The following is a 71,122-nucleotide window of genomic DNA, read 5'->3' as shown; positions in this document are numbered from 1 at the left end:
ATGCGCCAAGCGATCCAGGCGCTAAAAGATGACGGCTGACGGCGGTCGACATGTACAATCTGTTGGCTTGGCCGGCGGCTGATCCCCTGCGGTGCCGAGCTCACCCCATGTGGGAGTACGGGGACGAACGACCGCACCCGGTCGACGGCGACCGAGTGGGACGAGGGCGAGTACCGGAAGGCGCTTGCTAAGATCACCACTGCCACCTTTACTTCCTTCGAGGACGGCTTGCAGCCCTACACCGAAGACACCCCAGCGCCTCAGGTAATGCTTCGCATGGCGACTTCGCACGGCTTAGCCGCGCTTCTTCCTTTCTGACTCGTTCCTTTGATTCGATTGCAGCGTTGGCGGAAGATCGCGGACCACCTCCCTCCTCTCGCCGGAAAGGAACCACCGGAGATGACCGAAGGCGAGGAGGAAGAGGTCGACGAGGAGGAGGAGCGCACCGAGTCGGACTCGGAGGCGCGGGACTTCATCAGACTCCCGCGCGGGTCGAAGAGGGGTGCCGAGTCCTCGTCCCAGGCGCGGGCGAAGAGGAGGCGACCTCCCGTCCGGAGGACAAGGCGGAGCCCTCCAAGGAAGGGGCCGAGCCGCTATCAAAGCGATCGCGCCCACTCTCTGGAAGGGTCCATGAGGCTTCGGTGTCCCTTGAAGGACGCGATCGATGCGGGAGCTCGGGCCGGTCCGGGCGTAAAGCGATTCCCACGGTGAAGTAAGTATTTCTTGTCGAATTTATCCTTCCCGCGATCGGACTGAGTGTCGACTCTCCGCGCCTCCCTGTACGTCCAAGACGAAGCCCTGGGCGACGCCGCCCGCGGCCGGGGGGGCGGCCACGAGGGCGGCCGAGGCAAAGAAGAAAGCCGCGGAGAGGAAGGCGGCGCCGTCCGACCTTGGGGTGCGGGGTCGGCTCCGAGAAGAGCCCGCCGCCGGGAGTCAAGCGGAGAAGGAGAGCACTAGCCACGTCGAGCCCACCGCCAACGTTTTCCTCTACCCGGCATGGCTCGCGGGGGCATGGCGAGTGCGGCGACGGGTCGGACGTTGCTCCGCCTTTGTGGTGGAGGAGGAGTCGGCCCGACATTGGATCGACCGAGGGGCGAAAGGCACCCGAAGTTGAAGAGGACATCGTCGAGGAGGGCGGTCTGTCGGAGCCACCGAAAGAGCGCCGGTCCAAGGCCGCCGGGGACCGCGCCCCGCCCAGCGCCACCGACACGCGGACGGGCGAGGTTCCGTCGACAGAGGCGGTGATGCGAGCGGACGGGGCGACCGAGTCGCGTCATCCGCCGCCGTCGTCATTGACCTTCACTGAGCTCCACACGGCGCTTGGCGAGGCGCATGTGGTAAGGGTCGCTGAACACGTGGCCTAGTCACCCCCGGCCCCCGAGGGTCGACTTGGTCCGAAAGGGCGAGTCGAGTCTCTATTTGCTTTTTGTTTGTTGACCTTGGCACTTTTGTTTGGTTTCCGTAGGCGGAGATTAAGCGGCTGACCGCGCTTGTGGAGGAGGCGGCGCAGAAGAACCGGAAGCTGATTGCCCTGGGCGATAAGTCATGCCCACTCGCCGTCCTCATTCGAGTGTCACCGGCCCGGCGTTCGTTCTCACCGTTTCCTTTGCTTGTAGCAGAGGCGCAGGCAAAGGCTCTTGCCGAGGCTCGGGAAGGGTTCGTCAAGGAGTCCTTCTACCGTGAAGCCGAGTTCCGGGCGCAGCAGGCCGAAGAGGCCCGGAAAAGGGCGAAAGCGGAGGTGGCGGAATTGACGAAGGTCCTGGAGCGAAGGGCCGGGAGCTGGAGGACGTCATCACCGAATACAAGGTGAAGCCGGAGGCCGCGACCGATGCGCGGGACTCGCACGTGGGGCTGCCGCGTCTCTGCGGGAGGAGGTGGCGGCCTTGAAGCAGCAGCACGCCAAAGAACTTGCTGCGGAGAGGGAGGCGTCCGAGGGCATCGTCTGGCGGTGCAGCCGAGAAGACCAACTTCGAGGCTTTCGTCGGGGAGATGTCGCGGCATTCTTGGTAAGTTCTTGTCGTCGCACTTCTTGTTTATTTGCCGGGGTTCGAGCATCCGAACACGGCGAGTCGGCCTCGGGGGTCGATCCCCGAGCGTGGCGAAGTCGGCTCCGGGAGCCGATCCCCGAGCGTGGCGAAGTCGGCTCCGGGGCCGGATCCCCGAGCGTGGCGAAGTCGGCTCCGGGGGCCAGTCCGAGCGTGGCGAAGTCGGCTTGGGGCCGATCCCCGAGCGTGGCGAGTCGGCTCGGGGGCCAGTCCCCGAGGGTGGCGAAGTCGGCTTCGGGGGCCAGTCCCCGAACGTGGCGAGTCGGCTCCGGGGGCGATCCCCGAGCGTGGCGAGTCGGCTCGGGGCCGATCCCCGAGCGTGGCGAGTCGGCTCGGGGGCCGATTGGCGTTGAAGGGGAAGTTCTCATTTTCCCTTTTCCTTGTGTTGTTGACCGCAGGTACGTGCGACTTCGTGGAGACGGCGACTCCGCGGGAATGCCTGTCGACCGCGACCGCGCGTATCATCGCTGCGCGGGGAGATACTCGCCGCGCTCCAGTACCTAAGCCCGCGGGAGGTGATTCCGCGGGACACGCCATCCGTCTTCAAGGCGGTGTCCAACATTCCGGCTGTTGTTGGATCGGCTTCGCCGCTCTTCCTGCCGCGTTGGCATTACCATGGCTCGAGTATGGTGCGGCGCATTACTGCGAAGGGTTCGACGTGGAGGAGGTCACCGCTGGCTTCCCCTCGGAGACCGGCGAGTTCGATGTTGCCGAAGTGCTGCGGCTGATGGATGCGGTGCGCCCCTTCGCCGACCGAGTGCGGCGACCGCGGACTTGGAGACTCATATCCCCAGCCAAGCGGCACCTGGTGACGCGGAGAAAGAGCCGGGCCCGGTGGACTACCCGCGGAGCGCCTCTTCCATGCCGCTGCCGCCGGCTCGTTGTCGACATATCCGGTCGTGGTGTACACGCCGAAATTTCGTCACGGCGATGATGGCGTCGAGCCTGTCGTAGAGGGGGCTCCGGGGTCGTCCTCGTAGTTTCCTGAGTACCTGTGTAGGAAGTGGTTGGATTTCCGCGAGCGGGAGTTAGTTGTAAATAAAATGATGACTTTTGCTTAAATATGATTCGGTGTTTGCTTTTGCATTATTTTGAGGCGGCGATGCATTGGAGTTGGTTCCGACTATCCATGGCCTTCGTGCCGATCGCCTTGCGACCCCAATGAAGGCTATCGACTTGACTGTTTTCCTTTTCGAGCTGGGCGTCCCCAGTCGCAGTACGTAGTCATTATAGTACGAATAGCAGCCTCATGGGTGGAGTAGTGGTGAGTTGTATTTTGCGCTGTTCGGATGTAGCGCGCCACTCGTCGTGGCTCGGTGAGCCAGTCGCTAGGCGACTCCAAAGGGGATCATTGCGGGCGTATTTTCCTTGGCGAGCCGCGGGTCCGTTTTTGCGGAGTCCCTAGTCGAAGTACTTAGCCGCACAATTCGCCAACCTAAGGTAGAGGAGGGCATTGGTGTGCTTTATAGCGTAGCACAAGGCGGTCGCCGAGGCCCGTGGGGCTGGCCGAGCGTGCGGCCCTGCTGTGGGTTCCAGTCGCCGTTTTCACCCGACGGCGTTAGAGATGGTGGGTGACCGGGCCTGGTGTTGCGCCTCGGTTACGCCGCCATCCCGTGTTAGCCCGGCTACTTGGCCGATCGTGGACTTCTCTCTTCCAGCAGCGGCGACCGGAGGTCTCTCAGCACCTAGTCGCTTGTTGCGGCGACTAAGCCGGTGTGTACCGGGATGAGAGATGGCGATATCTGGCGGGTGAAGGAGAGGTAGTCGGAGCTTGAGATCAAAAATGGTCGGCGATTTTTATTAACCTCTGAATTTTCGGATTACATTTTTCCTTAGGTATAGAACCGCCGGAGAAGGTTGATGTTCCAGGGGCGCTCCACCTCTTTAGTGAGCGGCTCGCCTTTGTCGTCCTTGCGGACGTCGATGAGATAGTAGGAGTCGTTGCCGAGTACGCGGCTGACGGCGAATGGTCCTTCCCAGGGCGGGGACAGCTTGTGCATCCCTTTCTTGTCCTGGATTAGCCGGAGTACCAGGTCGCCGACTTGGAAGGAGCGACTCCGAACGCGGCGACTGTGGTAACGACGGAGGTCCCGTCGGTAAATGGCGGTTCGGAGAGTGCGAGGTCTCTGGCCTCATCGAGGAGATCGATGTCGTCTTGGCGAGCTCGCTCGTTGTCTTCTTCGGCGTAGTTGGCGACCCGAGGCGAGTCGTAGGCGATGTCCGTGGGCATGACGGCTTCGGCGCCATATACCAGAAGAAAGGCGTGAAGCCGGTTGACCTGTTAGGCGTTGTGCGGATGCCCCATAGTGCGAAGAGAGCTCCTCTGCCCAGCAGCCGGCTGCGCGCGCTCTAGGGGCACGACCAGGCGTGGTTTGAGTCCGTGTAGGATGCTCTGGTTTGCCCTTTCTGCTGGCCGTTCGACTCGGGGTGGGCGGCGAGGCGAGATCGAGTCGGATGCCCTTTTCTTCGCAAAGTCAGCCATCTCCCCTTGGGCGAAGTTGGTGCCGGTGTCGGTTATGATACTCTGAGGGTAGCCGTACCGATAGATGAGCTCGCGTAGGAACTTTGTGGCCGTCTTCCCGTCGCACTTCTTTATGGGCTTTGCTTCTACCCATTTGGTGAACTTGTCCCCCGCTACGCGGAGGGGAGTCTATCCGGCGGGGGCCGTTTTGAATTTTCCCACCATGTCCATGCCCCATACGGCGAAGGGCCGTGAGGGGATGGTCTTCAATGCCGATCCTGGCATGTGCGATCGCTTGCATGCTTTTGGCACCCGGCGCATGAACGGACAAGGGCGATTGCGTCTTCGTGGGCTGTTGGCCGGTAGAAGCCGTGACGAAAGGCCTTGGCGACGATTGACCGCGCGCTGCGTGGTGGCCGCAGCTCCCTGCGTGGATGTCGCGCAGAATGTTGCGCCCTTCCGCCGTGGTGACGCATCGTTGGAACACTCCCGAGACACTGCGCTTGTATAGCTCAATGTTGATGATGGTGAAGGACTTGCATCTGCGCACGATGGCGCGTGCTTTGGTTTCATCCATCGGCGGTGCCTGGCTCTCGAGGTAGCTTATGTATGGCTCGGTCCAATCGGTGCTGTCGACGGCGAGTGCGACTAAGGCGGAGTCGGGAGCAGGTGGCTCGGCAATGTCCGGCTCGCGCGGTGCGCGCACCGAGGGGTGGCTGAGGATGTCCGGGACGACGCCCGGAGGAGGTTGAAGTCGCTTGGACCCGATTCTCGCTAGCGCGTCGGCTTCTTCGTTCTTGCGCTGTCAACCCACTCGACGACGTGACCGGCGAAGCTAGCGCCGGCTTGGTCGACGCGGCGCGTTTGTATGCGATCATGTTGGCGTCCGTGGCGTCGCAGTGCCGGAAGTTTGGCTGGCGACTAGGTCGGAATCGCCGAGGCAGCGCAGCCGTGTTGCGCCCATCTCTTTGCGACTCGCATGCCGTGCAGAGCGCCTCGTACTCGGCCATGTTGTTGGTGCATGGCTCGAATCTGAGTTGCAGGACGTACTTCACCGTGTCGCCCTTTGGTGATGTGAGGACGACTCCCGCGCCGCTCCTTCGAGGTTTTTAGAACCGTCGAAGTGCAACGTCCAATGTTTTAGGTCCGCGGGGAGCTTGGCTGCTGGGCCTCTTCCCGGTCGGCGAGGAAGTCGGCGAGTGCTTGAGATTTGATGGCGTGGCGTGACTCGTAGGTGATGTTGTGGACGCCGAGCTCGACCGCCCACTTGGCGATCCGGCGATTGCGTCGCGGTTGCGGATGATGTCGGCGAGTGGTGTTGAGGCGACTACCTTGATGGGGTGCTCGTGGAAGTAAGGGGCCGATCGCGTGGGCCCCGAGGACGGCGTACACCAGCTTCCACGGTAGTGTGGATACCGTTGCTTGGATTCGATTAAGGCTTCGCCGATGTAGTAGACCGGGCGTTGTACCGCTTGCTCCCTTCCTTCCTCCTTCCGTTCGACGACCATGACTGCACTTATAGCGCGGTTCGACGCGGCGACGTATAGGAGCATGGTTTCTTTTGGCAGCGGGGCCGCGAGGATAGGGGCATTCGAGAGGGCGTCTTGGAGTTCCTCTAGGGCCCGCTGCGCCTCGTCTGTCCACCGGAATGATTCCGACTTCTTGAGCAAGCGGTATAGTGGCATGGCCTTGTCTCCGAGCCGGGGTATGAAGCGGCGAGGGCGGCGACTCGACCGGCGAGTTTTTGCGCGTCGACTAGGCATGCTGGCTGCTTGGTGCGCATGACCGCCGGTGTCTTCTCCGGGTTAGGTTCGATGCCTCGCTTGGAGACGACGTAGCCTAGCAGCTGTCCCGATGGAACCCCGAAGGGGCACTTGAGAGGGTTGAGCTTGATCTTGTACCGCCGTAAGTTGGCGAATGTTTCGGCGAGGTCGCCGACGAGGTCGGTCTGTCGAGTCGATTTGACCACCACGTCGTCGATGTAGACATGCACATTGCGGCCGATCCGCTTTCCAAGCGCTGTTCATGCACCGGCCGGTACGTTGCTCCGGCGTTCTTGAGGCCGAAGGTCATGGACGTGTAGCAGAGGGCGCCTAGGGGTGTGATGAATGCGATCTTCTCTTGGTCTTCCTTGGCCATCTTTATTTGATTGTACCCGGAGTATGCATCCAGAAACATAGCGACTCGGACCCGGCGACCGCGTCGATAATCTGGTCGATTCGCGGTAGGACGAATGGGTCCTTGGGGCACGCGCTGTTGAGGCTTGTGTAATCGATACACATTCGCCACGTCTTGTTCTTCTTTAGCACTAGGACTGGGTTTGCCAGCCATTTCGGGTGCTTGATTTCTATGATGAAGCCGGCAGCGAGTAGCCGGTTTACTTCTTCGGCGATTGCGCGTCGCCGTTCTTCTCCCACAGGGCGCATTGCCTGCCTAACGGGTCGCGCGGTGGGATCGACATGTAATTTGTGCTCAGCAAGTTCTCTCGGGACACCTGGCATGTCAGATGGTTTCCATGCAAAGATATCTCGATTCTCACGGAGGAACTTGATGAGCGCGCTTTCCTATTGGGCGGACAGGCCCGTCCCAATGGTAACTTGCCTACTTGGATCGTTTTCTACAAGATCTACTTGGCGAGTGCCTGCTGCGGCCTTGAAGGTTGCTGCGGACGAGTCGAGTTCGGTTGGCTTCTCCAGGATGGCGGGGTCGTTGCGGTCGACTGGGTACTTGGCGAGCTCGGCGGAGTTGTCTTGTTCGTCGGCGATGACGGCGTCGGCGAGCTTGGCGCTGTCGTCCTCGCATTCCAATGCCATCTCCGGGTCGCCGTGGATGGTGATGACGCCTCGAGGCCCTGGCATCTTCATCATGTTGTACGCGTAGTGTGGGGTCGCCATGAAGCGGGCGAACGCTTGTCGGCCGAGTACGCAATGGTAAGAGCTTCGGAAGTTCACCACCTCGAACGTTATCCGCTCGGTGCGGTAGTTCACGGGCGTGCCGAAGGTGACTGGCAGCGTCACCTTGCCTATCGGGAAGGCCTTCCGCCCGGGGACGATGCCGTGGAACGTGACCTTGGTGTTCTCAAGGCGTGAGTCCGGCAGACCAAGCCGCTGGAAGGTGTCGTAGTACATGATGTTGATGGAGCTTCCCCCGTCCATCAGGGTTTTTGGTAGCCAGTAGTCGGCGACCTTGGGCCAGACCACTAGCGCCACACGCCCGGGGTACTCGATGCGGGGGCGTGATCTTCGCGGCTCCGGTGATGCTTTGCTCGGACCAGTTGAGCCACCGGGGTACGTCGGAAAGTATGACTGCGTGTACCGCCACTGCCCTTGCGAGGACCTTCCTGTCCCGTCGGTCGCCGACCCCGGTGAAGGTGTGGAGCGAGCCGGCGCTGCGACCGAAGCCCTCTCCCTTGAGCTGGTCTTGGTCCTTGGCGCGCTCCTTGTGCTGGTTGCCGCCGTCGTTTTCCTTGGCGCGGCGAGCTCTTTCTATCTGCTTCAGGGAGTAGCAATTTCCCGTCGTGTGGTTGGCGGGCTTGCCCTCCTTGCTGTGATAGATGCATGGTGCGTCTAGGAGGCTGCGGGCGTCGAAGCGCTTGGGCTGAGGCCGATCCTCCCGAGGTGGACGAGTGTCGCGCCGAAACGATTTTGGCTCGCGCTGCTCGTAATCGGTGGTAGCAACTAGCTCGTTGTGTCCTCCCTCTCCGCGGCGCTTGCCGTTGTTGGACCGGCCGGCGAAACGGTAGTCGCCACGCCGAGGCTCCGTGTGCGCAGGGCGGCGATTGCGTCGTTGACCGTACTCGTCGTCCGAGTCGACTGTAGGGTCTTCATCGGCGTAGCGGGTGGCGATGTCGAAGAGCTCGGAGATTGAGATATTGTCCCTCGCCGACGCGACGGAGCTTGGCGCTTAGTGGTTCGTACCGGCAGCAGCGTCGGAAGCAAGGGATTGCCGTGTCCGTGCCGATGCCGCTGGAGGTCGTCCACATGTCCTGCCCGCCGCACCCACCGGCGGGTCGACTCGCGCGGGCCTTGGACGCAGCGATCTAGGTCTTCTATGGTTGTGGCACGGGTGTATGCGCCGCGAAGTGCTGGATGAACGCGGCGCGGGCTTCTTCCCGTGAGTCGATGCTGTTGACGGTGAGGGTGTTGAACCAATGGCGATTGACGCCGTCCATCATGAGGGCAGGTATCGCGCTGCGAGTAACTCGGAGTGGCCCTGGATCCCCATTGCCATGGCGTACGAGTCGATCCGGACGGTGGGGTCAATGCTTGTATCGTACTTCTCGATGTCGCGGGGTCCTTTGAACCCCACAGTGGTACGGCTCGCCTCTAATCATCGGCCCGAAGCAAGCGGGGCCGATTCGGGTGAACGCGCTGCGGCGCGGGCTTCATCGGCGTGGCGGTCGTTCAATCGATTGCGCGCCCGCCATTCTTGGTCGTTGACGATGTGGGTTCGGGCGTCGACCGGCTGCCCGTTAGCGGCGACCATCACCGCGCGGGGCGCGGCTCGACTCGGTTGTTAGACGAGTGGGCCGCGCGCGGTCTTTGGCGGCGGGCCGTTGTTGGCGTTGACGATTGCGCGGTTTGCCGCGTCGACGACGCCGCGCGACCGGCGGATGTGCGCGAATAGAGTCGCCCCTGCGAGTCGGCTGCGGCGTCTTTGCTCCAATGCCTTGGCTACCAAAGCCTTGGCGTGTCGGACGAGGATCGCGCCGTCTCCGTTTCGGGATTCTTGCGAGGACGGCCTGCGCACTGCCACGTTGTCGGCTGGAGACGAGTGCGGTGGTAGGCCGTTGGCGTCGACCTCTGCCGAGGAACTTCGGGTGGTGGTGGTGGGGGTGGCGGTGGTGCACCGCGCGCTGTTCTATCTGCAGCAGCCCGACTTCCTTCCGGATGTCGTGGTTTTGGACTCGGGCGACCCGGATTTCTCCGTCTGGGTCGTCGAAGTTAAGGCGTGCGCTGGGAAAGTCGCTCGCGCGGCGCGCGCTCCATGCGCCGGCGGTTTCGGCTGCGACGATAGTGGGACACGGCCCTTACTTCATCTTGCTCGAGGCGGAATTTACGCCTTTCGGCGAGCTCCTTTTCCTCTGCTCCTCGAGGGCCGCCCGGTGCGCCTCGATCTCGGTCGCGGTGGCGGTTGCGGGGAGGGGAGTGGTGAAGGCGTCGATCTCTCCTTCACCCCCTGCCATGAAGACTGCGGTCGGGTAGCGGTAACGCGGGGCCTCGACAGAGTCCGAGTCGTAATCGCTGCCGAAGAGGGAGAGGATGGAGTCGTCCTCGAGGCCACCTTCGAAGTCGCTCGGGTGGGAGACCAGGGAGATAGAGTCCTTGGTTGATGCTGTGGCGATGGAGCGGGCGATCGGGGACGCAGCGGTGGATCCCGCAACCGACGTTGTAGCGATGATGTCGGTGAAGTCGGCGTCGATCGCAGCCGATGATGGATTTGATGGCCGGGATGGTGTCGGCGGAATCGGCGATCGGAGCGGTGTCGGCGGAGTCGGTGGCTGCCGAGGCAACGCGGTGGAGTTAGCGGTCGGTGCCACGACCGCCGACTCGGCATCGTCTTCCGAGGCCGCCTCGGCCTCCGCGTATACCTCGCCGGTGACCGGGCGAGTAGCGATGAGGAGCTGCCCGGGCGCGAAGGGGTCGTGCGAGCGATCGGGCGAGGCTCGAGAGGGGTCGCCGACGCCGGCGAGCCCAACGAAGAGGTTGATGGAGCCGATCGGCACCATCCAGGCGTGCTTGAGAGGCGACGAGGCGGGCCGGTAGGTGCTTGGCTGGATGTGGAAGAAATTGCCGGTGGCGATCATCCTGCCGGAAGCAACCGGCCGCCGTATTGGCGAGTAGGGCCTCGCCGTAGCTCGAAGGCTTGATGTCCCATGCCCCACGGTGGGCGCCACTGTCGTGGATGTAGCCACGGCAGATGCTACAGGGGGTAGCACTTCATTGATGCGAGGGGAAGGGAACATTGCCATCTACGGGTCGAGGTGCAAGAGACGCAAGGGTTTTACCCAGTTCGGCCCTCCGGAGAGTAAAAGGCCTACGTCCTGCTAGATCTCTATTGCTCAGTGGAGAATTACAATGGGGGGGCTCAGTCGGCGGCTACGCCGAGAGCTTACAGGGGGAGATTGGATCTCGAGTAAGGTGTCCTCTAGGGTTTAAGCCCGGGGGTTTATATAGACACCCCCGATCTAGGGTTACATGGTGATAACTCCGAATCATATCAGTTGCTACTAATCCGGGATTTGTTAACTCTCTTGCAAGTAATCTTCTAATCCGGCTGCACGGATCTTCTCCTTAGAATCGTGGCCCAGTCGCCTTCGGGCCCAGTCGCTTGGGCGACTGGCAGTCCACCTGGGCCTTCATCTTCAGGGCGAGTAGGACTGGCGACCCACCCCCTATGGGCATATCCCCATCAAAATGTCTGAACGAAAATTTGATTTTTGAGCCGAAAATGCTGGTTCGGGCCGCGCAGGGAATATTTGGGCCCAAACTAATTGCGAAAATTTGGCAAAGTCCGATCGAACCAAATCCTCTATTCCGGAGAAAAATTCTCTGGGAACGGGCCGCACGCTCCCTCTCCTGAGGCCCCTCGTGGGATGTTGACACGTCACACCAGTGCACCTATCTTGAAGCCCCCTCTCTCGTACCGGCCGTCTCCAACCTCGTGAAGATAGGTTCACAACTGTCAACCGGAAAATCAGGGAGATCGTGGTTGTTACTTGCATGTTGTTGAAGGGGGAGATCATGAAGCCTGGAGACGACCCGTCGCCGGCAGCCGCCTCCGCCGTCCCAAGCAACCGACAGAGCTGCAGACCTCCGCCTCAGCCATCGTGTGGGTATCACAGGAGCCCGATGTCCAGTACAACGCTGCTGCCGTCGGCGGCGGCACACAGCCGGCCGGTTCTTCCTTCGCAGTTCACTCATCCCACAATCATGTCGTCATGGCCACCACAATGCCGCTGGCCGGTGACAAGATTATGCATGTGTCGGCTGAACGGACTTCGACATGCAAGGCGATGATCTCATCAAACTCGACTGTTTCCCGTGGAAAAGATTCAGCTACAATGGCAACTATGAACGACGTACCAACACATGCATAATATATACTCCCTCCGTTCCTTTTTAATTGACTCAAATTTAGTGTAAAGTTGTACTAAATTCGAGTCAATTAAAAAAGACCGGAGGGAGTAGTACGGAGTACATGTAATTTTGAAACAAATTCATTGATATATTATTGTAGAACACAACATCAACAACTAGTATCAACCAAGGACAAACCAAAATTACAAGACATGTTACATACTACTCCTGGAGCCAAAACGACCTGAAACTCGGACTAAAAAGCAGTAATACAAGAAGCTGCTCTCCTCCTAGCCATCAACAATCAACCTTCATTGCTTTAGCGCTCTGGACCAGGGATATGGAACTCTGTAGCATTCCTGGAGCTCACCAAGCTCCAAACTTCATGGCAAAAATACGCATTGAACAAGAAGATGTGCGCAACATTCAGGAGCCGTATTGCAGTACATAACTGCAGCTGGATGTCTGAACTGTTCTCTGCAACGAACACAAGAAATTTAGATTACTAATGAGGTTTCATAGAAACATAAATCGATTAACCACATGAGGTAAACCTGCTAACTATATGTTCTACCTCGTCCTTAATCAATCACAGGAGGCGGCGGTGGGGATCCCGGCGGCGTGCCTTGTCTCTTTTTATCCGGCGCGCACAGTTGCCGTCGCTTCCGCGATGAACGGCGAAGCCGCGAGGAATTACTAGCAGGAAGTAGACGGAGGAGAAGCTCGACGGGATCTGGAGTGCTGAATCTGGCCACCGGCGCAGGGGGTGGCTACCTAGGGCGGTGGAGATCGATAGCACTATCCTTGTCGGCCGGTGCGCCGGTTACAAACAGGTATTTTTTTTTTTGAGAACTGTTACAAGCAGGTAAGAAGGGAACTCGGTACGAGAGAGAGAGGGGGGCTTCAAGATCGGTGCACTGGTGTGACGTGTCAAGATCCCACGAGGGGCCTCAGGAGTAGGGTTGAAAATGAAAGGGAAACTTTCCGTCCGTTTTCGAAGAAAAAAGAAATGCAGAGCAAAAAAGGGAAAAGGAAATGGCATTTTGCGGAAAACGAAAGGAAACGGAAGAATCATAAAAGGAAACGAAAATGAAAACGAGGGAGCTGTTTCTGACGGAAACGAAAACGACAAAGGAAATTCCGGATAAACAAATATGAAAAGTTTCCGCAAATGTAACCTAGAGAGGCCCATGTTCTTGGTAGGCCTACATTTACACATGAAACTAGGTCTGCAGGCCACCTACTAATTATAGACAGCCGCCTACAGTCCCGACGACTCATCTCTGTTTGGGACGATTCCATAAGACCTACTCCCAACTCCCAAGCGATCGTAGCGATCACGGCTTCTTCCTACAAGACGAGCGATCAGGCGGCAAAGCGACTGCCCACGAACAGTTTTAGTGTCGACGCAAAAATATTTATGTGAACTTGCGCTTGTCTAAGTGTTAAACTATGTCTGTTATGTAGTACTTTATGTTGAATTGCCGCTTGTTGAAGTTGAGTGGTAGTCCTTGTTTTATTGTCTATTTCGTTATATGTGCCTTTTCGTTATACATACCAAGGTAATATGCCGCCATTTTATTGTGACAAATATTCATTTTCGTAACGTATCCGTTCCGTATCCGCTCCATATTCATTTCCGGTGATTTTCGTTTCCATATTCGTTTCCGGGGTTTCCGATTTCGTTTTCGATTCCGTCAAGATAAGTGAAAAAAAAACGATAAGACATATTTCCGTCCGTTTCCGTTCCGTTTTCAACCCTACTCAGGAGAGGGAGCGTGCGGCCCGTTCCCAGAGAATTTTTCTCCATCTATTCCCCTCCCAGCGCCGCCTCTTCTCCCGTTCCCCATTCCGGCTGCTCCATCTTCGCCAGATCCCGGCCAACTCCGGCCGGGCCGGCACCTCTCCCGCCTACCCTCGCCCCGGCACTCCCTCACCCTCCTTTCTCCAACCCACTGCCATGAATTGCCGGTTCTCAGCACCACCTCAAACCCTATCCTCCGGCTGTACAGAGGTCAAGCTTCGACCTTTGGGTCCATGACGGCGGCGGTGTCGCGGGCGCGGTTAGGGGTGACGCGGCACGGGGATCGGATTCACCGCGCGGAGAAGATTCGGCCGGCCAACAAGTAGCCGACGCCGTCGTCCTCGGGGCCTCGTCTTGATGCCCAATCCCGCACGCCACCGCCCCTCATCGGCCGGCGCGCGTCGTTCCAGCATTCCCTCGCCGGCATCAGCAGGCCCAGCGCGGCAGCGGAGGGCAACAACACTAACAGGAGGAGCAGGTAGTTCCGCTTCTTCATGTCCTGCAAACCATCGAAGCAGAATTAGAGTCTCATTACACACATGGGTTATCTTCACTGATACACACACACAACATCGGTTAGATGCAGGGAACACACGTGAGTAGTGTTAGCTCGCTAGGTTCAGTTATTGTTAGTCGCTGATTCAGTTAACTGCATTGTCTAGTCACACATTAGCTTTACGAAGCTGGGCTGTCGGACACACAATTCTCTATCGTAGCTGTACCAGCCGTTGTAGTCTTTTAACTGATTATTGTGTTGATTACACTAGTAGGACAAAAAAGGCATATGTTTTAGAGTAGATATATTGGTTTTATCAGACTATGATTCCGATGTATAATCTGCATATACTAGAATTTAGTACAAATGATGCATCTTGAACAATATTGTTCAGAAAGTTATTTTAAACATGGAGGTCTGTAAATTCTGAAACTTGAAAAGGTTATACTTCTAGATTTCTTCCAGGAACCTGTTCCTTTTTATTCATGCATGTAAGCCATCCTTGGTTTCTAATTTATATGCAATAATGTGGTACCTTTGTTTCGTCGCAGCTGCCACTATATTTGACCGAGTTTCATTCCATATTTCCGGAAGGTTTTACTTGTCAATGTTCGAGATACTATCAAGAAGAAATGGTCCTCCTTTTCTGCCCTGATTGGATTGACGCGCAGCTGGGTGGTTCTGGCAGAACTAGCATGGTCGCCACGACACGAGGTGGTCCGGCTGCTGCACCTCTACTTCGAGCAGAAAGGTTGTGCAGCAGTTCCGGCGTCTCCATGGCACAGGGAGCTGCATTCTGCTGCTACTCTACTTGGATCAAGAAGGAGGGCTCTATTGGGTGGTGGTGCTGCACAGGTGTGCCCCCCTCCGACTATCTCTGGCAGCTGCTGATGTCGCAGGTGTCCTGCTGCTGCTAGGTGCAAACAGTTGTGCACTCAACCTTTGTTTAGCAGATCACACACGTAGTTGATTTTGGTTAATAGTTCATACTAACTGCTAGAGTATTTTTCTTAAAAATATTTCATGCCTTGGTTAGTGTCCCATGCATGCTAGGATGTGCAAGTAGTTGCACAATTATTTTGTTCAGATTGGTTCAGGTTGTACATTAGTTTGGCTTGCCTAGTAAAGTGACAGTACTTGTTAACTTAGGGAGTTGTAATAATTGTGTTGTGTTATGTATCTCTTGCAGGATTTCTTATCACTAAACTGTTGTGTTTGAGAGCATCTTTGTAGCTGCTAAAACCGCTGTACGGTGTGGTGGAGACAATGCTCGGCCTTGGCTTGGCTACAACGTCTCTGGTGAGCTCCTAGTTCACCCTTTGATCTCCGGCTCCTATGTGCTCTGTGATATCAGACGTGACGGGCTTCTCTTGCCTCTGGCCGTTTCAGAGTCTGGAAGCGTGACCCGGAAGCAAATGTTTTAATATTGTAGTAGTATTCGTTTTCATGTTTTCTTAGCACGTGTTTCTGTTTGTTTTTTGACGTTTCTACTTACATACTGATTGAAATGTCCAAAAAAGGGCAAATGTTATGGCATTTCCTGATTAAACTGCCAGTGAGCTTAAGTAATGCTTTTGTTTCCTTTCACATTGGAAAACGGAGCAAGTGGATCATACTCTCCCTATTGTGCTTTGTTTGGTTGAAAGTACAACTCTAGATGACATTTTGTGCGACATTTTCTTTTCGGGACTGAGGAATTAGTATTAAATGAGTTTGTATCTAGATTCATAGAGAAGCTGAAAGAAGGGATGGAGTAATCGATTGGATAGGTAGCTAAGCTAGGTTGCATAATTTGATTAATTACTGGCTGTGCTTGAGGCAAAGAGTGGGAGGCGGGAGTCGTGCACTGTGAGGCGTTGGTGAAGGCGAGAGGCGAAAGAAATAGCGACCTGACCCGACTGATTGATCGAAGAAACGTACGTAAAAAGAAGCAACGAACGAGCTGAATAATAATAATTTACTGGATGATGATTGGACGAGGGTGAGTTGCGAATTGAAGGACTCGTTGATTAATTGGTTAATTATTACTCCTCACTACGGGAACCAGCGGAGGGGCCGACGGCCGGCGGCCGTCGGCACAGCATCACCTGCCGTCGGCCTACGTCTGTGCCGACGGCCGCCGTCGGCACATCGCCGTCGGCACGATGATCGCCTCGGCACGCGGCTCGCCGTCGGCCCAGCCTTTGCCGTCGGCACGGACTCCGGCCCGACGGTCAAACGACGCCGTCGGCCGATGGCGTCGGCACGGTCAACGTGGGGCCCGCGGAGCGTCTAACGGCCGTTAGGTCAAGGGAAGTGCGTGCGACGGCCAAGCCGTCGGCCTAGACACACCATCGGAGGACCGAGCACGCCACGCGTCCACGCCCCTGCCGGCTGTCTGACGGCCAGCCGTCGGCCTAGACACTGTCATCGGAGGACCAGAGCACGCCACGCGTCCACGCCCTGCCGGGCTGTGCCGACGGCCAAGCCGTCGGCCCGGATGTCTTGCCATCGGAGGCCCAGATGCTGCCACGCGTCCACGCCCACTGCTCGTGCCGACGGCCAAGTTGCCGGCCCAGTCCTTCGGCCCAGACGCAGCTGCCGCCCGCTCCCATGCGGCTGGGCGCGCCTTCTGTGCGACGGCATAGCCGTCGGCACGGCCGCCATTTGGCACGTCCAGGGGGCTGCGACGGCTATGCCGTCGGCACAGCCATACCATTTGGTTTCCGTTGCATTTCTGGCCCCGACAAGACGCACGGCATATATAGCGATAATATACATTCAAATGCATCACAAATGTTGCACAAGACATAATCATCATCAAATGTAGCAACAACATCATCGTGATACAAATATGTGTCATGTAGCACACATAATCATCATACATCGTCGACACATGGCACACACGATCGACGCACACCCGCTAGACACCTAGCTAAGGGAAACTAAGATCGGGGGCTCCGACTCGTAAATTCGGGCGTCCGGCCTTTGTCGAGGTAGACCGAAGTAGAACCATGGCACAGAACCATCGCCGGCGGTGAAAACCCTGAAGCACCGGGAGAATGGCGGCCGGGGTGCATCGGTGTGCCCTCGCGCGACGAACCAGGAGAGGGTCGGTTCCGCGAACTTCCGTGCCCTACATGTTTGACAAGAGTTAGCATCTTACACATGGGAAAGGAAAGCGGTGAGAAGCGGTTAGGCACGGGACTTACCGGAGTCCGTGCGTAGTATGTGGCCGCGAAAGCTTCCCTCGATGGGCACACCGGAGTCGGCCCCGGCCTAGGTGGCTCCTGTTCCGTAAGTGCGATCCTCTCTCCAGTCTGTAAGAACGTCCTGACCGCCTGAAATATAGTTTAGATGTCAAGCGCCGCAGATATAAAAAAAGGGAGGTGGGACTTGTCATGTCTTCGAACCATAAAAGATTGTAACTTACACGACTCGTCGCCTCCCGGTACTCTTCCCAAGCCGCTCTCTTGAGGTCCCACTCTGCTACAACCGTCAAATAGTTCTCATAAGCGGCCGCGTAGGCGGCCTCAAAGTGAGCCTACAATTTCCAAGAAAAGGAGTCATGTCACTTTAGCCATTCGGGGATGAATGTTGGAAAGAAGATGGAAATGAGAAAACTTACATCCGTACGACGGTGTCGAGGAGCGCGACCGGTGGGTCGCCGGCGGTGAGGGTAGACCTGATCTGCGTGAGGGTCCTCTGCGGCTTGATCACCCCACTAAGAAGCTTCGTGCGGCCATGCTCCGAGCCGCTCCCCGCCACCATAATCGCCGTCAAGTCGGTCTCCTGCTCAATAGGATCATCCACCTCCGGATGAAGACCCTTGAACACCGAGCGATACTTGTCCAACTCCTCTTCGGCAAAGCCGTAGTACTCGGGCAGCGAGGGCGAGGCTGGCTCGGATCGGGCTGCTTCGGCTTCATCTTCCGCCACCCTCCCACCTCGGTGAGAGGCTCCCCGAGTTCCGCCTCTGCACAAACAAGATAAATGTTATGTGTATCAAGTAGTAATATGAGGGGAAATAAATGCAAGTTGTTCCATGTATATATGTACCTTGTGCTTCCTGTAGCGCTCGGTCTTTGCGGCTTCCCGCACTGTGTGTTCCTCCAGTGCCCCGGTTTGCCTTGTTGCGCGCGCTCTTGGCGTTGAAGTCGGCGTCTTCGCCAACCCACCTCGCTACCAAGGCCTCAAATGCGTCTTCCTTATTCTCGCACCATAGGGGCATAACCTGAAAAACCAAAACTCATTTGAAGAACACATAATGCAATCCCAAGTATGCGGCAACATCGAGTCTCATTGAATATTTACTTACCTTGAAGTAATCTTCCTTTGTCATCGAGGATCGTCCCGATATTGTCGGCTTTCTTGACCCTCGTGCCTGCTCGGCCTTGAAGTGCCCGATGCGGGTATGCTTCGATTGTACCACTGTTGCCTTGTCAACCTCTCGACAAGCCCTAGTCGGCACCGCCTTCCCTAGCTCAACCATATCATCGGGCACCTTATAATGGGTCTGCAATCATGCATAAGAATAATTGTGAGAGAGACATGAGTTAGCATAGTGTGGTCATCAACTATGAAGTAAACTCGATAAGCATGCTTTACCCAAAACTTGGTGTACACGGCGTCATAAGCTGTCCCAAAGCCCGGGCAAGGAGCTGCCTCATAGTCCTCCCAAGTCTCGGCTAGCTTCTTCTCGACGCCGGGGACCGGAGTGTAAAAGCCCGGCCGATCGCCTAATAAGAGCTCCAATCATGCTCGACGGCCGGCGAACCCCCTTGTCATATGTCCAATTGCCGCACAATAATCAAAACATTAGTATGCCAATCAGTTATGCACAATAATGAAAACATTAGTACATAGCAAAATGAATCTAAATGTTCAAAATTAAACTTACTCTTTTTCGTTCGGGATGATGAGGGCTTTCGCATCCTGGCTAGTAGGCTCCCTCCTCTCATCAGGGACTTGCGCTTCACCACGAATGCGCAACTTCTTCGGCGCCATCTCCCTCTCCGCCTCCTCGTCCTGCCCTCCACCTCCATCTCCACCTCCATCTCCACCTCCATCTCCCCCTCGGTGGTTGTGTGTGAGCGGACGGGAAGCCACGTCGCCGAAGCAGAGGGTATGTCACCAAGGAAAGGTCCACCTCCACCTCGTCCTCGTCCTCCACCTCCACCTCGTCCTCGTCCTCCACCTCCGCCTCCGCCTCGTCCTCCAGCTCGTCCTCCACCTCCACCTCGTCCTCCACCTCCACCACGTCCTCCACCTCCACCTACACCTCCACCTCCAACTCCACCCGTGTCATCGTCCGCGTAACGCGAGCTGGCACGCGTTGGTCTTCCACTTCTAGTGGTCCCGGTGAACTTCTGTTGGCTCATACTCTTCAAAATGGAGTTCATGGATTGCTTGCTTCCGCTCATATTGATCAATCACCTGCATTGACAAAGAGTAAACAAGTAAGCATTCATGCCTTAGTAAAATGTAGACACTAAGCAAAAAATAGATACTAAGCATAAGAAGCATATTGAAAAATAGATACTAAGCATAAGAAGCATATTGAAAAATAGATACTAAGCATAAGAAGCATATTGAAAAATAGATACTAAGCATAAGAAGCATATTGAAAAATAAATACTAAGTATAAGAAGCATATGGAAAAATAGATACTAAGCATAAAGGCATAAAGGACCCTCACCTCGAATCATCACTATCATAATGAGGCATTGGGTTCTCATAACGAGGCATTGGGTTCTCATTTTCACTATCACTATCAGTATCATGTGAGTAATGAGGTTGGGTGGGAATGTCCGGTGGAGTCTCATCATTGAACCCATTGCCCTCATGTAACTTGGTGAGCATTTGTATGTCCTTTAGGTCCACCACTGTTTCACCATGAAGATGTGCCTCGTTCTCGAGGTCCTCAAGACCAATTTCTATTTCGAAATCCCCAAAGTTCTCTTGCTCTTGATAAAAAATTCCCTCGTATGTTACAGGGTCAATGTTGTTGTAATCCTCGTCGGAGGGCATGGGTAGCTTACCATGTGGTGATACCTTGAACACGACTTCCCAGCCTTTGAGGTACTCCTTTTGACATGGGTAGGGCAAATAATAAACTTGCTTGGCTTGGTGAGCCACAACAAAGACATCGGCTCCGCTATAGCAGGTTGAAGGCCTAACTTCCACTAACCCAATGGAAGGAGTGCTTCTCTGTCCAACTTGTGGGTCGAACCAGTGGCATTTGAACACAACGAGATTGAGTTGTATGTTTGTCCTATTGAATGTCAGCTCGTATACATTCTCTAACCTTCCGTAGTATTCTATGTCATCGGATCCTTTGGTGAAGACCCCAGTATTTATAGTTTTTGGGTTAGGCCGATTCTTCTGGTGATACTCTGTATGGAAGCGATACCCATTCACATCGTACTTCTCATACATTGAGATTCTACGGTTGCAACCACTGGGAAACACATCTCAGCTCATCCGTCATCTCAACGTTGGGATCACCTCCCTACAAATTCAGTTCAAATTGTTTCTTTGCATTAGTTACGTGTAATAAGAGGGACAAGTCACGGATTGCAAAAGTATTGGATAAAAGGGACTTGTTAGAAATTACTTTTTCGTAGAACCAATCCAGGAATTTTTTCTTTCCGGGACGACTCTCTTTCAAAAGAATCTCCATCTCCGCATCAGAGGGATCCGTCGATCTCGTCCAATATTCATCCTTGTATTGGCTAAAAGGAAGAAAAAACGTATTAGACCAAAATCGAGTTACTAATAGCAAAGTAATTTGTTCACCATTTTACCTTATGAATTTGAGCACTTCTTGCATGTTCGTAACCACATAAAACATTATGCAATCTTTCTCTTCCTTTGTCAAGATGCCCTTTTTAGAGGCACCAGCCTTGCCACCGTGACATTTGAAGAGGAGGAGCTTGGGGTCATGCTTGGGCTCGTCGATATTGTACCGAGATATCGGGTTATGCATAGTGGGAACATCATCCGCATAGTACGTTGTCGTGGCGTCTGCCATCTCCCGGAGGATAGTTGCCTCAGCTATGCATGCTTCAATCTTATTTTTGTTGCCACATTTGTTTCGAATATACTTGAACTCTCTCTCAATGCAAAGCGCCAACGATCTTTGCACCGGTCCACCCAAGAGTGCCTCGTTCGCAAGATGCACAATGAGATGTAACATCGGAGTAAAGAAACCTGGTGGAAAGATCATCTCTAACTTGCATAACAACTCCGGCACTTGATCATGCAACTTCGCAATCACCGACTCACATATACGCTTAGCACAGACCGTGCGGAAGAAATGGCTCAACTCCGCAAGCACTCGCCGGACATGCTCGGGAGATACCCTCGAACCATCACCGGCATCGCCGCTCAATCCATATATGATAGTCGTGACTCTTGAGCCCGTTTACTTTTCCCGTTGTAAGATTGACTCCCTTACTCATATTCGAACAATAGCCATCTGGGAACATAACGGCGTTTTTCAGCCAACTCATTGCCTCCTTCTTCTGGAGACTATCAAGCACGTAGTTGGCATGCGGCTTGACCCAATTTTTTCTATTGCCCTCGGGAGGATGCATGTGTAGTCTTTGCCTGTCACACGCATTCTCAACATCGACTCTAGCCTTGACATTATCCTTTGTCTTGTCGGGAATGTTCGGGACGGTGTTAAAAACGGACTCCCCCACATTCTTTTCGGTGTGCATCATATCGATGTTATGGGGAAGTTCGAGATCCTTGTAATACTCGAGCTGCGTTAAGCCTGGCACGTGAGTCCAGTTGTGTGTCTCACCATATCCCACAAATGTTTTGCCGGGTTCTTTACTACGCTGGAGAGCACGTAGCTCACCATCAACAGTTTCACCATTGAACTTTGGTATCGTTTCTTCTTCACGCACAACTTTGCCCTTTGTGAAGTTCTTTTTGTCTCCTCTGAACCGATGCCCTCTTTTGAGGTACTTTCGATGTTTGTCAAATGCGACATATTTGCGACCCGCATTCAGCCAAATGAACTCCAATCGGTGCACTGCACACCGGGCATGGAAACCTACCAGCTGTACAATGCCCGCAAAATAGAGCGTACCCGGGTAGGTCGTGCATGGAATATTGGAACCAAACTTTCATGACAAAGTTTGTCTTCGTTGCTCGGTCGTATGTCAAGGTCCCATGGTGCCAAGAGTGGTGCAAATCATCCACAAGCGGTTGCATGAATACACTCAAATTCTTCCCCGGGTAATCAGGCCCTGGAATGATCATCGACAGGAATATGGTCTTCCTTTGCATAAGGACTCCGGGAGGGAGATTGAGCGGAATAACAAACACGGGCCAACAGCTGTACGCGGATGCTGACATACCATATGGATTGAATCCATCGGTTGCTATCGCAATTCTGACATTCCGAGCATCATTTGCCTTATCAGGGTGTTTTGCATCGAAGTTCTGCCATGCTTTACCATCAGATGGGTGCCCCATGTTTAGTCGTCCCTCCGCGTCCTTGAATCTCAACCCGTTCTTATGCCACGTCATCTGTTTGGCTGACTCCTCGGACATGTAAAGCCGTTGGATTCTTTTTATGAACGGGAGATAACGAAGAATCTTCACGGCGACTTTTGTCCGCACCTTCTCACCATTAGCTCTCAAGTTATCTCATGATACCTAGAGGACCCACACTTGCTACAATATTTGTCATCCGCAAACTCTTTCCAAAACAAAAGACAGTTTTGGGACAACAATCATACTTCACATAATCCATGCCGAGCGCTTTCAACATTTTCTTTGCTGCATACATGGTTTTAGGCGGACAATGGCCTTCGGGCAACATGTTACCAACGATTACCAAATTTTTTTCAAAGCATGCACGGTGTCTTTGTCGAACTGGGCCTTGTCGGCTAGTACTTGCGCGATGGCATCGAGCTGAGAAATTTTTGCACCCTCGTATAGAGGCCTCTTAGCCGCAGCCATCATATCATAGAAGGCCTTTGCGGTAGGCTCGGGTTCCTCCGGTTACGGCGGTTCCTCCGGTTACGGCGGTCCCTCGGGTTACGGCGGTTCCTCCTGTTACGGCGATTACGGCATGTAGGCATCGTGGAGATCATCTAGCAAGTATCTAATCCCATCGTCCTCATTGCCATCGATTCGCTGCCTCATCACCTCACCTCTGTCACGTTCGTGCGAGCAAAGTCGACACACGTGACGTAATCAGCATATACCCATTCAACCAAAGATGTTTAGTCATATCATCCTTTCCGTGACGATGACGCCTCTTGCAACGAGCGCAAGGGCAACTTGGACGAACGCGACTTTGAACCACGCGCTAACTCCTTCACTAATAAATTGGTCTTCCATACCCACTCTTCTGTCATTTCGATCGAACTAGCACGGCCACTTTGTACATCCACCCATTATCAGCCATCCTCTGCTTGATTGGGAGACAAACAACAAATAGTACCATGAAATTAAATGCATCATATTTTTTTATTTTACCGGGCGAAACGCATGCATCAACCTACATCTCTACTAGGTGGGCTCCTAGCAGCCGCCGGATCCGTAGTTGGCTACGTTCTCCATGCTCTACCCCGGTCCAAGTCAGAATTTCGGCAGCACCTCCCCGCTGCTCTCCCGATACACGTCTCGGCAAAAAACCGAGAGGATGTGCATCCGGAGAACAACGGGGAGGCGCCGCCAAATCCCGACTCGGACCGGAGTAGAACATGGAAAACGTAGACAACTACGCATCCGCCGACTGTCCCGTAAATGCCGCAAGCGTTACGGTTGAAAATATGCCGACCACTAATGCATATTTATCCGCGTAACGCTCGCGGACGGGAAGTGACTCCTAGGTTACGCAACTTTACTTGAAAAATGAATCTAGTGATGTAAAAAAATGCGGAGAGGGGAGGCGAAGTTTTAGCTCACCCTCGGCGGTGGGAGAGAATCGCCGACGACACGGGGTTAACTACGACACGGCGGTCACGACGACACGGCGGTCACGACGGAGCGGTCGTGGTCACGACAGGGCAGTCACGACGGAGCGGTCACGACGGGGCAATCATGGCGGGGCCTAGTTAAAACAACAACAAAATTAGTTTCCATTTGCTCTATTTCTATTTGCTCTATTTACAACAAAATTATTTGCTCTATTTCTATTTGCTCTATTTACAACAAAATTATTTCTATTTGCTCTATTTACAACTAAATCATCTACAACAAATAGAAATAAAAAAAAGGAAAAAATGGGGGGGAATGCTTACGATGAGGAGGGCGGCAGCGGGGACGGGCTCGGGAGGAGGGTGGCGGCGCGCGGTGGCCGGCGGCGGCCGGGGAGGAGGGCTGCCGGGGAGGGGGCGCCGGGAGGGGGGCTGGGGAGGGGCTGCCGGGGACGGGGCGCCGGGACGGGGCGCCGAGGACGGAGGCGGCAGGACGGGGACGGAGGCGGCCGGGGAGGAGGGCTGCCGGGGAGGGGGCGCCGGGGACGGGGGCGCCGGGGACGGGGCGCCGGGGACGGGGCCGGCGCGCGGCGCGTGGGGAGAAGGCGTGCGGCCGGCGGCGGCGCAGTGGTCGGGCGGCGGCGCGGCGGTGGTCGGCGGCGGCGAGGGCCGTGGTGGCGCGGCGGTGGGCCGGCGGCGGCCGCAGGGAGTGGCGCGGGCGGTGGCTGGTGGGGGGCGGGGAGTGGCGTCAGGCCCGAGCCGGACTCGGTCCGGCTCGGTCACATAGGGCAGCCCTAGTGTGAGCGACTGGCCGGCCCAGCCGTCACATGTGTTTTTTTTTTTTTTTTTTTTTAATCTTCTCTGATTTTTTTTCTCTGCAGGACTACAATCAAGTAAAATATAGAATCTGGAAACTGAAAATCTATAGGCATTTTTTTTATTTTCATTTTTTTTCCTTTTAACTGAAAATAAGGTGGTTTTGTGTTAAAAAATGACTTGCGCTAATTACCGTGCAGAAAATCTATAGGCATTATATATTGAAACGGAGGGAGTATTATTATAGGGAGACACACACATTTTGGGGCCATTCCGACCTTTCAATGCTCGATTTCTGACGAAAACCTAATTACGTTGACCGCGCGATCTACCCCTTTGACTACATCCCACCGGGGCTCCCCTGGTGGGCATATGCCTCTATTTGATCTTGGTTACGTCATAGGTACATGTGATAACAACTATCAGCCCATATGACTTCGTTTGCTTCGCCAACTGCGCAAAACGGGGCCGCCGGGACATGCGGTATGGCCGTACCGGGCGCGCGGTTGCACCCGTCCGCCAACGCGCGAAACGGAAAACATTTAGCACATAAAATGACGCGTCCTAGACCTAAAACCATTTTTCCCTCCATTTATTGAGCGAAGGAAAGTGTCGCCCGGTTCAAATCCGGTCGGTTTCCGGCGGATTCGGCGGGGCACCGCAGAAGCGGGTGGGATTCCCGGATGGCTTCCGCGCGCATATGGCATGTGATAGGTGGTGCGTAGGAGGTATCCTGCCGCTGCGCGGAGGTCCCGCGCGATATCGAAATGCGCACCATGTAGCCGCTTCCCAACAAAAACCCCTTCCGGCACCCCGAAAATGGAAAAACCGTCGCCCGTGGTTCGGATTGGAAATCCGCGACCGGGGCCTTGCTTCCCATCCTAGGGCCCACGCACGTGCCAAAATATGGCCTCGTTCCGACAAACTATGTGGTGAAACGGGCCGTTTCCTACTCATTTCCCCTAAAAGCCATAGAACTCCGGACGAGATAGCCCTGTTCGTGAAGGGTTCTCCAAGATAATTGCCGTATCCCAGTTCCGTCTTTTGCAGTGGTTACTAGGACACATAAAATGACGCCACGCGGCTCCGCTCGATTTTTGGGTCCGTTTGCTTCGCCAACCGCGCAAAACGGGGCCGGGACATGCGGTATGGCCGCACGGCGCGCGGTTGCACCCGTCCGCCAACGCGCGAAACGGAAAACATTTAGCACATAAAATGACGCGTCCTAGACCTAAAACCATTTTTCCCTCCATTTATTGAGCGAAGGAAAGTGTCGCCCCAGTTCAAATCCGGTCAGTTTCCAGCGGATTCGGCGGGGCACCGCAGAAGCGGGTGGGATTCCTGCATGGCTTCCGCGCGCATATGGCATGTGATAGGTGGTGCGTAGGAGGTATCCTACCGCTGCGCGGAGGTCCCGCGCGATACTGAAATGCGCACCATGTAGTCGCTTCACAAAAAAAGCCCTTCCGCACCCCGAAAATGGAAAAACCGTCGCCCGTGGTTCGGATTGGAAATCCGCGACCGGGGCCTTGCTTCCCATCCTAGGGCCCACGCACGTGCCAAATATGGCCTCGTTCCGACAAACTATGTGGTGAAACGGGCCGTTTCCTACTCATTTCCCCTAAAAGCCATAGAACTCCGGACAAGATAGCCCCGTTCTTGAAGGGTTCTCCAAGATAATTGCCGTATCCCAGTTCCGTCTTTTGCAGTGGTTACTAGGACACATAAAATGACGCCACGCGGCTCCGCTCGATTTTTTGGGTCCGTTTGCTTCGCCAACTGCGCAAAACGGGGCCGCCGGGACATGCGGTATGGCCGTGCGGCGCGCGGTTGCACCCGTCCGCCAACGCGCGAAACGGAAAACATTTAGCACATAAAATGACGCGTCCTAGACCTAAAACCATTTTTCCCTCCATTTATTGAGCGAAGGAAAGTGTCGCCCCGGTTCAAATCCGGTCGGTTTCAATGATTCGGCGGGGCACCGCAGAAGCGGGTGGGATTCCCGGATGGCTTCCGCGCGCATATGGCATGTGATAGGTGGTGCGTAGGAGGTATCCTACCGCTGCGCGGAGGTCCCGCGCGATACTGAAATGCGCACCATGTAGCTGCTTCACAAAAAAGCCCTTCCGGCACCCGAAAATGGAAAAACCGTCGCCCGTGGTTCGGATTGGAAATCCGCGACCGGGGCCTTGCTTCCCATCCTAGGGCCCACGCACGTGCCAAATATGGCCTCGTTCCGACAAACTATGTGGTGAAACGGGCCGTTTCCTACTCATTTCCCCTAAAAGCCATAGAACTCCGGACGAGATAGCCCTGTTCGTGAAGGGTTCTCCAAGATAATTGCCGTATCCCAGTTCCGTCTTTTGCAGTGGTTACTAGGACACATAAAATGACGCCACGCGGCTCCGCTCGATTTTTTGGGTCCGTTTGCTTCGCCAATCGCGCAAAACGGGCCGCCGGGACATGCGGTATGGCCGTACGGCGCGCGGTTGCACCCGTCCGCCAACGCGCGAAACGGAAAACATTTAGCACATAAAATGACGCGTCCTAGACCTAAAACCATTTTTCCCTCCATTTATTGAGCGAAGGAAAGTGTCGCCCCGGTTCAAATCCGGTCAGTTTCCAGCGGATTCGGCTGGGCACCGCAGGAAGCGGGTGGGATTCCCAGATGGCTTCCGCGCGCATATGGCATGTGATAGGTGGTGCGTAGGAGGTATCCTACCGCTGCGCGGAGGTCCCGCGCGATACTGAAATGCGCACCATGTAGCCGCTTCACAAAAAAAGCCCTTCCGGCACCCCGAAAATGGAAAAACCGTCGCCCGTGGTTCGGATTGGAAATCCGCGACCGGGGCCTTGCTTCCCATCCTAGGGCCCACGCACGTGCCAAATATGGCCTCGTTCCGACAAACTATGTGGTGAAACGGGCCGTTTCCTACTCATTTCCCCTAAAAGCCATAGAACTCCGGACGAGATAGCCCTGTTCGTGAAGGGTTCTCCAAGATAATTGCCGTATCCCAGTTCCGTCTTTTGCAGTGGTTACTAGGACACATAAAATGACGCCACGCGCTCCGCTCGATTTTTGGGTCCGTTTGCTTCGCCAATCGCGCAAAACAGGCCGCCGGACATGCGGTATGGCCGTACCGGGCGCGCGGTTGCACCCGTCCGCCAACGCGCGAAACGGAAAACATTTAGCACATAAAATGACGCGTCCTAGACCTAAAACCATTTTTCCCTCCATTTATTGAGCGAAGGAAAGTGTCGCCCCGGTTCAAATCCGGTCAGTTTCCAGCGGATTCGGCGGGGCACCGCAGGAAGCGGGTGGGATTCCCAGATGGCTTCCGCGCGCATATGGCATGTGATAGGTGGTGCGTAGGAGGTATCCTACCGCTGCGCGGAGGTCCCGCGCGATACTGAAATGCGCACCATGTAGCTGCTTCACAAAAAAAAGCCCTTCCGGCACCCCGAAAATGGAAAAACCGTCGCCCGTGGTTCGGATTGGAAATCCGCGACCGGGGCCTTGCTTCCCATCCTAGGGCCCACGCACGTGCCAAATATGGCCTCGTTCCGACAAACTATGTGGTGAAACGGGCCGTTTCCTACTCATTTCCCCTAAAAGCCATAGAACTCCCGACGAGATAGCCCTGTTCGTGAAGGGTTCTCCAAGATAATTGCCGTATCCCAGTTCCGTCTTTTGCAGTGGTTGCTAGGACACATAAAATGACGCCACGCGGCTCCGCTCGATTTTTTGGGTCCGTTTGTTTCGCCATCGTCGCAAAACGGGGCCGCCGGGACATGCGGTATGGCCGTACCGGGCGCGCGGTTGCACCCGTCCGCCAACGCGCGAAACGGAAAACATTTAGCACATAAAATGACGCGTCCTAGACCTAAAACCATTTTTCCCTCCATTTATTGAGCGAAGGAAAGTGTCGCCCCAGTTCAAATCCGGTCAGTTTCAGTGATTCGGCGGCACCGCAGAAGCGGGTGGGATTCCCGAGATGGCTTCCGCGCGCATATGGCATGTGATAGGTGGTGCGTAGGAGGTATCCTGCCGCTGCGCGGAGGTCCCGCGCGATACTGAAATGCGCACCATGTAGCTGCTTCACAAAAAAGCCCTTCGGCACCCCGAAAATGGAAAAACCGTCGCCCGTGGTTCGGATTGGAAATCCGCGACCGGGGCCTTGCTTCCCATCCTAGGGCCCACGCACGTGCCAAATATGGCCTCGTTCCGACAAACTATGTGGTGAAACGGGCCGTTTCCTACTCATTTCCTGGATTTTCACCAAGTGCTGGCCCATGTCTGCGAAAATCGTCAACGCCGGGTACATGCAAGGTTAGCCAAACCCTACATCACACTTGTGCACATATGCTAGGGACATATGCAAGTTTTTAAGCGGTTCCGACGCTCCGCTGATCTGTATCTTCGGAAACCCTAGGGCGGGGACCCCGCAGATCTACCCCTATAGCTTTCTCCGTGTGACGGTGTAACAATGGATTTTTTTATTTGCTTTGGTTTGTTTAGGACATATGTACATGGGAAACCATAGGTTGGGCTTACTTTACCATAAAATAGGCTCCATTTTAGCCGTACCAGGAGTTTGCACATACGTATCCTGGATTTTCACCAAGTCTTTGGCCCATGTCTGCGAAAATCGTCAACGCCGGGTACATGCAAGGTTAGCCAAACCCTACATCACACTTGTGCACATATGCTAGGGACATATGCAAGTTTTTAAGCGGTTCCGACGCTCCGCTGATCTGTATCTTCGGAAACCCTAGGCGGGGACCCCGCAGATCTACCCCTATAGCTTTCTCCGTGTGACGGTGTAACAATGGATTTTTTATTTGCTTTGGTTTGTTTAGGACATATGTACATGGGAAACCATAGGTTGGGCTTACTTTACCATAAAATAGGCTCCATTTTAGCCGTACCAGAGTTTGCACATGCATCCCGGATTTTCACCAAGTGCTGGCCCATGTCTGCGAAAATCGTCAACGCCGGGTACATGCAAGGTTAGCCAAACCCTACATCACACTTGTGCACATATGCTAGGGACATATGCAAGTTTTTAAGCGGTTCCGACGCTCCGCTGATCTGTATCTTCGGAAACCCTAGGGCGGGGACCCCGCAGATCTACCCCTATAGCTTTCTCCGTGTGACGGTGTAACAATGGATTTTTTTATTTGCTTTGGTTTGTTTAGGACATATGTACATGGGAAACCATAGGTTGGGCTTACATTAACATAAAATAGTCTCCAATTTAGCCGTACCGGGAGTTTGCACATCTGAGATCCTGGATTTTCACCAAGTGCTGGCCCATGTCTGCGAAAATCGTCAACGCCGGGTACATGCAAGGTTAGCCAAACCCTACATCACACTTGTGCACATATGCTAGGGACATATGCAAGTTTTTAAGCGGTTCCGACGCTCCGCTGATCTGTATCTTCGGAAACCCTAGGGCGGGGACCCCGCAGATCTACCCCTATAGCTTTCTCCGAGTGACGGTGTAACAATGGATTTTTTTATTTGCTTTGGTTTGTTTAGGATATATGTACATGGGAAACCATAGGTTGGGCTTACCAGGAGTTTCCACATACGGATCCTGGATTTTACCCCTATAGTCTATAATCTGCTGAGTTTTGGGACCATTCCCACCCTCCGATGCTCGATTTCTGACGACACACAATAATGATACACTTAAGAACTTGAGACCCACACACGTAACTAGACCCACACACAAACCAAAACACTTAAAGAACTAGACCACACACAAACCAAAGCACTTAAAGAACTACACCCACACACGAAGCAAAGCACTTAAAAACTACACTACTAACACACAAACCAAAACACTTAAAAAACTAAACCCACACACGAACAAAGCACTTAACACTGGGTCGACACATGACCCGTTAGACACATGGACTCGACACACACACATACTAATCAGTTCTCGAAATCTTCGTCCTCGCTAGGGGTGTCCTCTGAAGCGGTACTTGAGAGGTACGAAAACCACCGTTCATCATTTTCCCCCCATGTCGACGCCTCTCCTTTGGCGTACTCCGCGTCATATTCGGCCCTCCTCTGCCGCTTTCCCGCCCTCCTCTCTCTCCTGTACGCCTGCTTCTCCTTCCAGAATGCGCGCGTGGCCGCGACGTCTCGGGATGGTCTCTGCGCCACCGTGCCATGAACCGCTCGTCCGCCTCGGTGGTATCAATCCGCCGCCGGCCATCTCCGAACCGCTGCGCTTCACCCTCTCGAGCGAAGTAGCGGCTCGGTGAAGAGACTCTCGGCTTCCGCCGGAGACCCGACCTCCGGGAAGTTCAATTCGTGGCGCGACCGGCCAAACCTCCAAGCCGCAACGTCGTATGCGCGGGCAGCAGCCTCCTTCGTGTAGAAGGTGCCGAGCCACACACGCACACCACCGGCGGAGATTTCGGACGCGAAATGGCCCGCAGCCCGCTGGCGAACGCCGATGAAGCCCGTGTTGCTACGGCGACGAGGAGCCATCTCGACGGCAGCTGAGCTCAGAGGATTCTGTGGTATTTTTTGGATGAGGAGAGAAATGTTGTTGCTGATGTTAGTGTTGAGAAGACATAGCTATATATAGGACGACGAGGGCTGAAACGGCGGGAATAATTGGCGGGAGAGAATGGGCGCGAGAAGAATGGCGGGAGGGAAGGAGGGGGAAAAATGGCGGGAACCTGTGCCGACGGCCTGGCCGTCGGCCTACATAGGAAGTGGCGCGAAAAATTGGCGCGAATAAGGGCGGGAAGAAGGAAATTTGGCGGGGAAGCTGTGCCGACGGCCTGGCCGTCGGCCCACTTCACGCCGTTTGCCACCTGCTGACGCCGTTGTCGGTGGCTGTCTGTGGCCCCACCATATAACCATGTGCCGACGGCTAGGCTACGTGCCGTCGGCACAGATAGTGTTTGTGCCGACGGCCAGAGTGTGCCGACGGCGGCCGTCGGTCCTGGTGGTTCTGTGCCGACGGCCAGGCTGTGCCGACGGCTACTTTGCTGGGCTGACGGCGAGCGAGGCTGTGCCGACGGCGGCCGTCGGCACAGATTCTGGCCGTCGGCACGTCGGCGGGTTCCCGTAGTGCCTGTGGTAGTACGCAAGTCGATCGATGCTTCAACCGATCCTCGCGCGCACGCGTTCTTTTCTCTCAGTATAATTAATGGACCAGAACTGTAGAAGCGAGTTAATCGAAGGGACGTCGCGGCGAAACCAAGGCGCGCGGCGTGCTCGCCGTCAGTATTTCTCCTTGAAGGGATAACGTCTGATATTGTTTTTGTTTAGTTCCTGTGTCCCAAATTAGTTGTCCCAGACGGTTGGCATGTATGTAGACACGTATTGGTTTGTACATAAATGTGAATATAAACACCTAATTTGGGACGGGTGAATATGATTTGTTTGATACATAGATGCTGAAAAATTGAGAGACACTTGTAATTTATGCGTCTTAAGAGACTTATTTTCTTCAGTTAGTTACTCTCTCTGTTTTGAAATATTCAACATTCTAGCTCTAAAATTTGTTCTGAAATAATCTTTGTTCAATCTTTTAGTCAACAACAACACATGAAACAAAGTGGTTTTGCTCTCTTTATTTGGAGGTCACCGGTGGAGATGCTTTTATAGCTTTGTAGTCAACAGCGAGAGAGAAAATTGGAGCAAGTCGATAAGAGCATCTCCAGTCGCGTCCCCCAAAGCGCGTCGGATCAAGCGTTTGAGAGACGTGTTTTCTTCGTGCCGCGTTTGGGGGAGGTCGCTTCCGAGCCGTGTCCTCAAAACGCTGCCCCCAAACATTAATTTTTTTTATATGTTTTTGCATTTTATTAAATAAAGAGAAGAAATATTCCACAAACTAATACATAATTTAGAACGTGGTTTACATGAAAATATAGTTTGGAACATGGTTTTCCACAAACTAAAACATAGTTTGAACCATGGTTGACAGAAATATAAAAGATTGCAAAAAAATTAAACCTAACTAGGCCGGGCATCGAAGGTTTCGTGTGTTTGCTGGCAAGAAAGAACACTCGAGGGCACATCTAGATGCAGCGAGCCCGGGCGCTCGTCGTGGGCGACGAAGTCGGCGAAGTCGTCTGGCAGCCTCTGGATGCTGTGTGGGTCGCCTTTGAGGACGACGATGAACTCGAACAGCACGGGCCCCTCCTCGTCCTGCCTGTCCGATGATGAGGACCACGACCACGACCGTGAGCTCGGCCTCCGCCTTTACCAGCCATGGCGTCAACTCTTTAGATGGTGGCGGCTAGGGTTGGAGAGAGAGGCGTTAGGGTTTGTGTGTGAGAGGGACGATGAGAGGCGGCACTTTTTAAAGCGGCTTTGGGGGACGCGGCTGCGAACGTTTTTTTGTTCGGCGCGCTCCAAATCGCTCTGGGGGACGCTTTGAGAGACGCGAATGGTGATGCTCTAATACTCTCTCAATTGGATGCCACTAATTAATTTCAATTGTGTTGTTTGTTTGGTTAAAAGTAGAAGTCTAAATTTAGAAATTTGTTGGACATTTTATCGGGAGGGACTGAGGAATTAGTATTTGATTAGTCTGAAAAATCGTGTATAGTAGATTCGTGGAGAGCTAGGTTGTATAATTTGAATATTTGATTCCCAGTGGTTGGAGGGACAGTGCTAGTACGTGAGCCGAAAGATGAAGCGGGTCGTGCGCCCGGTACGCAAGCAAACAACCGCAGCGGTGGTGGGGCCCCGAGCATTACTCCGTGTAGGCGCGCAGACGGAGCACGGACTCGGCTTCCGTTTTTTTTTTTCAAGATCAGAACCGTTTCCGTCTCGTGCTTTCCATATTCCCGCCGTGTCCGCGCCCACCAGCAGATACAGGGCGAGGTTCCCGTTGGTCGCCCTCGTGGGTCGCTCCGTGCACGGAAGTACTCCGTCGATCGGCTTTCAATGCGCGCGGCAACGTGCTCGCCGAGCCGTCTCGTTCGTGCTTTGCATGTTCCCAGAGTCCGGTCCAACACCGTCTCCTCATATTGCGCGCTCTCGTGGGTCTGCTCTAGACTCCGGATCGCGGTCGGCGAGGCGCTGGCCGTGTGGGCCGAGCGCGACATGACGGCCTCTCCCGCATACATGCAAGCGCTCGAGCTCAAACTCCCCAGCATCGCCGCTGACCCAAGACGCAAAGGCGTCGACAAGAAGAGCCCCCGCAAGCAAAAGAAGCTGTTCGGCGAGGTCGCCGCCATGATCGCAACGAGGCACAGCAAGGGCCACGAGGAGAAGCCGGCGCCCAAGTGGAGCGCGAGCTGCGTGCTCAGGGCCTCGGGGTGGTCCAGGACCGTCCAGCTCAGCTTCCTCAAACGCTACCTAGGCAATGGCTTCTGCACGCACACCTTCTTCAACCCTCTCATCGAACAGGAGTACTGGAGCAACGAGGATGATGATGACGGCAACCACTCTGATTCTTCACAAGACGCCGATGCCCAATCATGCTCAGGCTCTAACGACTACAATGGTACCGACTCTAACCACAACAACAAGGACTGTGACCTAGAATCCCATTGTGACATCGAAGACGATTTTGTCATGGTTGACAACAAGGATGACGACGACGATTTCGTGATGGTTTGATAAGAGTCTACTCGATGTTTCAATCGAGCGGACCTTAGGGCGCCAGGACCGTATCCCGCACGTTTGATTCAGCTGGAGATTCGTGCATGACATTTTTGTAAAACGGACCTTCCACTTTTCTCTAATCAGGATATAGTCCTAACAGATCTCTGTATAAAGTCCAAATCCACTCGATTGAAACCCTAACCTACCCTCCCAGCCGCCAGCTGCTCCCGACCGCCTCCCACTCTTCCGCCGCCTCGCCGCCCCCCTCGGCCCTCTCCCTCCTCCGGCGACGGGCGTCCTCCACCTCGCCTTGCTGCCGCCCGTCGCGCCCGTTACGCCAAGCTGGGAGGGTCTCCGACGCCTTGCTGCCCCCCGTCGCGTGGGCCGCCTCGTGCCGGCCTGGAGGACCTCCGACGCCTCGCCGCAGCCGGATCCGGCGCTGGAGACACGGCCGCCGCCAGCACGGCCGGACTGCTGCGGATCGCCTCCATTTTCTTCCCCTTTTTCTTTTGTTAGATCTTGTTGAACTAGCTTGATCGGATCTGCAGATTTTTGTAAAGGATCTTATGGATCTTCTTTTCATGGATCTTCTGTAATTTTGTGCTGGATCTTCTTGGATATGTACATAGATCTCTTACTACTGTGTGTGGATCCCTCTGGTTCGTGTATGAGATATGTACGAATTTCTTGGTTAGTAACCTGGAAACGTAAGAACTTTTTCTGCTGTTAGATATTCATCAAGAAACATGAAGAACTTTTTTCAAAGATATCTTTTTATTTGTGTTGGATATTCATGCCCAAATATGGTTTATTATGAAGATCTGTGAAGAACTTCATAGAGATCTGTGGTTGAAATGAAGAGATCTGTGGTTTCTTATGACATTCAATGGATTTTTTTCATATGGAAAAATGTTACTTAAAATTGTAACAATGGATACACTGCAATTTTTGAAGAACTTTAGAACGTGAGAAGTGGACCCACATTGGATTTCTCAAGAACTAACTTAAGTGGATCCACTTTAGAACGTAATTAAGCTGCAAGGACGACCTAATATAAATCTAATAAAATCTAGGGTCTTTTTCGCAAAAACGAGTCACCAATCTTGATGCCTCTGATGAAATAGACGGTGCGGGATAAGGGCCGGGCGCCATAAGGTCCGCTCAGAATCCGCGTTCGAGTCTACTTCCCTTATCTCTTTGTGTTGACGATATACTTTTGTGTTGACGATATACTTTGCACATATATATTAGGATCAAAATTGTAAAGGTTAGCAAGCTAATTTTTTTTTTACATGGAACACTCGTATTTCATTAAGACACGGTCTCACCAAACGGGTTACCGAAAATAGGGTAGCTCCTCACCCATATTAAATGGTCTCCATGAGCTACATCACTACCGAAAGCCGCTAACCTCAATAAGGCCTATCCTCAACCTGAATTTAAGATCAGAAATAAGGACACCAATTGGCGCAAGATCATAATGTGAGGACACCAGGGCTCGCTGAAGGTTGATGCAAAAAATTTTGAAAATAACTCGACCCACTGCGATCTGTTCAGCAACTTGGACTGCATTTGACATGGCCATAGTTTCAGCATCCATAGCATCAGTTATCTCCACAATCTGAATTTTTGTAGCAGCAACAAACTCAACTTCTGCATTATTGTCACGAAAGATGGCTCCCCCAACCACCACTTGTAGACTTGTAGTCACTTCCCTGAACCAAGCATCAATATTAATCTTCAGAAAGTCCATAGCCACAAAGTCCATAGGTGGACTTGACCATCGGCTCTCAACTTTAGTGGATGTGTTTGTTTGCTTCTTTAGATATAATTTCCATTCATCAATATGATGCCGTACATAATACTTAAACTGATTGATGGATAGTCTTTGTTCGTCATCGTTTCGTTTGTTTCGTTCATTCCAGCAACCCCAAGGAAAAGGGACCGACAGTAACTGATCTTCAAATGCCAGCTCTAGTATCTCTTGTAGAACCTCTACAAGGTTCAGGTGACAATTTCCCTTTGTGTTGTTGGTCTTTGGGTTACCCTAGTAGGCCAGGGATCCTCCCATATGTTAACTTTGGAGCCATCACCTATTCTCCATATCATGCCTTCTTTGAAAACCTCCAAACCTTTGAGAATACTATGCCAAACATAGCTTGTACCCACAGTAGGCTTTAGCTAACAACATATTTTCATCCGGGAAGTATTTAGCACACATGACTTTTTCAGATCAAAACAAGCCATATCAATAAGACATTTTCAGCCAACATTCTACCACATACTCAGATGTAGGAGACACTCCGACGGCCTCCTTTACATCAACCTCATTACCGTCTCCCGAAATCCTCCACAACTTCCAACATATAATGTGGATGACTATTATGAGAAAATCTCCACAAAAAATGATGTACCTTGGGGGGACACTGGACCTTCCAAATCTTGCCAAACACTTCTCCCTGAATCAGAATTTGACTCGAGCCTTCTCCCGCTTGGAACACACACACCCTTCTTTCCATATCAATGTGTACCCTATAAGCTAATTTCACCGAAAAACTCCTCTAGTATCAAAATGCTAGGCCACAATCTCATTAGTGTTCTCTCACAGTGGGATACTGAGAATAGTTGGTACATCAACCGACAAATGTTGTGTGATAAGGTCTTTGTTCCAAGTACAAGTATCATGATCAATCAGCTCAGCTGCAAGATTCAGCTAACAATTATATTTCCCTTGTGTGTTGTTGGTCTTCGAGTACCCTAGTAGGTAGCCAGGGATTCTCCCATATGTTAACTTTGAAGTCATCACCTATTCTCCATATCATGCCTTCTTTGAAAACCTCCACACCTTTGAGAATACGATGCCAAACATAGCTCGTACCCACAGTAGGCTTTAGCTAACAACATATTTTCATCCGGGAAGTATTTAGCACGCATGACTTTTCAGATCAAAACAAGCCATATCATAAGTGGGAGTCCCCGAGCCACAACCTTAATGAATATTTCTTTGGCAGCCATAGACATTATCTTCTCCTTCCACCTTTGTATTCTATTCCATATCTTCTCTTTTACATATGCAAAGCATCTATTTCTTGACCGCCTAATATACGTTGGAAGACCAAGATGTTTCCCATTCGTTGTTTCAGACCCCAACTCAAGACATTGCACAAAAGATCTTTAGTATTCCTTGTTGCATTGGTATTAAATGTAACCGACGATTTATCCCTATTGATCTTTTGCCCGGATCCTTCCTCATAAATCCGCAAGATGGAAAAAGGCTGTCTACTGGCGCTCTATTGAGAAGCAAACATAGTTACATTACATCCTGAATTACATTCTTGGACTGGCATCAATGACACTTCGTCCACCAGCCCCGCAGCAGCTGGGCCAAATGAGTTGGAGCCAAGGTAAGAACCCTGAGAACTACTAGTGATATGAATGGTTGCCGGTAGACTAACATGTACACAAATTCGGAGCAAGTCCAAGAGGGGCCGAGATGGTAGCCGCCCTTGAACACCAACGGCTGCGTATGTACATATGGGCCTGGCCTTTTAGTTGTAGCATCGGGTTTTTTGTTTTGGACAACAACATTCACTAGTAGAAAACAGGCCTTTGGTCAGGCACCTTTGGTCTCGGCCGTGTCCTGGGCAGGGACTCAAGGCCTGGCCACGTCGCCTTGTAAACGCTACAGCGTACGGCACCCATAGGTCCAGGCTTGTAAAGACCCAAAGGTCCCGGCTCGTCTCCCAAACCGGGAGTAAAGGGTTTTGCGCCACACGGCGCCTGCGGTACCCCCTTTAATCCCGGCGCGTCTCCCAAACCGAGACCTAAAGTAAAACGGTTCGGTTCCCATGGAGGCCGATCGTGCGTCACCATTAATGGCCGCGTCAAAATCAAGCGTCGACGCAGCCAGCACTGTTCATCTTCCTCTTCCCATTGCTTTATAATCTCCACCATTCTTCACCATTTCCACACACACTCTCTCCATCCGGCCCCCTCTCCTCATCCACCATTGCAAAAGCTATAGCTCTCTCTCCCCTCTTCATCGATGGGGCACCTCGTGCACGACCCGGCTCATCAGACATGGGTGTACTACCTCAAGGCCGAAGGGATGGCGGCGTTCAAGGTCACGGTCACGCTCCATGCAAGAATGGTGGAGAAGTGGATCCGGGGCGTGAAGAGGGACTTTCTCAACGCCGCAACGACCAAGTGCGTCAGGTTGGACTGCGAGTTCATCGACCCTCGCAAGGCTGGTGAGGAGAAGTGCGCCGCCGTCCTTCAACTCTCGGTGGCGTTCGAGAAATTGGTGTTCCAGATTATTCATGCCGATATAAAAGTGCCACAAGTGCTCAATAATTTATTGGAGGACGGGAACATCAGATTCTGCGACGCCGCTATCGGCAATGATGTGAAAAAGCTAAGACTCGACGGCATTCATTGGGACAAACCTTGAGTAGAAGAAGAGGTACAACCACAAGAAGAAGATGGACGTCGCCGCGCAAGAAAAAGAAGATGAACTCATTTTTGGATGGGCCAATTATCCATTGAGCTACGAGCAAGTGCACTATGCAGCACTAGATGCTCACGTGGGCTTCGAGATTGCTAGAAAGCATTGGATGCTAGTTGGCTACTAGCCATGTTGATTATCTCAATATTTAGAGATGATGAGTAGTGGTGGTCTTCTATATTTGTATGAACTCTGATTCGATCATTTCAATATATATGAACTATGTGTCTTTCATATATATAAACTATGTGTCTTTTAATATATATGAACTATGTGTCTTTTCAAGATATATGAACTATGTCTTTTATATATATGAACTATGTGTCTTGTGTCTGTGCTTGCTTGCAGCACAGCGTGCCTGCTTGCTTGCTACTGAGCGCGGTCCTTTTACGATGTGGGAATTAGCCAAATATATTCACTAAACCAAGTCCAATTTAGTCCAATTTAACCGTCATGATAACTATGCAGTGAAGATGGAGATCTAATGTGAGCAAGAAAGAAAAAGGCTTTAATTTATGTTTTATCCCGTTGTTCATATTTGGACCAACACTCTACAAAAAGCAATTTTGACAGCAAATCCAATTGTTTCATTCCCAAATGTAGTTCCTTCAAAGTGTATGCGATCAATTCTGATGTGTCATGGAATGTGGTATGAAGAGATAAAGAAAATTATTTGTCCAATTCCGGTTTACAGATTTCAAGATATTAATTATTTGGCAATATTATATGAATAATGAATATATTAATTGATAATAATAATAATAAATGAATAAATACATAATTATTTCATATTCAAATCACTCAAATTTTTCTAATAATAAATCATATATTATTTGTCCAATTCCGGTTTATAGATTTCAAGATATTAATTATTTGGTAATATTATATGAATAATGCATATATTATTTGATAATAATAATAATAAATGAATAAATACATAATTATTTCATATTCAAATCACTCACATTTTTTAATAATAAATCATATTGGCAATTCAACCTCGCTATTCATATAATGTGGATGACTATTATGAGCAAAACTCCACAAAAAATGATGTACCTTGGGGGGACACTGGACCTTCCAAAATTTGCCAAATACTTCTCGCTGAATCAGAATTTGACTCGAGCCTTCTCCCGCTTGGAACACGCACGCCCTTCTTTCCATATCAATGTGTACCCTATAAGCTGATTTCACCGAAAAACACCTCTAGTATCAAAATGCCAGGCCACAAAATCATGAGTGTTCTCTCATAGTGGGATACTGAGAATAGTTGGTACATCAACCGACAAATGTTGTGTGATAAGGTCTCTGTTCCAAGTACAGGTATCATGATCAATCAGCTCATCTTCAAGATTCAGCTGAGCGCGCGTAGCGCGTTGGCAATGCCCAGCAGTGGCTGGCTGCCCGCTCGTGAGTTCGACTCCCCGGAGCGAATTTATCGAGTGTCTCACCTGTGCGGCACTATTCTAACAGTGTCCTGCATGTTCCAATTTCTGGAGGGCCCTATGGGCTGCATATATGCAGAAGGCTGAGCCCATAAATCAGTCTGCCTCAGTTCAAGCTATGGAGCCAATTTCCACCGCGGTTCGACACTGGTATTGTGGTGTGCCCACCACCGCAGGGGTTTCCCAGAAGATCTAGGCTCGCGGAGGCTCAAGTCTTAGTATAAGTTTGGTTAGGTCTAGCTTGCGCACGGGTGGCGTGTGTGTGGTGGTGTGCGTGTGTGAGGAGTGTGTTGTGCGTGAGTTCAGATACTACAAAAGTTGTACTAAAGACCAGGAAAATCTCAAAAAAAAAAAAAAAGATTCAGCTGACAATTATATTTTCCTTGTGGGTTGTTGGTCTTCGAGTACCCTAGTAGGTAGCCAGGGATCCTCCCATATGTTAACTTTGGAGCCATCACCTATTCTCCATATCATGCCTTCTTCGAAAACTTCCAAACCTTTGAGAATACTATGCCAAACATAGCTCGTACCCACAGTAGGCTTTAGCTAACAACATATTTTCATCCGGGAAGTATTTAGCACGCATGACTTTTTAAGATCAAAACAAGCCATATCATAAGTGGGAGTCCCCGAGCCACAACCTTAATGAGGATTTCTTTGGCAGCCATAGACATTATCTTCTCCTTCCACCTTTGTATTCTATTCCATATCTTCTCTTTTATATATGCAAAGCATTTATTTCTTGATCACATATACGTTGGAAGACCAAGATGTTTCCCATTCGTTGTTTCAGACCCCAACTCAATACATTGTACAAAAAATCTTTAGTATTCCTTGTTGCATTGTTATTAACTGTAACCGATGATTTATCCCTATTGATCTTTTGCTCGGATCCTTCCTCATAAATCCTCAAGATGGAAAAAGGCTGTCTACTGGCGTTCTATTGAGAAGCAAACATAGTTACATTACATCCTGAATTACATTTTTGGACTGGCGTCAACGACACCTCGTCCACCAGCCCCGCAGCAGCTGGGCAAGACGAGTTGGAGCCGAGGTAAGAACCCTGAGAACTACTAGTGATATGAATGGTTGCCAGTAGACTAACATGTACACAAATTCGGAGCAAATCCAAGAGGGGCCGAGCTGGCAGCCGCCCTTGAACACCAACGGCTGCGTATGTACAGATGGGCCTGGCCTTTTGGTTGTAGGATCGATAGCAGGTTTTTTTTGTTTTGGACAACAACATTCACTAGTAGAAAAAAATGCCCTTTGGTCAGGTACCTTTGGTCCCGGCCGTGTCCTGGGCCTAGACCCAAGGTCTGGCCACGTTGCCCTGTAAACGCTACAATGTACGTCACCCATAGGTCCCGGCTCGTAAAGACGCAAAGGTCCCGGCTCGTCTCCCAAACCGGGACTAAAGGGATTTGCGCCACGCGGCGCCTGCGGTACCCCCTTTAATCCCGACGCGTCTCCCAAACCGGGACCTAAAGTAAAACGGTTCATTTCCCGCGGAGGCCGATCGCGCATCACCATTACTGGCCGCGTCGAAATCGAACGTCGGCGTGGAATCCGAGCCGCCGGCGCAGCCAGCCAATGTTCATCTTCCTCTTCCCATTGCTTTATAAGCTCCACCATTCTTCACCATTGCCACACACACTCTCTTCATCCGGCCTCTTCTCCTCATCCACCATTGCAAAAGCTATAGCTCTCTCTCCCCTCTTCGTCGATGGAGCACCTCGTGCGTGACCTAGCTCATCGGACACGGGTGTACTACCTCAAGGAGGAAGGGATGGCGGCGTTCAAGGTCACGGTCACGCTCCATGCAAGAATGGTGGAGAAGTGGATCCGGGGCGTGAAGAGGGACTTTCTCGACGCCGCAACGACCAAGTGCGTCAGGTTGGACTGTGAGTTCACCGACCTTCGCAAGGCCGGTGAGGAGTAGTGCGCCGCCGTCCTCCAACTCTCGGTGGCGTCTGAGACGTTGGTGTTCCAGATTATTCACACCGATATAAAAGTGCCACAAGTGCTCAAGGATTTCTTGGAGGACGGGAACATCAGATTCTGTGACGCCGCTATCGGCAATGATGTGAAAAAGCTAAGACTCGACGACATTCACATCACTTCTACGTACGACCTCCAGAAGGTAGTCCCGAACCCCACCACCAAGCCCACTCCAAGTCTGTATGATTTGGCAAACCATACCGTTGGGACAAACCTTGAGCAGAAGAAGAAGTACAACCACAAGAAGATGATGGATGTCGCCACGCAAGAAAAAGAAGATGAGCTCATTTTTGGATGGGCCAATTATCCATTGAGCTACGAGCAAGCGCACTATTCAGCACTAGACACTCACGTGGGCTTCGATATTGCTAGAAAGCATTGTATTCTAGTTGGCTACTAGCCATGTTGATCATCTCAATATTTAGAGATGATGAGTAGTGGTGGTATTCTATATTTGTATAAACTCTGAATCGATCGTTTCAATATATATGAACTATGCGGAAATTCAATTCGGCTCCCGGGTGCGTATGCTCCCTCTACTAAAAAGTTATATTTCGAAATGTCGAAAAATTTGGACAAAAAATTCTACATGTACATCTTCATAATATACGTGTGTTCGTCAAGTTTCACGAAAAACCAATATTGTGTGTGGTCTATATAAAAAAGAGAAAATTTATCTTGTGAAAAGCATTATTTTTAGCACTGAATTTTGTCTTTTTTACACACGTCACATGATAAATCGATTTTTTATGAAACGACTTTGTGAGCACGTAGCACGTGAAGATGTACGTCCGAACTTTTAGTTTCATTTTTTAAAATTTAAAATATATGTAAGATGCTTTTCAAAATATTGAGAGCATATGGACCCATGTCTTTCATATATATGAACTATGTGTCTTTTAATATATATGAACTATGTGTCTTTCATATATATGAACTATGTGTCTTTCATATATGTGAACTATGTGTCTTGTGTCCGTGCTTGCTTGCAGCACAGCGTGCATGCTTGCTTGCTACTGGGCGCAGTCCTTTTACCATTTGGGAATTAGCCAAATGTATTCACTAAACCAAGTCCAATTTAGTCCAATTTAACCATCATGATAATTATGCAGTGAAGATCCAAAATGTATGTAAATCTATAAAGTGAGCAAGAAAGAAAAGGGCTTTAATTTATGTTTTAACCCGTTGTTCATATTTGGACCAGCACTCTACAAAAAATAATTTTGACAACAAATTCAATTGTTTCATTCCCAAATGTAGTTCCTTCAAAGTGTATGTGATCAATTTGTCATAGAATGTGGTAAGAAGAGATAAAGAAAATTATTTGTCCAATTCCGATTTACATATTTCAAGATATTAATTATTTGGCAATATTTCATGAATAATGCATATATTATTTGATAATAATAATAAATGAATGAATACATAATTATTTCATATTCAAATCATTCACATTTTTCTAATAATAAGTCATATATTATTTGTCCAATTCCGATTTACAGATTTCAAGATATTAATTATTTGGTAATATTATATGAATAATGCATATATTATTTGATAATAATAATAATAATAAATGAATAAATACATAATTATTTCATATTCAAATCACTCACATTTTTCTAATAATTCATATATTATTTGTTCAATTCCGATTTACAGATATTTTTGGTTTCAGAAAATACAGAAAAGTGACACAATGGTATAAGAGTTAATAGAATTGATATGGTAGTATTTACAACAAGGTACAATCACATTCGCGGGAACGCAGCAGGAAAGAACCAAAGAGTTAAGCGTGTTGTGGGTGGAGTTGTGTGCGAATGGGTCACCGACCGAGAAGTGATGACCAAGTCTACAAGTGTAATTATTATTAAAAATGATCTAAGTGAGTGAGTAACAAGTAAAAAAAAACAGAAAAAAGAAAAAGAAAAAGAAAATGAAATTAGAAAAATAAAAAACATAATTACTGAAAATAATATTTAGTCACGGTTGGGATTACCGGGACTGAAGGTTCTTGTCGTGGGAATGATATCCAGTATGTCAAAGTCTTCGAGTGGACGACCGCGTAGCATTTCCGTGATCAAGAAAAGATGCTACGATGCAAAAGATATAAAGATAAGAAGATAAAGAATAAAAGACGGGGCTGGGCCGGCTTCCGGCTGTGCTCCCCGCGGCCCGTCCGGGTGCGCCCCTCCTGGGCCGACTCGCCCTTCCGCACCTGGGCCAGCTTTCGGCTGGAGCCCTTCCGGGGCCAGCTTCCGGGCTTCCGGCGTCGGTCCGTGGCAGGGCCAACTCCCGGCTCCCCGCGGCCCATCCGGCTTTCCCGGCTCCTGCTAAGCCCTGGTCGGCTTCCCTGGCCTGCTTGTTCGCTCCAGGTCCGGCTGGGGCATGCGCTCCCTGGCGTGGAGCAATGATGGCAAACCCTATACACCGACCAGGTCGGCGCGTACCGCGCGCCGCACACCCCGCGCGCGGTACGGGCCAGCCCAGTTAGGTGTGGGTTGCCTCTTTTTGTGATTTTTCTTTTCTTTTTCTTTTCTTATTTTATGTTTCTTTTTTTCTTGTTTTCTTTTTTATGTTTTCTGTTTTCGTTTTTCTTTCGTTTTTTCTGTTTCCTTTTTTTAACTTTTAATTTTCAGATTCGAAAAATAGAAATATTTTAGAAAAATTAAATTAAAAAAATGTTCAAATATAAAAAAACCATTCAAAATCTGAAAACCGGTCAAATTTAAAAATCGTTCAAACATGAAAATTGTTCAATTTTAAAAACCATTCAAATTTAAAAATCGTTCAAACATGAAAAATGTTTAAATTTAAAAACCGCCATTCAAACGTGAAAATATTCAAATTTAAAAAAATATAATTTTTAAAAATATTCAAAATATAAAATCGTTCAAATTTTAAAACTGTTGAATTTAAAATATTCATATTTTGAAAAAAATCTTGAAAAATAATTTCATAAAAAAATTAGATTTTAAAAAAGAAAAATATTAATAACAGAAAAAAAAAGAGAAGAAGAAAAAAAGAAAAAAATTGCACCTGAGCTAATGAGCCGCGGTCCAAACTACTCAACCTGATCGCTGGGGTGTGCAGCACCCCGCACGCGCCAACCAGGTCGGCCTATAGCACTTCCCGCAGCGATCGCCCGGGTCGGGAGCTCCCTGGCCGGCTCCCCCCAGGTGCGGCCATCCTCCATGTGATGATCATCGAGCTGCACCACTTACGTGCATGGCCGGCCGCTCCCAGGAAGCATCGTGGTGACCAGCTTCTCCAAGATCATGCACGAGCCAGCTTCACCATCCAGGGAATAACCATGCATTGGATCCATCTGTACGTACAGCTATCGATAGATAGACTAGGCCCAGCCTCTGCATCGCTGTTGATGAACAGCAGCCTTTGCATCAAGCGTACAGCTGATGAACCCAGAAGTCATTTCATGAGCAGTGTATGTTGTGTTCTCTGGGTGCCAAACCTATATAAGACATTAGGAGGAACCTTTGAGGCTCAGAGCATCTCCAGCCGCGTCCCCCAAAGCGTTCCCCAAATCGCGCCGGATTGAACGTTTGGGGAACGTGTTTCGTTCGAGCTGCGTTTGGGGGACGTCGCTCCCCAGTCGCGTCCCCCAAACAAAATTTCGGAAATTTTAAACTTAACGAGATTCGATTAAGATTCGTCCAAACTTACATAGATTCGAACGAAATTTGACTAAATTTAAACTAAACCTAATCTAAAACCACTAGCGGCGGCCGGAGGCGTTGTAGTACTGCTGGAAGTTGTACATCTCGTCGGTGACGACCTCCTGCTTGACGCGCTCGTCGACGGGCTCGTCCTTCACCAAGCCGCTTGGTCCTGCCTCGCCGTCGTCGGTGAGGTCCACCAGCGGCTTGCCGGAGTCGCGGATGGACAAGGCGATCGCCGCGTCGAGGTCGCCCCTCCAGGCGTCCTTGTCGTTCATGGACGCCAAGAACGCCGCCCGCAGACCTGGGCAGTCCTCGGGGTCGTCGCTGCTGGCGATGAGCCGCTGCTGCCGCTCGTACTCCGCCAGCAGCGCCGCCTGCGACGGTTCCTCCGACTCCTCCTTCACCTCCGGCTTCGGGATGAGGAGGGTACCGCCGCGCCTCCCTTGCTGCCGCCGGCTGCCGCTGTCGCTGCCGCCACGCCTCGTGTTGACAGGCGTCGCCGACTCCTCCTTCACCTCCCGTTTGGGGACGGTGTAGGGCGCCGACCTGTACGACGAGGACGGCGTCGATCTCGCCGGTCCTGAGGAAGAAGAGTGCGAGGAGGACGAGTACGTCGTCCTCCTCGGCTGCCATTGAGGAGACGGCGGCGGTGACGACAGCATCTCCAACCTTGGAGCGCCGTTGCGGATGCCGCGGATGACGTTCTCGAGGGTGCGCCTCGGAACGCCCCAGAACAGGGCACGGCCGTCCTTGTTCCAGCTGTTGGGGCCGCCGACGAGCCCGTCGGTGCTGTGCATCTCGATGTCGTACTTCGCCTTGAAGTACGTCGTCCACCAGGCGTCGTTGTCGTTGGCCGCCCATGTCGGATCCAACCGCTCCTCGGCGGTGAGTTGAGCCCGACGGGCCTTGATGGCGTCCCTCCATTGGTCCGTGCGCGGCTTCGGCGGCGGCGGAACGCCAATGCCGTTCACGGCCATCTTCCAGCCGCCGCTGCTTGGCAGCCGCATGTCCGGCGGGACTGGATACAAGACGTTGTACAACGCCCACGCCTCCGGCACGGTGAGGCTACCGCGGCCGAAGCCGTTCGCCGCGGCGATCTTGCGGGAGGACGAGCTCGACATTTTTGGAGCGGACCGGACAAGATCTGGGAGGGGGAAGGCGGGGGCGACGAGAAGGTTTGTGAGCGGTGAGAACTGCAGGGCGTCTTTAAACAGCGGCGGCAGCGGGTGGTTGCACGCAATAACGCCGGCGCGGACGGCCACACGGCCATGCTCGACGAGACGCGGCCATGCACGACGAGACGCGTCCTTGTGTCGCCTGGAAAAACAGGGACACCATTAACGTCGCTTGACCAAAGGTAGGCGACGGGGTTTTAGGCTTCCGAGCCGCTGATCCATCGGGCCCGCGTCGCTTCGTCTCGCTTTTCGTTGTGTCCGGCGTGCCCGGTGCGTCCCCTGTGGGACGGGGACGGGCTCGGGGGCCGGACACCGTATCGGGGCGCGCCGGACAAAAATGGGCTTTGGGGGACGCGGCTGGAGATGCTCTCAGGCTCATACGCCTCTCTCTCTCTCAGCTCACATTCGAGCACTTGCTAGCAGACTCTCTCCAAGCCGCCAAGGCCCCCTCTTAGCTCACATTAGCTTCTTCCTCATCAGAACAAACAGCTTAAAGAGCAACTCTGTATCACTCACATGTGCTCATATACATCAAATATGTAGGAGTAGGGGTTTTACCTCCACCGCGAGGGCCCTGAACCTGGGTATATCACCGTGTGCTGTGTACCAAATCCCGCATCCGGATACCGTCGACGTTCATACATGCCTCACTTTCCCTCTACTCAAGCCACCCCATGACATATGCCGTGACAAAACCACGATAGTTCTCCTGCCCAATCCCTGTGACGCATCCACATTGAGGGTCATTTATCCCGGCTGGTAACTGGGTCGCGACTAAAGGTTTCGCTTTTAGTCCCGCCTAATTAGTCGCGGTTGGCCAACCAGGACCAAGGGCCCTTACGTGCGGGACTGAAGACCATGTCTCCACTAGTGATTACCAACATGTTAGGTGAGAGTGGACAAATGGAGGCCGAGCTACATGTAGGTCTTTATTTGCAAAAAATTGAAAATCATATTTTTAAGTTTTAAAAAATTCTGAAAACAAAATTCTGATGTAGCCAATGATGGAATCTACAAACATGCAAAATCTCAATATAAAATTTGTAGTACTTTAGGCTACATAAAATGGAAAATGTGTGGATCCGAGAATAGTGAATAATGCACATTCCAGAACTATAAAACATGTAAGATTTTGTCATTTTTGTGCAGTCTACAATATATAAAAAATTCACATTAAAATTTTACACGTTTATAGGTTTCATCATTGCCTACGTCCATGTTTTTTTTCATATTTTTTTAAAACTATGATTTCCAAAAAAATTATAATAAAAAACTGAATGTAGCTCGGCCTCCATTTGTAAGGGCATCTCCAACGCGCGGTGCGCCCAACGCGCGGACGCAGCGCATAATCGAGCAAATAGAAAAAGGAAAGTAAAAAATGCAAATTTAAACGAAATTTGATTAAACATATGCTCTATTTTGAGCAAATTTGTACATAGCCCTATTTTGGGCAAATAACTAACAAAAGAAGCCCTCTATATGGGCTTTAAAATTTAAACTAAAAACCCTATATTAGGGTTTGGTCGACGGCGCGGTGGTCGCCGGTGCGCCGCCTAGCCCCTGTGGGCGTCGTCGGCGTCGACGACATCCCCGGGCGTGGCGAGGCACTGTTGTGACTCGACCGCGTCGGGGACTCCGGCCACGGAGACCACAGGGCCTCCTCCCAAGGCGAGTGGGAGTCCGAAGCCACCCGAGGAAGCGGCGGCGCACGGAGCAGCGCCTCCTCCCTGAGTCGCTGCTCCCTTTCCTGCCAGGCGCGGCGCCTGGCCTCCTGCCGCCGCTGCTCCTCGCGCCGCTCCTCGTCGGCGCGGCGCCTGGCCTCCTCCCGTCGCGCCTACCGGGCCTGGGCGTATAGCTCCCAGGCCTCTGCTTCCTCGACCTCCCGCCGGGCCGCTTCCTCCATCTCGGAGGTGTGAATGGCCGCATGGAGGTGCGGCCATTTCGCGTCCTCCTCCGCCGCCGAGATGAGCAGCGCGGCGCGGAGGACGGGGACCTCCTCTGAGGACTCGGGCTTGGGCTCGAGCAGCGGCGGCGGTTGCGGCAATGCCGCGCCGCCGCGGGCGGCCTCTCCGATGTGGAGGCCACATCGGTTTCCTCCCGATGGCCGTAGCGCCGGCGGACGACGGCGGCTGCTGCTCGCCTCGTCGTCGTTCGCTCCGGGAGCGAACTGTCGCTTCGGAGCCATGGCGGCGGTTTCGCTCGGGGAGTGGAGTGGGGACTGGAGTGGAGGGACATATCCCCTCCAGTCCCCATTTAATAGGCTCCCGGGTCACCGACCGGTGGGCCCAAGGGAGACGAGGCGACAAGCGCCCGGACGCGAGCGGACGCCGCGTGCCATCCGCGGCCACGCAAACCTAGCCCAGATTTGGACCGGGTTTGCGTCGTTCCGGATGCCACGGCCGTCCACTTTTGCGGTACGTTCCCGCGGTGGGGCGCTTTTTTGTCCGACTCAACCCATCCGGACACGCGAAGGCGGAATGGATCACCCGTTGGAGATGCCCTTAGCTCCGCTATAAAATTGCACTAGCAGTCTAGCACCTAGTAGCACACAGGCGATTATTGGTGATGGTACCTGGCACCGGAAACGTCCATTTCTTACTTGTCATGGTAATCTACTCTACTTTCTTACTTGTCATACTCAGTTGCCCATTCTCTTAGTTTAAAATGATCCGTTTGAGCATATGTGGCATACGTTTTGATCCGATTTAGCATATGTATCTTAATTGTCATGAGATGGTAATCTACTCTACTTTCTTTCTCAATATTTACCCCCGTCTCTGTTTCCTTTTTTTTCATACAGTGGTTGAAGGTTGTTGATGCAAATGGTTAGCTGCTCCTTTCTACCAAAGTTCCAACGGTGGCTTTGTGCCTTTATTATCATCAAGATCAAACTACTATCTTATTTGCTGGAGACCATATTTAGTATTTTGTTTGGCTAATGCTTTCTTCTAAAGAGTCATGTAATGTTGAATTGTTGATGCCATGGTGCTGTGTGCCATTAGTCTCTTGCTCACTGTCATCAAGATCAAAATTAATTTATAGTCAGCATGGTGCTATGTAGCTTTTGTTTGTTGCTTACTTATTAATCAGTTTCCCTTGGTACATCTCGATGGTATGTATGCATGTTGCTTGAATGGCTACATATATACTACTTACAGCGGATCTCAATATGCACATGCAGTCATTAAATGCCTAAAGCACCTAAGAGTCAACCTAACAGCTATCCCATTGTATGATCTGGCTATATAATGGGCTGTAGGTGACGTGGTCTGGCTATAGAGCCAGCAACGGGTGGTACTATTGTTCTTGCTCTTAGGACATCTCCAACCGGCTGACCCAAACGGACGCGCTGGACCGTCTGTTTTGGGCCGTTTGGGTGGCCAAGAGGACACCCGGACAGCGGCCGGCGTCCGCGTGTCCGTTTGGGTCGCGCGCTGCGCCCAACGCGCGGACACAACGCATTTGTAATAAAATAAAACAAAAATAAAAATAAAAAAGGAAAACAACAAAACATAAATTTAAACTAGTTGGTCATTAAACTTAGCCCTATTTTGGGCAAATTTTACACAAAAGAAAGCCATATATGGCTTTAAACTAAATAAAAACCCTAGCCAGGGTTTGCAAGCACGCGGTGGCCGCCGACAGTACTACCCCCAGTAGTACTCGTCGTCGTCGGCGTCGATGACGACGACACCCCCGGCGGCGACACGCTGTTCCGGCTCGAAACGCCGGAGGGCACCGGGGACTCCGGCCAGGGCGACCACTGCGCCCTTTCCCAGGCGGAGTCCGGGTTCGGCGGGCTCGCCGGCCTGCGCAGCCGTGCCCTCCGCGCGGACTCACCGCGGAGCTGCTCCTCCGCTGCGGCCTGCAGCTCCGCTCGTAGCCGGAGCGTGGCCAGCGCTCCTCCTCCGCCGTGCGCGCGGCCCGGTGCTCCTCCTCCTCCCGGAGCGCCGCCCGACGCGTTGCCTCCTCTGACGGCGCGCCGGCTCGAGGAAGGCCCACGCCTCCGCCTCGGGCGTCCTCACGGGCCTTCTGGCCGCCTCCTCCAGCCGCGGAGGCGCGCAGCGTCTCGGCGAGGTGCGGCCATTTGGCCAGCTCGTCGAGATCGCTCTGCTCGCGGGAGGCCGCGAGCGCCGCCCTGCAGCTCCGGGTCGTCCTCCTCCTCCGCCGCCCGGGCCTGGAGCCGGTGCGGGGCCCGGGGCTGCTCGCCGATGTAGAGGCCGCCGGGCGGCGGCCAGCCCGCCTTGCGGTGTGTGCGTGGCTGCGCGCGAGGCCGCGGCGTCGCGGAGGTGAAGCACGTGTGCCGGCGCGCATCGTGCTCCACCTCGAACCACAAGTCCTAGTTGGGACTTGCGTCGCCGTAAGCGGGGTCCTCGGAGGTCCGCCGGCAGCTGCGCGCGGCGCTCCGGATCTCCGCGACGCGGGCGCGGCCGGACGCCGGGATGGGAGGCACCGGAACCCGATCTGGGCTCAGGTGCCAGCCGTGGGGGAGGTGCACGTCCCCCCACGGCATTGGGACGCCGGCGTCCCAGAACATCTGCGCCACCGCTACGGTGACGTAGATCCGGTCGCGTCTGGGCGTCGCCGGCGGGCCCATGGCGAACGGCGCCGGCGCGACTTGCCGGCTGCTGCCGGCCTCGTGGTCGTTGGCGGACGGCTGGATGTAACATCCCAAAAATTTCAAAATAAAACAAATAAACTTCCCTAGTTCCAAATTTTGGAACCAACAAAAACTTTTATCAAATTAAGTATGATACATAGTGATCTTGCTTAATTCTTGTGTTATTGCCATGATTGCTTGTTATTAGTATTTGAAGTGATCTAAAACCCTAAACCTCACCCCTCTTTTCACCATCCTAGTTAAAATAAAATAAAAGGAAAATAAATAAGAAAAAGGCCTATGTGCCTATGGCTATATTCATAAAACCTTACCCTAATCTTTTCTACTTTGCTTAGAGGTTTGGAAAACCTTCATACACCTTACCTAGTACTTATCAAACCAAATCCAAGTGGTTTCCAAAGAAAATAAAAAGAAACTAAAAATGCCATAGAGGCATATGAGAGTAAAATAGCAAATTTGGGAATTTAAGAATCTTGACCCTAATACATGTTGTGAATGGTGGGATCACTCCTATATACCATTTCAACACTCAACACCACCAATTGGGTCAAGCCAAGTCAAACTAAAACTCAAATGCAACATATGCATAGAGGCATATGTGGCACATAGCCATTTCCCCAAATTTTGCCCTATGACTCTAAACCTTGACCAAATGATGGGAAACCATCTCTCAACCTAATATAACACTAAATTGACCTTAACCCAAGTCCAAGTAAAGCAAGATCAACAATCTACAAGTTTAATGAAATATGACACATCACCTCTTATGTGTTATGGCCATTTTTGCAAATCTTTGAGCAAGACCATTTGAATTGGTTTCAATGGTTGGGAAATGTTTCTAAACTACTAAGAATCACATTTGAGTCAAGAAATATCAAATAAATTGGAGAGAAATCAAATGGTGAGGAATTCCCAATTTCACTCACATACACATAAGGCCAATTTTGCAAATCTTCAACCAAGGCCACCATTGCTTGATCTATTGTTTGTAAAACTCTTATATATGATAAACAAACACAATTGCATCAAAGAAACCAAAATCAAATCAAAGCAAATCTCAAATTCAACATACATGTGATAATGGTCATTTGGCCATTTTATAAAATGTTCCTCACTTTACCCCTCCGGCTTTGACTTTTCTTCAACCAAACTTGGTCAACTATTGCCATGTCATCCAAGACCATATGAAGGTGAACAACTTTCATGTTGACCACCATACCTAATGTTGACCAGGTTGACCAGTATAGTGTTGACAAGAGGGGACTTTGAAACAAAGAGAAGATGATCCACATTTTGAAAACTTGCAAATCATCACCAAATTGACCACCACCACCACCATTCTATCTCTAGGAATATATGAATGAGATCCACCAAAGGAATTTCCAAAATTTGAAAATAAATTTCTTTCGGGCAATTCACCAAGCACCTTGCAGGCAGTGTATATAGTTGAGCCCATACTGATTTTTGGCTTGGACTTGGTCCAACCCTCGCCCTCCTCGGATGCTCTGGCACCTCCTCTCACCTTGCAACACCAGTGCCACCACTTGCCAGCCCTTGCCTTGGACCAACTCGACCAGAACAACACCATGCCGGCCCTCATGTCACTCCCCATGCCCTTCCACTCTCCTCTCACATCCACCCTGCACCACCATGTCCAGCATGCTCCTCTCACTTCCCTGCACACGTTGGACCCAGCCCTTGACCGAGTAGACGCGTGCAACGCTCAGCAATGGACGTGCCCACGACAGCCCAGACACGCCAGAGCGTGCACAGGCATGACGCAGAGCACGCCAGAGCGAGTCGTCGCCCCGTCGTCTCCAACGTCCCCCTAACCTCAGCTTCTGCACGAAGCCTCGCCACGGTACCAGCAGCCGCCCAGACACCTCCATTGGCTCGCCCGAGCCCTGTGCACAACGACACGGTCGACATCTTCCGCCACGGGCACAGGAACGCGAGGACGGTGACGATCGCCACAGACCCCCATTCCCTGCGCCATCAAGCCCCCTGCACTCGCGCTGACGTCGCCCATCCACCTGCGTCATCGCTAGGACCGCTCCACCACTCCATCGTCGTCGTCACCATTGACCTGCTCCACGCGCCACGGCCACCCCCTCGCCCCTATAAATGCCGACGCTCCCTGGACGATTTCAGCACACCCACTCTCCTCCCTCACCTCACAACTCCTCCTCGAGCAGCGCCGCCCCTCAATTTGAGCCGTAGCCGCCCAATTGCAAGCCGGAGTTCCGCAGCACCGCCGCAGAAGCCGCCGACGATTGCGTCCTCCCCAAGCTCTCCCTCGACCATCATCGGCCTCGCCGTCGTCGACCAGTTCGTTTGCCCGCCTCGCCGGACTCCCTAGACGCCGGTAAGCCCCCTATCGTGACCCACCTCGCCGCCAGTAGGGTTCCTTCTCCGGCGAGCCTCGTCGCCAACGAGGATGACCCAGAGCCGCCCGATTCTCTTTTAATGCTACGGCCATCCTCGCTCCTTACCGGTTCGCCGTTTAAAACCCGCTGACAAGCGGGGGCCACTGTCAGGCGGCCCGCCCGCATCGCCAGCATAGCTGGGCCGGCCCAATTAGTTTCCCGCGCGGCTGTTTAGTTTGAATTCGTTAAAAACATTTTGAAACCAATTTTGAATACTGGTGTCAACTTCAAAATTTAATAGATCCAAATCTACTGTGCCATTTTCGACAAATTTTATATATTTGGAAATCTTATCAAAAGCTCTATCCAATGCCACTGGATTCAAACCAATAGCTGTTGTAGAATTAAAGTGAGAAAATAAACAAGACAGGGACTGTTCTGCCTTAGAAAAATTATTAAAAATCAACCCTTTTGAATTTTGAGGTGATTCCACCTCTCATAATTCACATTTCACAAACTCTAATTGTTTATGTAAAAATATGATATAGGTTCTGTGTATGATCATGGCCTAGTTTAAAGATTGGGCCCTATGGCTAGTTCTAGATCATTTAAATTAGGCATGATAATTTATTAAAATTTATGAGATGCTTTGTCTCATTTAAATCTTTGTCTCAATCTATTTTCTACATGAGGTAGAGACCATGGTTAGCTAAATCTCATATTGAATTAGTTGATGATATTAATTCATTACTATGTGTTATTAAAATGCATGAGGTGCACCACCTCATTTAAATTATGTTCAAAATTAGGATTCAAATCTATGAGGTGTAGCACCTCATTTAAATCAACTTCCCAAGTGGCATAAAGTAATGTGATGACCTTTATTGGTGGGTCTCATATATGCTCCCTTAAGGATATTAAATCAAATAGGAGTTAAATAGCATGAGGTATGGAACCTCATTTAAATCATTCTCTCAAATGATAAGTATGAAGAGGTTGACTTTGGTCAACCTAGGTCATATATTGTTCATGAGAGAAATTAAATCTTAATAAGATAATGAGAGGAAATTATTTCTCTAAGAAATTAAAAGTAACACCTTAATTAGTATGAGAGGAAATTATTTTTTCCTAAATAAGAAAAACAACACATTTACCCACTTAATAGTAATGAGTGATGATAGTTTACTTGTGTAAATTATATGAGGTGTTTCACTTCATTTAAAACTTGTCCCAAGTACTTTCATATGAAGTTTGAACCCCTGGTCAAATACTCTCACATGAAATACTTGGAGATTTTAAATCATAATAGGCTTTATTAAATGGTATGAGGTATCCCTACCTCATTTAAATCATTTCTCAAATGATGATGATGAATGGTTGACTTAGGTCAACATAAATTCATGTATGATGGTTTGAGAAATTAAATCTTAAAGAAGATTCAATGAGAGGAAATTATTCCTCAAGAACTATATGGAAACTATCATTTACATATAAAATGAGAGGAAATTATTCTTCCTCAAAGCCAGACCACGAATGCACCAAATTGTATTAATTGAGTAAATAGAATAGTTTGTGTGAATATATGTGATGTTTGGAATAGCCAATGAATTGTTTGGTGATTGTATCCTCGTATTCGTATTTTAGACGCTAGTACCGAGGAGTATCAAGAGGAGGAAGTCTACTTTCAAGGAGAAGAAGACCACTTTGATCACCTCAACCACCAAGGCAAGCTAATATTCTTGCAAGCTATTACCAATGCAAGCTAGACTAATGCAAACCATTTTGGTTGCAAGTTCATACTCTTGCAAAGTGCAAAGCTCTCCAAGAGCAAGGCACCATTACATTTTACCTTATGAACCTATCCCAAGTTTTCACCTTACAAGCTTTATTTGATTTTATTTATCAAAGTTACTTTTTGATTTATGATTCACTTGGTTGAATTGTAGAGTAGTACAAGAGAATCACACTTAGCCTAGCAAGCTCCAAGATATTTAGCACCCCTCATAACTAGTGGCTAGTGCTCAATATTAAAAGTGACTACTCTAGTTGGGAACTTGTGAATTGAAATGACTTTGAAAACCTTGGAATGATGAGTCATTCTATTGAGAGATTTTGAAGGTGAATATGACTGGTGAATGACTTGGTGAATTTTACAAAAACACTGATGGTTGGGTTCGGATGCGATACCATTCCAATTTTACAAGTACCCCCACAATACCTGAATCTGGGTAAGGCTTAGCTGGAAACTTATGTATTTTAGTATGGGTTCCCTCTGAACAAGCGTCATAGGGGTTATGCCGAGGCTGCCTCCGTACTGGTGAAGTGATGTGATATGACGTGAATATGAGGTGAATGTCCGGCCCAAGCCCTGTGCAGTTCCCAGGCTGACTGTCTGTCTTCACTGGGAGGCCAAGCTCATGGGGAGAGGTGCCTATACTAGAATATGTAAATGAAAGGTTAGGATTGGTAGTTCGCGTACTGCGTACGATAAATCAGGGCCAGTTACCCCTGACGAGCTATTGCAATTTTTGTGGCACAAGTGTACAACCTCTGCAGAGTTAAACCTATTCGAATAGCCGCGTCCTCGGTTATGGACAGTTGGAAAGGCCATACTGTTCCGTCATCAGAATTTTTCTGAAAAATATGAATGGTGACTTGTGATTTGAATTGAAAGGTGACTTTGCCTTTGAATCACAACTGAGTTGTGGGAATGACACTAATGTTCCCACTTGAGTTAGTTGAGCAAATGAAGGTTTTTGATTACTAAAGTGCTTATGAAATAAAACTGGCTTTATGCAAATGAAACTAGAGCTTAGCATCCCCTTCCATAGTTGATAATACTTACCTTAGTATTAGTTTGCGAGTACTTTAAAGTACTCATGGCGTTGTCCCTGGCTATTCAAATGGCCAGACTATGAAGAGGAGTACCAGAACCCGGAACAAGGACAGCAGGACGTCTACGACAACTAGGATCACTCCTGACGTCAACAGTTGCCTGTGGAATAGATGGACTACTACTACGCTACTTCGCTTCCGCTATGTGTTTTGTAATTGATCAATAGATCATCTACTATTGTAATGAGACTGGATCATGTGATCCTTTGTTGTAAGACGATTATGATATGTAATGAATGATGACTTATGATATTCAACTGTTATGTCTCGCAACAACAATACTCCTGGGATTGCGATGTATGGCATAACAGGCATCTGGACTTAAAAATCCGGGTGTTGACAAGTTGGTATCAGAGCCATTGTTTGACCTTAGGAGACCCTAGTTAGATTGGACGTCTGAAAAACTTAGTTTCAAAACAAATGAATTGAATATTTATGAAAACTTATTCTCACTCTTATCCTTGAGATTCTTTTCAAAAAGAGAAATCCATGCTCTACTTTTCTTGATACCCCTAAATAAAACCTTGCACACTTGATCACTTTAGTTGAACTTACACCTACGCGAGAGAGCACTAGTGTGAGTTTGTATCTGTCCCCTTGTATCGTAGAACGAATGAATGGTTCTTAAAACCAACGGTGTGTTAGTTTTGTAATATGTGATGTTTGGTATGAATGAAAAAGTGTTGTTGGTTTTTACCCCCTCAACACTACTCAAGTTTTGAAACATTTTAAATTTTACCCCAAACAAGTCATAGAAAATTCCCTCTTATCTCATGATCTACCTCAAATGTTCAGATGGCCCCACCAACCCGTAGCACCAACCAAGATGCAATGATGCAGATGCTCCAAATGATGATGGCAGATAGAGAAGCCGAGAGAGCTGAACGACAAGCCAATATTGCCGCCAATACCGCTGCCCCTGCTCAGCAACAGCGTCGCTTCGCAGGTAGAAGGAACCAGAACAACAACAACGGCCGCCTCTACCACATGAATGCCACTGAAGCTCAGGAAGCACCCCAGACCATACCAAGTATGTCTTTCTGTTAATCAAAATACTCGATCTCTCTTAGGAACCTAACTTTTCTTAAAATCTCGGGACGAGATTTGTTTAAGGTGAAAGGGTTTGTAACATCCCAAAAATTTCAAAATAAAACAAATAAACTTCCCTAGTTCCAAATTTTGGAACCAACAAAAACTTTTATCAAATTAAGTATGATACATAGTGATCTTGCTTAATTCTTGTGTTATTGCCATGATTGCTTGTTATTAGTATTTGAAGTGATCTAAAACCCTAAACCTCACCCCTCTTTTCACCATCCTAGTTAAAATAAAATAAAAGGAAAATAAATAAGAAAAAGGCCTATGTGCCTATGGCTATATTCATAAAACCTTACCCTAATCTTTTCTACTTTGCTTAGAGGTTTGGAAAACCTTCATACACCTTACCTAGTACTTATCAAACCAAATCCAAGTGGTTTCCAAAGAAAATAAAAAGAAACTAAAAATGCCATAGAGGCATATGAGAGTAAAATAGCAAATTTGGGAATTTAAGAATCTTGACCCTAATACATGTTGTGAATGGTGGGATCACTCCTATATACCATTTCAACACTCAACACCACCAATTGGGTCAAGCCAAGTCAAACTAAAACTCAAATGCAACATATGCATAGAGGCATATGTGGCACATAGCCATTTCCCCAAATTTTGCCCTATGACTCTAAACCTTGACCAAATGATGGGAAACCATCTCTCAACCTAATATAACACTAAATTGACCTTAACCCAAGTCCAAGTAAAGCAAGATCAACAATCTACAAGTTTAATGAAATATGACACATCACCTCTTATGTGTTATGGCCATTTTTGCAAATCTTTGAGCAAGACCATTTGAATTGGTTTCAATGGTTGGGAAATGTTTCTAAACTACTAAGAATCACATTTGAGTCAAGAAATATCAAATAAATTGGAGAGAAATCAAATGGTGAGGAATTCCCAATTTCACTCACATACACATAAGGCCAATTTTGCAAATCTTCAACCAAGGCCACCATTGCTTGATCTATTGTTTGTAAAACTCTTATATATGATAAACAAACACAATTGCATCAAAGAAACCAAAATCAAATCAAAGCAAATCTCAAATTCAACATACATGTGATAATGGTCATTTGGCCATTTTATAAAATGTTCCTCACTTTACCCCTCTGGCTTTGACTTTTCTTCAACCAAACTTGGTCAACTATTGCCATGTCATCCAAGACCATATGAAGGTGAACAACTTTCATGTTGACCACCATACCTAATGTTGACCAGGTTGACCAGTATAGTGTTGACAAGAGGGGACTTTGAAACAAAGAGAAGATGATCCACATTTTGAAAACTTGCAAATCATCACCAAATTGACCACCACCACCACCATTCTATCTCTAGGAATATATGAATGAGATCCACCAAAGGAATTTCCAAAATTTGAAAATAAATTTCTTTCGGGCAATTCACCAAGCACCTTGCAGGCAGTGTATATAGTTGAGCCCATACTGATTTTTGGCTTGGACTTGGTCCAACCCTGGCCCTCCTCGGATGCTCTGGCACCTCCTCTCACCTTTCAACACCAGTGCCACCACTTGCCAGCCCTTGCCTTGGACCAACTCGACCAGAACAACACCATGCCGGCCCTCATGTCACTCCCCATGCCCTTCCACTCTCCTCTCACATCCACCCTGCACCACCATGTCCAGCATGCTCCTCTCACTTCCCTGCACACGTTGGACCCAGCCCTTGACCGAGTAGACGCGTGCAACGCTCAGCAATGGACGTGCCCACGACAGCCCAGACACGCCAGAGCGTGCACAGGCATGACGCAGAGCACGCCAGAGCGAGTCGTCGCCCCGTCGTCTCCAACGTCCCCCTGACCTCAGCTTCTGCACGAAGCCTCGCCACGGTACCAGCAGCCGCCCAGACACCTCCATTGGCTCGCCCGAGCCCTGTGCATGACGACACGGTCGACATCTTCCGCCACGGGCACAGGAACGCGAGGACGGTGACGATCGCCACAGACCCCCATTCCCTGCGCCATCAAGCCCCCTGCACTCGCGCTGACGTCGCCCATCCACCTGCGTCATCGCCAGGACCGCTCCACCACTCCATCGTCGTCGTCACCATTGACCTGCTCCACGCGCCACGGCCACCCCCTCGCCCCTATAAATGCCGACGCTCCCTGGACGATTTCAGCACACCCACTCTCCTCCCTCACCTCACAACTCCTCCTCGAGCAGCGCCGCCCCTCAATTTGAGCCGTAGCCGCCCAATTGCAAGCCGGAGTTCCGCAGCACCGCCGCAGAAGCCGCCGACGATTGCGTCCTCCCCAAGCTCTCCCTCGACCATCATCGGCCTCGCCGTCGTCGACCAGTTCGTTTGCCCGCCTCGCCGGACTCCCTAGACGCCGGTAAGCCCCCTATCGCGACCCACCTCGCCGCCAGTAGGGTTCCTTCTCCGGCGAGCCTCGTCGCCGACGAGGATGACCCAGAGCCGCCCGATTCTCTTTTAATCCTACGGCCATCCTCGCTCCTTACCGGTTCGCCGTTTAAAACCCGCTGACAAGCGGGGGCCACTGTCAGGCGGCCCGCCCGCATCACCAGCATAGCTGGGCCGGCCCAATTAGTTTCCCGCGCGGCTGTTTAGTTTGAATTCGTTAAAAACATTTTGAACCCAATTTTGAATACTGGTGTCAACTTCAAAATTTAATAGATCCAAATCTACTGAGCCATTTTCGACAAATTTTATATATTTGGAAATCTTATCAAAAGCTCTATCCAATGCCACTGGATTCAAACCAATAGCTGTTGTAGAATTAAAGTGAGAAAATAAACAAGACAGGGACTGTTCTGCCTTAGAAAAATTATTAAAAATCAACCCTTTTGAATTTTGAGGTGATTCCACCTCTCATAATTCACATTTCACAAACTCTAATTGTTTATGTAAAAATATGATATAGGTTCTGTGTATGATCATGGCCTAGTTTAAAGATTGGGCCCTATGGCTAGTTCTAGATCATTTAAATTAGGCATGATAATTTATTAAAATTTATGAGATGCTTTGTCTCATTTAAATCTTTGTCTCAATCTATTTTCTACATGAGGTAGAGACCATGGTTAGCTAAATCTCATATTGAATTAGTTGATGATATTAATTCATTACTATGTGTTATTAAAATGCATGAGGTGCACCACCTCATTTAAATTATGTTCAAAATTAGGATTCAAATCTATGAGGTGTAGCACCTCATTTAAATCAACTTCCCAAGTGGCATAAAGTAATATGATGACCCTTATTGGTGGGTCTCATATATGCTCCCTTAAGGATATTAAATCAAATAGGAGTTAAATAGCATGAGGTATGGAACCTCATTTAAATCATTCTCTCAAATGATAAGTATGAAGAGGTTGACTTTGGTCAACCTAGGTCATATATTGTTCATGAGAGAAATTAAATCTTAATAAGATAATGAGAGGAAATTATTTCTCTAAGAAATTAAAAGTAACACCTTAATTAGTATGAGTGGAAATTGTTTTTTCCTAAATAAGAAAAACAACACATTTACCCACTTAATAGTAATGAGTGATGATAGTTTACTTGTGTAAATTATATGAGGTGTTTCACTTCATTTAAAACTTGTCCCAAGTAATTTCATATGAAGTTTGAACCCCTGGTCAAATACTCTCACATGAAATACTTGGAGATTTTAAATCATAATAGGCTTTATTAAATGGTATGAGGTATCCCTACCTCATTTAAATCATTTCTCAAATGATGATGATGAATGGTTGACTTAGGTCAACATAAATTCATGTATGATGGTTTGAGAAATTAAATCTTAAAGAAGATTCAATGAGAGGAAATTATTCCTCAAGAACTATATGGAAACTATCATTTACATATAAAATGAGAGGAAATTATTCTTCCTCAAAGCCAGACCACCAATGCACCAAATTGTATTAATTGAGTAAATAGAATAGTTTGTGTGAATATATGTGATGTTTGGAATAGCCAATGAATTGTTTGGTGATTGTATCCTCGTATTCGTATTTTAGACGCTAGTACCGAGGAGTATCAAGAGGAAGAAGTCTACTTTCAAGGAGAAGAAGACCACTTTGATCACCTCAACCACCAAGGCAAGCTAATATTCTTGCAAGCTATTACCAATGCAAGCTAGACTAATGCAAACCATTTTGGTTGCAAATTCATACTCTTGCAAAGTGCAAAGCTCTCCAAAAGCAAGGCACCATTACATTTTACCTTATGAACCTATCCCAAGTTTTCACCTTACAAGCTTTATTTGATTTTATTTATCAAAGTTACTTTTTGATTTATGATTCACTTGGTTGAATTGTAGAGTAGTACAAGAGAATCACACTTAGCCTAGCAAGCTCCAAGATATTTAGCACCCCTCATAACTAGTGGCTAGTGCTCAATATTAAAAGTGACTACTCTAGTTGGGAACTTGTGAATTGAAATGACTTTGAAAACCTTGGAATGATGAGTCATTCTATTGAGAGATTTTGAAGGTGAATATGACTGGTGAATGACTTGGTGAATTTTACAAAAACACTGATGGTTGGGTTCGGATGCGATACCATTCCAATTTTACAAGTACCCCCAAAATACCTGAATCTGGGTAAGGCTTAGCTGGAAACTTATGTATTTTAGTATGGGTTCCCTCTGAACAAGCGTCATAGGGGTTATGCCGAGGCTGCCTCCGTACTGGTGAAGTGATGTGATATGACGTGAATATGAGGTGAATGTCCGGCCCAAGCCCTCGTGCGCTCCCTGTGCCGACCGTCCGTCTTTCACCGGGAGGCCAAGCTCATGGGGAGAGGTGCCTATACTAGAATATGTAAATGAAAGGTTAGGATTGGTAGTTCGCGTCTTTGCGTACGATAAATCAGGGCCAGTTACCCCTGACGAGCTATTGCAATTGTTGTGGCACAAGTGTACAACCTCTGCAGAGTTAAACCTATTCGAATAGCCGCGTCCTCGGTTATGGACAGTTGGAAAGGCAATACTGTTCCGTCATCAGAATTTTTCTGAAAAATATGAATGGTGACTTGTGATTTGAATTGAAAGGTGACTTTGCCTTTGAATCACAACTGAGTTGTGGGAATGACACTAATGTTCCCACTTGAGTTAGTTGAGCAAATGAAGGTTTTTGATTACTAAAGTGCTTATGAAATAAAACTGGCTTTATGCAAATAAAACTAGAGCTTAGCATCCCCTTCCATAGTTGATAATACTTACCTTAGTATTAGTTTGCGAGTACTTTAAAGTACTCATGGCGTTGTCCCTGGCTATTCAAATGGCCAGACTATGAAGAGGAGTACCAGAACCCGGAAGAAGGACAGCAGGACGTCTACGACAACTAGGATCACTCCTGACGTCAACAGTTGCCTGTGGAATAGATGGACTACTACTACGCTACTTCGCTTCCGCTATGTGTTTTGTAATTGATCAATAGATCATCTACTATTGTAATGAGACTGGATCATGTGATCCTTTGTTGTAAGACGATTATGATATGTAATGAATGATGACTTATGATATTCAACTGTTATGTCTCGCAACAACAATACTCCTGGGATTGCGATGTATGGCATAACAGGCATCTGGACTTAAAAATCCGGGTGTTGACACTGGAACTCGCGCTTCGGGGCCATGGCGGCGCGGAAGTTTCGAGCTCGCGCGTGCGGCCGGAGTGGAGAGTGGGGACTGGATAGGGACAGTCCCCTTCCCCAGTCCACATTTAATAGGACTGGGGCACCGATAGGTGGGCCAGCCACGCGGACGAGGCGGACACGCGAGGACGCCGCGTGCCATCCGCGGCCACGCAAAACTGGCCCAGATTTGAGCCGGGTTTGCGTCGTTCCGGACTCCGCGGCCGTCCGCTTTTGCGGTGCGTCCCCGCGTTGGGCCGCGTTTTTGTCCGGCTCGACCCAAACGGACGCGCGGGCGCGGTTTGGGTCGTGCGGTTGGAGATGCCCTTACTCTCGTACGATCCACGGCTCGACTCGGGTAGCGTGCTTGATCTCTTTTGCATACAAAGGGATGCATCCACTGACTCAGACAGCCAGCGACAGGGATGCACATGAACGACCACCGGCCACCGGGTGTGTTCATGGTTTATGAGCTTTGAGCTGCCACTGACAATTGAAATTACTCCTGATCAAGCTTGGGACTGTGCTAGTGATCATGATCGATGATCACATGCGTTTTGCTGACACTTTGACTATTCCCTCGGATATCGCTCTCTCTTCTTGTTAAAAATTCGAGCGCCAGGCTGTCTAGTTTTTTTTTTTAAACAAGCCAGGCTGTCTAGTTACACCCGTATATGCATCTCCCCTCCCATGTAATCTGCATCGCTTCAACCGTTGGCGCGTAACATTGTTGGGTCGACGCTAGGAATCGTACATCTGTTATCTGTCGGCATCTGCTCCATCTGCTACGAATCGTACATCTGCTAGGAATCTGCATCGCTTCACCTAGCAAAGCATCGCCCCATATTGGCGCGTATCGTTGTGGCATTTGGGCTACTCATCCGGTCATCTGTTATTTGTGGGCATGTGCCGGAGATTTCAGTTTCCAAGATACAGTACAGAACAACCCCTATAAAAAGTTCTATAAAATTCAATCCTACTTCTCACTCAACCCATGTAGATTTTCTTGAAGATATTTTATCCTCTGAAATCCCCATAGAAACAACGCCGTTTGGTAATTCTGGCTCGAATTTTTTAAAATTATTTTTTTATTCCAATTTTTTTAATCTCTCACATGCACCATTTTAACTCTAAATACATTTAACATTAGGTCAAATTTCACTTATGGTCAAACTTTTCGGTCAGTCACCCATCCTCACACTGCTCCACCCCTAGCACGCATAACTTCTCGGTTCCATTTAGACTAAATTCCATGAAAGAAATGACACCTTGTTGATAATAACCCTTATTATTTGATGTTGCACATCATTACAATTACCTACATAAACTACAAGAATAAGTATATTAACCTTGAATTCAAATGGACAATAAAATGATTTTTTCTTTTTTATTTAATGTGGAATAATTAATATCTTTAAATCTGTAAATCAAAATTTGAAAAATAATATGTCTAAATCTATTAGAAGAATGAGAGGAATTCAAATATGACATCTATATCATATTTTGAATCTAAAAATAATTTTTCCAAAAATTCATGAGCATTAGATCATGTCAAATCTGGCTGGCCTCCTACCGATTCGGCAGGAATTTGTCTTTTTCATGAGGGATGGATGGAAATGTTCCAGATACACCGGTTAGGAAATTTTCCAACTTAGATGGTCTATTATTTTTAAAAAATGTGTTGGTACCAATGTGAAATTTTAATTTGGTGGTTGCTTCACAAAACATCGCGTTTTCGGCACCTCGAAAATGGAAAATAGCTTTTTCGCGCGATGAAAAGGAAAATTTCCTCCTGCAACATCGTAAGACATCTCAAGATACACATGTGTGCATAATATAGGCACATTATCACAAACTATGCCGCGATTCTATCCATAACATTGGTCGTTTGACCTAAATGTCATGAAACCTCGAACATGATAGCTCATTTTGTGTAGAATTTTTTTGTGATGTTCGCAATTTCAACTTTAATATTTTTTTCTTGCAACTATAACATATAATATGACAGCACACGAAGGTTTCACATTGTTTGGATCATTTTTGAATTTTTATGCCCGTTTAAACTATATTCAAAACGGCGGGCATGAAGATCCTTTGCCCGGGGCTGAGGCTCGCTAAACTTGCACTGTATCTCTGATGAAATAGCATGTTGTGAATCTAAAATAATTTTTACAAAAAATCTTGAGCAATGTATCATGTACCTGTAGTTCAAATCTGGTCGGCCTCCTACCGATTCGGCAGGAATTTGTCTTTTTCATGAGGGGTGGACGGAAAGGTTTCATATACACCGGTTGAGAAATTTTTCCATCTTAGTTGGTCTAGTATTTTTGAAAAATGTGTTGGTACCTATGTGAATCTTTAATTTTGTGGTTGCTTCACAAAACATCACATTTTTGGTACCTCAAAAATGGAAAATGGTTTTTTCGTGCGATGAAATGGAAAACTTCCTCCTGCAATATCGTAAGACATCCCAATATGCACATGTGTGCACAATATGGGCACATTATCACAAACTATACCGTGATTCTATCCATAATATTGGTCGTTTGACCTAAACGTCATGAAACCTCGAACATGATAGCTCATTTTGTGAAGGATTTTTTGTGATGTTCACAATTTTCCAACTTTAATATTTTTCCTTGCAACTATGACACATAATATGACACCACGTGTAGGTTTCACGGTGTTTGGATTGTTTTTGAATTTTTTTATGCCCGTTTCAAACTATATTCAAAACGGCAGACATGAACATCCTTTTCCCGGGGTTGAGGCTCGCCAAACTTGCACTGGATCTCTAATGAAACAGCATGTTTTGAATCTAAAAATGATTTTTACAAAAAATCTTGAGCATTATATCATGTACATGTAGTTCAAATCTGGTCGGCCTCCTACCGATACGACATAAATTTGTCTTTTTCATGAGGGGTGGACGGAAAGGTTACAGATACACCGGTTAATAAATTTTCCATCTTATATGGTCTAGTATTTTTGAAAAATGTGTTGGTACCAATGTGAAACTTTAATTTTGTGTTTGCTTCACTTAACACCCTGTTTTCGACACCTTAAAATGGAAAATGGTTTTTCGTGCGATGAAATGGAAAACTTCCTCCTGCAACATCGTAAGACATCCCAAAATGCACATGTGTGCACAATATAAGCATATTATCACAAACTATGTCGCGATTCTATCCATAACATTGATTGTTCAGTGTGAAAGCCATAAAATATCGGATATGATAGCTCATTTTTTAGAAGGTTCTGTGAGGTATTTGAAACATTCCAAGTTTGATATTTTTCCAAGATAGAACTTATTTTTCTAATTTTTTTGATATATTATTTGTATTTTTATGAATTGTAATGATTTAGTTATGATTTTTTGAAGATTAATCTGGTAAAATGAAAAATAGCTATGCCGATGGCTTTGCCGTCGGCACAGGCTGACGTTGTTAGCTCGCCGTCAGGGTGGAGAGGCTGTGCCCACGGCCGAAAGCTGTCTTGACGATTCTGCGTCGCACACACCTTCATGTCTTGACGGTTTACTCAGCTGACCGCTCGGCCGAAACGAGTCATGTGCCGATGGCCCCGATATTTTGTCGTCGGCACAGGATCTGGCTGTCGGTACCTTGACTGGTTCCGTAGTGACTTATATATGTTTGCATTCGACCAACCGTTCTATTACCAAGTTATTTTGGACATTGGAACATTCCATACCCAGTGATCTCTCAAGCGACCCCTAGAGTTGGCTTTCGACAGCCAAGCTCAAGCCCGCCGCTGCCACCGGGGAGGCAAGCATAGAAGGTGGCGATGATGGACACTCGAGCTTACTTACCGGGGTGGGGGGGGTGGGGGGGATGGGCTGCAGCCAAACTCGTTGCCATCTTCGGCTCCGACCGCCGGAACACCCTGGCAAAGAGCAGTAGCACAACCAACTTCCTGATGCAACTCGGTTGCATCCATGGCCTCGATCCCATCGGCATATAGCAATTCTCCACGGAGGAAACAAACCTAGCCCAATAAACTACTATCTACACTACATCTCAAGCCTCATCTCCCATCCCCATGCCAAGCAGCGGAGTCGCCGGCGGAGGAAGGGAGAGGCGCTGGGCGCAAGCAGGGAAGGAGAGCGGTCACGTACTGTTCGCATGAGAGAGAAGGTTGGGGATAAGAAGGAGCCCCCCGCAAGCGTTGCTGAATGTAGCTAAACGTCAATGCAACTGAGATTTTTTAAATACAGGCAATTACAAATTCATACAGATGCACTTCCAAACAAATACATGACGACAGACAGATCGAGGGACCCAGGCGCGGCAGCAGCACATGCAAACTGAGCCAACCCGTCCAAATTTGACCACCAAACTTCAAGCACCAAGCACTGCATCACCGTCATCGCACGCTTAAATAACGCCACCACGCCACCCACGAGCGCCGCCACTTGGCACTTGTTTATACTTACTCCGTCAATGGCGCCGCCTTGGTGAGCGAGGTGAACGTAACTATCGGCTCCAGCGGCAGGTCCTCCACGGTGGCGGCGAACGTGTCGTACCGCCGGAACAGCTGCGCCACCATCAGCCTCCCCACCGCCACCACCATGTCCTTCCCGGGGCACTGCTTGTTCCCCTCCGCCGCCACGCCGTCCTCCGGCCCGTTCGACCACACCACGTTCCCCAGCAGCTTCGCCTGCTCGCCGCCGTCCACGAACCGCTCCGGTACGAACTCGCCGGCGTCCTTGAACACGCGCTCGTCGCGCGTCGCCATGGGCTGGTACCCGAACAGCATCTCGCCCTTGCGCACCTGGTACGCCGCGTCGTGGCTCTCCACCACCAGGTCCTGCCGCGCGCGCCCGTACTGGAACTCCACCGGCGGGTTCATGCGCAGCGCCTCCCACACCACCGACTTCACCAGCGGCATCCTGTCCACGGCCGACACCGTGATCTCGCCGCCGTCGGGGCACGCGGCGCGGACCTCCTCGGCCAGACTGGCGTGCAGGGCAGGCCCGGCGCGGGCAAGCCACTTGACCACGTGCGGTAGGAAGATCTTGAACCCGCCGTAGGCGTTGAACAGGGCCATGAATACCAGGTTGTGGAGGAGCTCCTCGCGCGAGATGCCGGTCTTTGCCAGCTCGGCGTCGTCCAGCACGGCGCCGGCGGCCTCGGCGAAGTACGCCGTGAGCGCGGCGTAGTCGCCGCGGACGAGGAAGGCCGGCAGGCGGAAGGTGTGGAGGAGGAGGTCCTCGATAGGCCACGGCTTGATCACCTTGCTGGCGATCGGGTGCAGCTGCAGCAGCAGCCACTTAATGGCCTTCGTCACGGCGCCGTCGCCCATCGCCTCGCTCGGCGTCTTGCCACCGAACAGCGCGGAGCAGGTGAAGTCGAACATGTGAACCTCGTTCAGCTTGTTGAACTGGACGGGGCCGGAGCCTATGCCGGCGTCCACGGCGTCGAACATGGCGCCGAAGGAGATCTTGAACGTCGGCGCGACCTGGTGCATCCGCGCCACGGCGAGGCGCATCACCACGCCCTTGATCGCCGCGTGGCGCGGGTCGGCGGCGTCGAGGAATGCCAGCGGGCGGTAGCCGCCGAAGAGTTTGAGGGAGGGCACGTAGGTGCCGTCCAGCGTGTCGGTCTTGTCGACCTTGGCGTCGTCGAGGAGCACGGCGAAGCTGCGCGCGTCCAGGAGGGCCACCACCCCGGAGTCGCGCGTGATGAACGGGCCGGGGGGCATGTTCACGCGCAGCACGGTGGCGCCGCCGTTGCTGGCGATGCGGGACCGGAAGTACTCCTCCGCGCCCTGCAAGTAGTAGTACTGCAGCCGGTCCTTCAACGGCGAGAAGAAGGGTACGCCGTAGCTGCCAGGGACCTCCTTCACGGGGAACCCCGACGGCGACAGCTTCGTCTCCGCTTCATCGGCGCCGGAGCTGCTTGCCTTCTTCGACGTCATGGGTAGTGGCGTAATGCGAGCCTGACTTGGTTCTGTTTCTATAACTCTGAAATTATCAGCTACCTCAGCTAGTGCTGTAATGACAATTGAGTCGTCCTTCGTTTATATATAAGGACGAACCAACATCTATGGGCTACTTGCATACATTGGCGGATGGGCCTCATGCGGCCAAAGGTAAATATCTTTGTAGAATCATAGAGAGATGGCGTTTAAAACATGTCTTAAATTTTGACCGTAGTCCGTAAATATAATATTGTTTCAAATATTTCTAGGAAAAAAGGGGCAATTCAAAATTCCGTGATGAATCTGGCTCGCCGGAGCTCTGCGGGCTTCAGGCCTGGCAAGCTGAGACCGGTTCTTCATCGTCCCTTGGGATCAACAGAGATGGAGACTCGGATTTGAAGCTCCACCATAGACATGGCCATGGACATGGTAGTACATGCTCTGTGGCCCTATTCCAAGGAAGAGAGGAGAAATGCGGGGAAGCGCACATGGCTGAGGAGGAGCCGACAACTAGGATCGATGGACGTACGTGTGGCCTTGGAGGAGAGCAAAGAGAGACCTGGTGATTGATTGATATGATCCCCCGGTGGTATAGTAAATATTTCATACAAATAATTACATTCATAATGATCTAGAACGAAAAGTTGAAATAGAAAAGGGAATATATGAGTTGTAACAATGTTAAAACCGTAAAAGTTGTCTATTTTACATTATATTCTGTACGTTACATTTTATTACGCCATGACTATATTTTCTTACGTTCCAATTGACTTGTGTGGTAAGCTAAAGTTTACTAAGGCAAAAATCATGTACAATTACGAAAGAATATGATGGTTATAAAATAATTACTTTTCAACCTGGGAATTAAATAGCTAAATAGAACATCCCCTTGCCTCGAATGTACTCCCTCTTTTCTAAAATATAGTACACATAAATTTTTATTTAAAGTCAAACAATGTAAATCTGACAAATATGTAAAGTTTGGCTTGAAATTTTCCCAAGCGTGCCGAAAATTGAAACAAACAGAGACATGTAGGAAACAATTTTCCCAATGCGTGCCATGATGGAACAAAATTTCCAAGACAACTCACTTTTAGAATGCTAAATTTCAGTGGGTCTTATTATCGTTGTGTTCATAAAACTTGATCGTGCAATGAAATGGAGTGCAGAGTTATTGCCTCATTCAGAATCAACTACCCCTTTAAGACCGCAGAATTGTTCCAAAATATATCTCGTGGAGTGTAAGAGAGATATGTTGCATCGTCTCTATCTTAGAACGTGATGCCCATATGAATTCTTATCTTATACATGTTAAAGTTATTGTCTTCATATCTCATTGATGAATTATTATTGTCCACTACAACTTAAAAGAGAGAATAGTCAAGTGAACCCATGAACCCCGGTCCAATTGTAATCATAACAAACACCTTTTCATCACTTTTATCTTACTTTTTATTTTGCAGCACTATTTTAATCCGAAAAAAATATATTTTTCTTTCTTATTTGCACTCAAAACCCCAAAACAAACAAACATTTACCGCCTTTACTTAGTTTATTTTAGTTGCTTCGTTA

The 71,122-nt window shown here is 50.0% G+C and overlaps 4 protein-coding genes and 2 long non-coding RNA genes across 8 annotated transcripts; 3 read left to right on the top strand and 3 right to left on the bottom strand.

The window, feature by feature from the left end:
- Window positions 1-11,709: 11,709 nt before the first annotated feature.
- LOC127309605 (uncharacterized) lies at window positions 11,710-12,426 on the bottom strand. The gene is made up of 2 exons (XR_007857242.1): window positions 12,160-12,426; window positions 11,710-12,062 (listed from the first exon to the last, which is right to left on the bottom strand). It is a non-coding gene; the product is annotated as an uncharacterized lncRNA (long non-coding RNA).
- Window positions 12,427-13,356: 930 nt separating this feature from the next.
- Window positions 13,357-15,472, top strand: LOC127307743 (uncharacterized). 3 transcript variants are annotated; one of them, XR_007855807.2, is made up of 3 exons: window positions 13,358-13,867; window positions 14,437-14,740; window positions 15,075-15,472. It is a non-coding gene; the product is annotated as an uncharacterized lncRNA (long non-coding RNA). The 3 variants fall into 3 exon arrangements; XR_007855808.2 differs by having other exon boundaries at window positions 14,437-14,802; XR_007855806.2 differs by lacking the exon at window positions 15,075-15,472 and having other exon boundaries at window positions 13,357-13,867; window positions 14,437-15,064.
- Window positions 15,473-19,049: 3,577 nt separating this feature from the next.
- LOC127309604 (uncharacterized) lies at window positions 19,050-20,306 on the bottom strand. Its single transcript, XM_051340390.2, has 2 exons — window positions 19,563-20,306; window positions 19,050-19,300 (listed from the first exon to the last, which is right to left on the bottom strand). The coding sequence occupies exons 1-2, from the start codon at window positions 20,300-20,302 to the stop codon at window positions 19,297-19,299; spliced, it is 744 nt and encodes a 247-aa protein (XP_051196350.2). The 5' UTR covers window positions 20,303-20,306; the 3' UTR covers window positions 19,050-19,296.
- Window positions 20,307-38,258: 17,952 nt separating this feature from the next.
- On the top strand, window positions 38,259-38,663 carry LOC127310416 (uncharacterized). Its single transcript, XM_051341096.1, has one exon. The coding sequence runs from the start codon at window positions 38,259-38,261 to the stop codon at window positions 38,661-38,663; it is 405 nt and encodes a 134-aa protein (XP_051197056.1).
- Window positions 38,664-41,888: 3,225 nt separating this feature from the next.
- LOC127310415 (uncharacterized) lies at window positions 41,889-42,563 on the top strand. Its single transcript, XM_051341095.1, has 2 exons — window positions 41,889-42,093; window positions 42,178-42,563. Exons 1-2 carry the CDS (start codon window positions 41,889-41,891, stop codon window positions 42,561-42,563), a joined length of 591 nt encoding a protein of 196 aa, XP_051197055.1.
- Window positions 42,564-67,815: 25,252 nt separating this feature from the next.
- LOC127307742 (allene oxide synthase 4) lies at window positions 67,816-69,635 on the bottom strand. Its single transcript, XM_051338501.1, has one exon. The coding sequence runs from the start codon at window positions 69,545-69,547 to the stop codon at window positions 68,060-68,062; it is 1,488 nt and encodes a 495-aa protein (XP_051194461.1). The 5' UTR covers window positions 69,548-69,635; the 3' UTR covers window positions 67,816-68,059.
- Window positions 69,636-71,122: the final 1,487 nt, after the last annotated feature.

This window comes from Lolium perenne, chromosome 6 (assembly GCF_019359855.2).
Source record: "Lolium perenne isolate Kyuss_39 chromosome 6, Kyuss_2.0, whole genome shotgun sequence".
In the NCBI taxonomy this organism is placed as follows: domain Eukaryota; kingdom Viridiplantae; phylum Streptophyta; class Magnoliopsida; order Poales; family Poaceae; genus Lolium; species Lolium perenne.
This window is presented reverse-complemented; position numbering and strand designations above follow the sequence as displayed.

Bases quoted from the DNA above. Each gene is read 5' to 3' on its own strand.
- LOC127310416 (XM_051341096.1), top strand. From the start codon at position 38,259: ATGGGGCACCTCGTGCACGACCCGGCTCATCAGACATGGGTGTACTAC.
- LOC127307742 (XM_051338501.1), bottom strand. From the start codon at position 69,547: ATGACGTCGAAGAAGGCAAGCAGCTCCGGCGCCGATGAAGCGGAGACG.
- LOC127309604 (XM_051340390.2), bottom strand. From the start codon at position 20,302: ATGTATGAGAAGTACGATGTGAATGGGTATCGCTTCCATACAGAGTAT.
- LOC127310415 (XM_051341095.1), top strand. From the start codon at position 41,889: ATGGAGCACCTCGTGCGTGACCTAGCTCATCGGACACGGGTGTACTAC. The intron at 42,094-42,177 runs GTGAGGAGTAGT...CCGATATAAAAG, and splicing joins CACCGACCTTCGCAAGGCCG to TGCCACAAGTGCTCAAGGAT.